Genomic DNA, 72,089 nt, shown 5'->3' on the forward strand with positions numbered 1-72,089 from the left:
ATAGAAGAGAGCTACACCATGATTATTTGTAATGGGAATGAGCTATTTCCAAGCATATAAAAAGTATAAATAGAAAAACTATAAAATAAATAAACTTTCCAAGTATGTGATGAGACTTTTTTTTTTCCCCCAATCTTTGTTTATCATTGTAGTACACGTAGTAAACCACCAAACCGATTCGCATCCATCTGCCAATCTGCTAATCCGTATTCGCCAATCCGGTGGATGGTTGTGGATTGATTTTCTCTAGTCCACCAAGTTTCGAACGAATGGTAGATTAGAGGTTCTGAGGCTGTAACCGATCTGCGACCACCTCTAATTATGATCCTTAGTGCAAATTAAGAATATTTATTGAATAGTGATAATGCAATATGGTCAATGGTGGATGGGTTGGACTCGTCCGCGCCTTCAATCGGGTTTGTTGGTTATGAATCCTCGACGCATGCCTGCAAAAAGGTCCAGAGAGGGTAGCTCCCCCGACAGACACTCCGACAGTCAAGTCAAGTTAGGGTAGAGAATTAACAGTAGGTAGAAGTTGGTTTTAGAGAAAGGGAAGAAAAGGAAAAAAATATATCCCCAAACATACCTCAAAAGCTTCCTTATATCCCTTGCTCATCATTTCTTTTTCATTCTAGTTGTCTTGTTGGCCGAAAGTCTATATCCTCGTTTATGGTGATTCTGCATACTCCGGCGTGAAGGGTCTTATTGCATTTAATACTGTGATAGCCTCATTAAATGGCTGATGTGTATGTGCATAACTTTACAAAATCTTTGTCTGCTTATATGGCTAATTCCCTGCCTGACAGGTGTTTGAATGCTATTGGTCCTGGCCTAGCTGGCCCAATATTGGAAAGCTTTGAACAGGGGTGGGTTGAGTCTTCCTAGATCGTGAGCTGGATCCTGGGCCATGCCCATCAGTAGTTTTTCATTCCCGAGTGTAGCTTTAGTCCAACGAAAGGACTATAAAAGGTAGAGGTGGTCCCCCAAGATAGGAAAGATAGGAGAGGGTGGGCAGGAGAAGCCGGCGCTATGGCCGATTGTGAGGAGGGTTGACCGCCAGGATGGCCAACCGAGAGGATGACCGAACGTGATGAACGCCCGACAAACAAGGATGGGCAGCCGTCAGGATGACCAACTGCGAAGGTGGCCGAGCTGGGTGAACGATTGACCGACAAGGGTGGGCGACCGTCAGGATGGCCAACCACGAAGGTGACTGAACAAGATGACTGACCAGCAAAAGTGGGTGGCCGTCAAGATGGCCGACCGCAAAGAGAGAGCCCTGGCTTTAACGCCGGACACATTAGGTGAAGACGACGGGATTGTTTCATATAGGGTGGGAAGGTTAGAGGAAAGATGAGGGAAAGGCCACCACAGCCCGTTCCGACAACAATGATATCAGTCGTCCAACCACTAAGCCAAATGGCCCCCGAATATTGGCACACAAAAGCGGATAGGTCGACACTAACAGTGGGAGATCTAGAGGGACTACGGATTAAGTATCAGATCCCAACAAATGTGGAGTTAAGATTGCCACTGGCAACAGAGAGGGTGTCGGATGTGAGGCCCTGGGAGTTTACATTGTATGAAGAGGCACTTTGCGAGGGTTTGAGGTTGCCAATTCCCCAAATCATCGTCGATATGCTAAATCGGCTAGAGGTGGCGCCTGGCCAGTTGATGCCCAATGCATGGAAGATTTTGATGGCATATGTGATCTCCTGGCTGCGGGTGACCGACGGGAGAGCGATGTCTGTGGAGGAGTTGTTCTCTTGTTACAAGGCGTCCGATCAGCTGGAGACGTAAATAACCCTGCAAGTAGTAGCAAGCAAAGGGTTGGTCGCAGGGTTGCCCTCATCGGTCAAAGGGTGGCAGATGAAGCGATTTTTTATATCAAAGAATAGAGAAAGAGGGTACGGACAATGTGAAAAGTCCTACCAAGTTGCTGGAGCCGAAATTGGACGCCGTGGCGGAGGGCAGGATAAAGCAGGTGAGGTGGTGGAAGGAAAAAAAATGAGCTACAGTGGGATGACTTGGTGAAGCCTTCTGCCCTATTTGCTTTAGGCTTGGGCCAGAGCCTGCAGAAGGAGATCCAACGCCGAAGGAGGTAGAGGCAATAAGGAAGACTCAGGAGGCAGAAGATAGGAGGATCCTAGCAGTGACAGAGAAATACAAGGAAAAGGAGTTGGGATCAGCGCCAAAAGCGGTGGTGGAGAGGGTAGCACACCCAAGGCCTAAACTGTTGGCAAGCAAGGACTTAAGTACTTTCGGGCCATTGAAGGCACCAGTGGACCCGTTAAATGAGAGGAGTATGGTGGAGATGGAGAAAGTGTTGAGGAAGAAAAGAAAGATGGTGACAAAGAGTGAGAAGAGAGAGGTCGTTCGGAAGAAGAGTAAAGAAACGGTGGCAGTGGCGAGCGGCGATGTGAAAGTGGGGCCCAGGCTAGGGATGGGTGTTGAGGAAGAGTCTGAGCCCCCAATTGCAGAGATGGTGAAGGTTGGAGGGACGAAGGAAGGTGAGGTGAAGGAACAGACTGGCAATGTTCTAGCGCTAGAAGAAAAGAAAGAGAAAGAAAGTATGGCAAAGGGAAGGTAGAAGAGGAGAGCCCTGCCTAAGTGAGCACAACGACTGGAGCCAAGAGGACGACCACTCGCCATCTATGGACAGTAGTTGGTCTCCCGCCAACAGGGGGAAGAGCCTGCCAACGTGTCAAGTAATGCGCGAATGGAAACAGAACGCGTATTGGGAACGATAGAGGATGCAACAGTCAGAGACGTCTCTAGGTATGGGGAAACTGACCTGATGAAAGCATTCTGTTCAGGCCAAATGGAATCGCTGACACTGGCAACGGCATTGGTGGGCAAGGGTGTGGAAGCAAAGATGGAGGTGGCCCTATTGAAAGTTCAGTTTGAGAAAACCCAGGCAGAGCTGGGGAGGGCGAACGTGGAGTGTGCAAACTGGCGAAAAGTGACACGAAGCATTTTCTACCAAGGGTTGAAATACGCGCAAAATGCTAAGAAGATGGAGGTGTTAGCAGTGGTTCAAGGCTTCGTAGCGGAACGCACCAAGTGAATGGAGAAGGAAACCAAGACGGATTTGGCAAAGGCTAGGGCGCAACTGACCGAGAAGGCAATAGAGTTGGCTGTGGAGCTGAGACGAGCCCAAGAAATCCAAGCAGCATTTGAGACCGTGAATGAGAGGTTGGAAGAAGCCCTAGTCAACAATGAAGAGCTACATGAATCGTCTCTGAAGGAAAAAGAAAAACCAAATGCACGAGCTGCAGAGTTGGCGAAGGTCTTGGAAGAAGAAAGGGCCAAGACAGCAGAGTTAGCCAAGATGATGGCGTCAGAAAGGGCTGCTTATCCAGATCTGTGCACTGCTGTGGTGGAATAGTTTAAGCTATCACCTAAGTTTCAAATAGCAGTCAACGCAGCCGTGGCGAGGAGCTTGGCCAGAGAGAAAGAAGGCGGTGCTGGGTCGTCAAATATGGTGCTTGTTAAGCTGGTGGAAGGGTAGACCAAAGGAGAAATAATCCAGAGCTTTTAGTAGTCAAACTATTACAAGCATGAACTAAGAATATACTGGGATAGTGGGTGGGTGAGTTGCCAACGGAGGTCAGCAAAGATCTTCCCAAACATCAATATCAAACTCCTAAAGCCAAGAGAGGGAGATGTTGCTCAGACACCCCTAGATGAGGGTATTGAAAAAGAAGATCTAGCATCCAGTGAGGATGAAGGAGATGATGGAGGTAGGAAGGATTAAAGATTTTTGCTGCCAACAATCTTACATACTTTGTTTTGCTGCATATTTGCTTTTGTAAAGATGTAACTTGCGCGTGTGTAAAGAATTTTAGATTTTGTAAGAATTTTGGTGTTAAATTACTAAGACTATTCTTCTAGTTGGTGGTGTAATAAATTGTTTCTGTGGCTGTTTTGCCTTGCGTAAAGATGAACTGGCCTGGGGCATATTGTTTTATGTGAAAGAAAGAACAAAGATGGATTTGTTGTTTTGTTTGTTTTATTTATTTATTTATTATTTTTTGTTTGTTTATTTTTTGTGTTTGGCTGGAACTGTAAAAACAATCTTTGTAAGTACAAAAACGTGAAAAAATTGGATTTGTGAGTTTGAAAACTGATTAGATAAACATGTGAGTATTATTGTATATACATCATGTGTTAACTGGGAGGAGTGGTAAAATTAGTCTGATTGAGGCTTGGTTAACTCAGTTTGGCTGGGCTCATCAGGCTCGGTCTGGCTGAGGCCATTTGTGGTGTTCAGGCTAGTTGAGCTTTTTAGGCTTAGACTGGCTGAGCTCTTCAAGCTCAGTCTAGTTGAGGTTTGGAGGGCTCAATCTGGAAGAGGCTTGTGTGGCTTAATTTGGCCGAGGTTGACTTAGTCTAGCTAAGCTCTTCAAGCTTAGTCTAGTTGAGGTTTGGAGGGCTCAATCTTGCTGAGGCTTGTTTGGCTCAGTCTAGCTAAGCTCTTCTAGGCTCAATCTGCCTGACACTACAGGCTCAATGTAGCATATCGCTGCGCATATAGTACAGCACAAATAATAGAGGGGAAATATGTTTGTCATTAATGTGCAGTGATGCCACTGTAAGCATATACATTGTATTGAAATGGCAAAAATGAACAAGTGGACCGAACAACAAAATGAACAAAACAACAATGAAAGACTCCGTCTTATTGGAAATACCGTTTCAAGTGCTCAGTATTTCATGGATAAGGGAGCTCTCTGCCTCACATATCTTGTAAACAGTAGGTGCTTGGACGTGGCCTGGATTTGACAATGTAAAGTCCTTCCCACTTAGCTGCTAACTTCCCTTCGGTTGGGTTTTTGGTGGCAAGAGTTGTTTCTCGTAGGACAAGATCTCCCACTGTGAATTCTTTGGGTCGAACTCTAAGATTATAGTGCTGCCTTACTTTCTGTTGGTATGAAGCCAATTGGACGGCGGCTATTTCTTGCAGCTCTTCAATGAGGTCCAAGTTGACCCTTTGATATTCTTTGTTCAGTTGCAGATCGGGGTGGATGATCCTGGCAGTCGGTAGGCCAACTTCCTCATGGATAACTGCCTCAGCGCTGTAGGTTAAGTGAAAAGGGGTCTCTCCAGTAGGGGTTCTGGCTGTTGTCTAATAGGCCCAGAGTATGTTCGGCAACTTCTCTGCCCAGAGTCCCTTAACGGCCTCTAATTTGGTCTTAACTATTTTCAACAGAGAGTGGTTACTGACTTCCACCTGGCTGTTAGCTTGGGGGTGGCCAGGGGAAGAAAAACAGGGCTTGATGTTGAGCTCTTTGCAGAATTCTCTAAATTTGGTGTTGTCGAACTACTTACCATTATCGGAGACAATGGCTTAAGGAACCCCAACGCGGCACACAATAGATTGCCAAATGAACCTAGTGGTATTCCGCTCGGTAATCTTGGCAAGGGGCTCTGCTTCCACCCACTTAGTGAAGTAATTGATGGCGACCATGGCAAACTTTACTTGGCCTCTGCCAATCGGCAAGGGGCCTACGAGATCGATTCCCTACTTGGCGAAGAAATAAGGACTACTGAGCGTGATCAGCTCTGTTGGAGGAGCGTGAGGGATGTTGGCGAAGCGTTGGCATTTGTCACATTTGATTACAAAGTTGATGGCGTCTTGGTTGAGCATAGGCCAAAAATAACCCATGCGAAGGATTTTATGAGCTAAAGACCTCCTCCAGAATGGTTGCCACAAACCCCTTCATGGACTTCTCTCATCACTGTAGCTCGACTTTTCGTGCCCCTTTTCGGAAGACGAATAATCCCTACAGTATCGGACTCCCGTGGTTCCGAATCTGATCTCACAAGTGTAATGTGAAATAGATAAACACCAAAGAGTCTAAATCCGGCAAATCTTTTGGAAAATCAATTTTGAATCTAATTTCCAAAAATGGACTACTTTGCCAAACACAGAGTCACCACCTAAATATTTTGAGAAATTTAGAAAACCCATGACTCGTGTCAAAGGCCACGTGTCCGTTATCACCAAGATTGTCTCGGCTCAAGAACTTAGGTACGAGAGGGGAAGGTCATGAATTGAGCACCCCCGCTCGCCCGATCAAAGATCGACCTCTACTAATCATGATGTGAATCTTATTTATATTATATGCTTTTGTTCCGATTATTAGGCTAACATTACTATGTGATGCGCAAGTATAGACTAATTTGCAAAAACTGGAACACTTGATTTCATGTTTGTTTTTTAAAAGAGTTTACAAATGTGCCACTTGAAAAAGTGAGCTCAAATGTACATGAATCAAAATATCCCAATTCAAGTAATTAGCCTTTATCCACAAGCATTCAAACAGTTCATCATTTAAGCAATTAGCCTTATAGCAAGCATACTAGACATGGCAACAATCACATTCGTGCAATATGCTAAAGCACAAAAAAGCTCACCTAGTACTCCAAGCCAAAAAGATGAAAGAGTTAGGAAAAATGCGCTATCCTAACTATGCAATGTGACTAATGCAATGTATGCGATATGCAATCTAAATAAGCTCGGTTACTTAACATAACATGTGAATCAATTTGATTGCATGTGGTTTAAGCACGTTTTCAAAGAAGCGTTAAACTAACAGTGCAAGTTAGAATGATGAACCGAGCCTTGATGTATGCAAGACAAGTGGATGCAAGACATGAGAGATACTAAACAAAATATGATACCCTAAACTAACCAACATAAGCTAGTAAATAAAAGGGAGAAAGACGTACACATTATTACAATTGTGCCCTCTCGTAGGAGGGTCCGAATAAACTAACTAGCTAAACTAATTAACTAGCTATTACAAAACAAATTAACTAATTATTACAAACCGAATAAACTAACTATGCTAGCTAGTTATTACAAAACCAATTAATTAATTAACTATTCTATAGAACTAACTAATTAATTACACTAATTAATTAATTACAAATAACTAATTAATTACAACATGAATACAGCATGAAATAAGTAGCTAAGCTAACTAATCAACCCCGGGAAGCGAGGAATGCTCATTCATACATGGATTTTCACCCGAAAAGCCCACTGTTCTACTGCCAGAATGCTTCTGTTGCACGGTTGGAACATCTTTCACCTCAACCTCTACTCTGTTCTATTCCAAAAAGGTTGCTGCTCAATTTGACAAAAGTGGCCAGCAGGCCAGAAGTGGTGGCCTGTCGTCCAGAAATGGTGGCCTGCCGGCCACAAAATCCTGGTTCCACCTGCTGCAACAGAGAGCAAACAAAGCACAACCAAGGTATTCTCAAGGGTTATGTGCACAACTTACCCCTCCTTGTCATCAAACAGCTCAAATGAGTGGTAAGTTTGATTCACAAACCATTAATCGATGCAATTTCATTGCATGATAGCCTATAAACCAAAGGGTACAATTTCAATAAATGTAACAAGAAAGACTTTCAAACCTCCTTCCTATCATAGATTGATCAAGAAAAGTGGTGGCAATGACTCTTGAATTGTTTTTATTACGAACAAGTATGAAACGATTCAAGACTCAAGGGTTCAATTAACGTCTGATTGAACCCTTACCAAGTTATTATCTTGCATCATTTTTAGTCCTCATTTTATTAATCCATTTTAATTACCAACCATTCTTTAACCAATTAAGTCCAAAGGTGATCTTTAAGTCTTTTAATGGAAAGGAGTAACCAAGAGTTGTTTTAGGCATGAGAGAAGTGTCATGCCATTGGTAATGAACCCCCAAAGAGATTAAACCATTAAGCACAATACCTCAATCTCATGCTTTAAACAAACAACTAGTTTGAAATAACTTTCAAAACAAAGCAAAAGCCAAGAGATGAGGCAGGTTGTAGTGGTGATTAGATATGAATAGAAGTATAGAAAGCAAGAAATAAATGCTATCAACTCAAATATGTTAGTAGCTAAGGCCTAAACCACCAAACCTATGAGGACCATTATACTACAAGCATGTTATACAAAGCTCAAATGTAATGAACAACCAAAAATAGTCTTAAAACAGTCTAAAAACAGTCCTAAAACATGCTGGAATTAAGACAAAAATAGCTAGAATAATAAGCTAAAACATGGAGCTATGTAAGCTAGTAAACAAAGCATAAGAATGGAAGGCTACCCCCTCCATTTTTGGACTTCAAAACATGTTTTTAGCCACTGAAAAAACTCTAAGATTCAGTATTTAAAATCTCAAAAAAAGTTGACAAAGATGTGGGAAACACAAGGGCAAAGGCCAAGGAAACTAGGTAAAAGGAATGGTGAGCCACCTCTCCACCCTTATTGACCTTAAACCACAAGTTTCAGCCCAAAATTTTAGAGCTTAGATAGCCGAAAATAGTCTAAAAACAGTAGGAAAAATAGAAACTAAAGCAAAGAAATAAGCAAAGGCTTATACCTCTTGAAGAGGAGAACTCTTTCCAAGTAACAAATCAACACTTACACATCCTCAAGAGCTCAAAGTAGGCTCAAAAGTACCTCAGCTCAAATACCACAAGGTTTGGTTTAGAGTGTATAGATAAAAACTTGCAAAAGCTTAGGAATTTGCAAGAGAGAGAGAATTGTAAAGAGAGAAAATATTTTGCTCCAAATTTTCCAACCCTCAAAAATGGAAAAGGAGGTCTCCTATATATAGAAAAACATTAAACTTCCTCAGAAATATCAATACATACACGTGTAGGCAGGTGCAAGCTTTTGTGGAAATAGCTGGCACAACTGGCCAAAATATCTTCCAAAACACACTTGTGGCCGGCAGGCCACACAAGTGGCCGACAGGTCCCAAGGTTCTTCAAGCTTGAAGAACTATGTTTGTGGTCCAAAACAAGGCAAGAGGTGTATAGGGTTTGAAGGCTCAAAGTTGTGACATTCTACTGAGGACTTCGAGCACTTAACATGCATATACACATTCATCATTGGGTACACAAGCAGTGGCGTCCAAGTCGTAAGGGCGGTCAAAAATGGGGTGTCTACAATCACATAGATAGCTTGATCAACATTTAGACATCTGAGGTATGGTCGTGAGAATCCCCGCTTGTACAAGATGCCATCGATAATGACATAATTAAACGACCGAGCCCTGATCTCGTCGGCTTCCTACTTGTTCGCTGGTAGGACTCCGTGTTCTAAGAACGAGATGATGTCTTGGGCCCATGGAATAGGCTCATCCTAGAGCAAGTGAACCTCTTGTTGATCTGGTAAAACTGTTGGGTGGGTCAGGTATTCACTTCGGACACCGTAGCTAAGGTCTGATTGATTTGTTGAAGCTAACTGGGCCATTTCATTTGCTTAGAAATTCTCTAACCTGGGGACATGCATGATGTGACAACTATTAAAGAGGCAGGTGAGGGGAAGAGCAATGTATAAGATCACATTATTTCCTCTTTTGCATTGAACTCACCGGTTATCTATCCAACGACCAATCAGGAGTCACTAGACACTAAGAGATGGGCAACCCCAATATCTCTGGCAAGTCGAAGACCTACTATTAGGGCTTCATAATCAGCCTCGTTGTTACTTGCGGCAAATAGGAAGCGGAGAGCACACTTGAAGTACTCAACCCTCCAGGGTGGTAAGGATCAAGCCAACTCCACTTCCCTCTTTGCGAGATGAACCGTCAATGCTAGGAGTCTAGGAATGGAGGGTCCTCTATATCAGGAATGACGTGTGCTAGTGGAGGGGGTATGTCTGGAGTGAGATTGGTGAACTCTAGGATAAAATCTGTAACCGCCTGGCCTTTGATAGCTGTTCGGGATCGATAGGAGATCTCGTACTGGCTTAATTCAACAGACCACTGCATGAGCCTGACTGACGACTTTGGTTGTTGCATAACTTTTTTCAATGGTTGGTTAGTGAGAATCATGATGGAGTGGACTTGAAAATAGGGTCGGAGGCGTCTGGAGGCGATGATTAGAGCTAGAGCCATCTTCTCCAATAAGGGATAATTTTTTTTGCCCCTCGAAGTGTACGACTGATGTAATAAACTAGGTGCTGGATTGAGTCTTCCTCTCTTACTAGGGCAGTGCTGACAGCAGTGTGGGAGACAGCTAAGTAAAGGAAGAGGGTCTCCCCTAGGATTGCTTGAGAAAGGAGGGAAGGGTTTGTCATGCACTGTTTTAGCTGTTAGAATGCCTCCTCGGACTCGGTGTTCCAGTCGAAAGCCCTTCTAAGCACTTTAAAGAACGGAAGACACTTGTCGGTTGCCCTTGATATGAAGCGATTGAGGGCGGCTACTCTATCCGTGAGCCGCTGAACCTCCTTTATCGTTCTAGGAGACTGCATTTCTATCAAGGCCTTGATCTTTTCTGGATTGGCCTCAATACCTCTATGGTTGACCATGAACCCCAAAAACTTACCAAACCCAACGCCGAAGGCGTATTTATCTGGATTCAGCTTCATCTTATATTTGTGCAAGGCCTAAAAGGTCTCTCGCAGGTCTGTTAAGTGATCGGAGGAGAGTTTGCTTTTGATGAGCATGTCATCGACGTAGACCTCTATATTCTGACCTATCTGGTTTTTAGAAACGGTATTAGCTAGGCGTTAGTAAGTGACTCCCGCATTCTTCAAATCGAATGGCATCACGCGGTAATGATAAGTCCCTCTACTAGTAATGAAAGAGACATGCTCTTGGTCAGCTGCATGCATTAAGATCAGATTATAGCCTGAGAAAGCATCCATGAAGCTAAGCATTTGGTGTCCTGTCATGGCATCGACCAATAGATCTATCCTGGGTAGTAGGTAGCTATCTTTAGGGCAAGCTCGGTTGAGGTCGAAGTAGTTGATATAAAGTCTCCATTTGCCATTACTTTTGCGGACTAAGACCACATTGGATAACCATTTGGGATAGTCCATGTTTCGAATGAACTGGGCCTTCAATAGCTTATTCACCTCAGCAGCGATGAGATTGTTGCACTCTGGATGAAAAATGCGCTGCTTTTGGCGGAACGGTCAGAACTAAGGTTCAATACTAAAGCGATAAGTAATAAAAGAAGGGTCAATACCTTGCATGTCCGAATGAGTACAAGCAAAGACATCATTGTGCTCGACTAAGAGAGTTGTGAGGTCGTCTTTAGCCTGAGAAGATAGCTGTCTGCCAATCTTAGCCGTCTTCGTTAGGTCGGCAGAATCAATGGGTACTTCAACTAGTTCCTCCACTGGTTTCCCTTTAATTAGCTCCTCCTCATCTCTAACATCAAGGCCTTCGATGATCATAGCCTCCCTCATCTTAACCTCCTTTAACAAGGTGACATAGCATTCTCTGGCCATCATCTATTCATCCTTTACCGTGTCGACCCCTTGATCATTCAGAAATTTCATGGCCATATGGTACGTGGATGTTATAGCTTGGAGGGTGTTGAGAGCCGTGCGGCCAAGTATGATATTGTAAGCGAAAGGACAGTCAATGACGAGAAAGGTAAAGAGTTTTGTGGACTGTCGCAGATACTCTCTGATAGTGATTAGGAGGTCGATAGAGCCTATGGAGGTCACCTTATCCCCGGTAAAGCCGACCAAAGGGGTTTATAAGGGCAACAACTTTTCTTCCCCGACCTTAAGCTATTAGTAGGCGTTAAAGAATATGATGTCTAAGGAGATACCATTATCGATAAATACTCGCCGAACTTTGTAGTTTGATAAGAGAGCGAAAATGACCAAAGGGTCATTGTGGAGGTAGCAAATGCCTCCATTAAGGTGATCGGCTCAAACCATTGCTTGGGTTGTTTGTAGGGGCGGGCCACCATCGTCACTTCCTTATCAAAGCCTTGTCTAATTTTTCTAAGCTCAACTCGTTGTGTTGACCGGGATGGTCCGCCTCACACGAGCCCTTCGGCAATGACCCTGATCTCGTCTATTGGAGGGGCAGGCCACCTTGTGCTCGGGGTTATTGTGGGGCTCGGTTATCATTTCGCCTAGGTGGTTCAGGTTGTCTGGGAGGAGTGTGCCAGTCGCTATGCCTTAGGAAGTCAGCCCTAAGTCTTTGGTAGGGACGGGCTGTTGTGAACCAGTTGAGGCATCCTTGGCAAATCAAATCCTCTACTTGGTCTTTAAGGTTGACACATTCTTCAGTGGCATGGTTGTGGTCACGATAGAAACAACAATACTTGAATTGGTCCCACCAGGTGGAGAGGTTTTCGATGGTTGGGGCGACCTGAGGTTATAGTCATGCTGAATTTGGTGCAAGACTTGGTCCATAGGTGTGTTGAGAGGTGTGTACTGTTCAAACGACCAAGTGGTCGGGTAGGAGTTGGTTTGTCTTAACGTGGGGGTCGGTCTGTATATTGAGGAGGTTGGTGAGTATATTGTGCGTTCCTGGGCTCAGGTTCTTTTCTCTTGTCCCTAGACTGCAAGGCCTTAGATATGGAGTCTTGGTGAGCTGTTAGAGAGTCTTCAGCATTCATGTATTTCTGGGCTTTGGTAAGGAAAGTGGCCATTACAGTTGGGGGGTTTTTGGAGAGAGAAAAGAGAAAGTTCGATGGGCACAAACCGGCTATGAAAGCTGTGAGAATGACCATGTCATCGTTTTCCTCTACTTGTAAGGCCTCTGTATTAAAATGGGTGACGAAGCTATATAGCGATTCCCCCTCGGTCTGCCGGATATTTAGCAGTTGAGTCATCAGATGTCATTGCCGCTGAGCACCGATGAAATGGCTCAGTAAAGATTCGCTGAGTTGGTGGAAGGAAGTGGCAGAGTCTGGAGGAAGCTGGCTGAACCATAGGCATAGAGGATCATGAGTGTCCGATACGCTTTTACGTAGTCGACCAAATCGGTGGTGCCGTCGAAGGTGTCAATCGATAGCATTTTGAACTTAGGGGGTGGAGATTTAAGTCTAATGGAAGCGATAAAAGGAGAGTTGATTGTGAAAGAAGGTTTGCGCTACATGTTCTATATGACCCCTTGTAGCTGAAGCTTCATGGCCCGTAGTTCTTCATCCCAAACGGGGGCATTGTCCCCACAAACATGAATCGGGGGTTGAACACTGCTACCCTCTCCTTCATAGACAGCAGCGTGGTGCGGTGGAGGGTGGTTATGGAAAAGCGATGGTCCATCTTGTCGGAGTTGCGAGCCTGGAGGAGGGGCACACAAATCGTCAAGATTCGACAGTTGAGGTTGTGAGACGAATGGTAGAAATATTCCTTGGGACACATGTGGTGGGAATTGGTGATGATTGTGGGTTTGTTCCAGGTTTGGGGGGACTACTTGTGGTGGTGGAAAAAGGGATAGGTAAGTTACACTGGAGCAAAGCGTTGATCAGGGCTTGGTTTTGTTCGGTCAGCCGGTTGATCCTATTAGTGAGTTCTGCGAAATATAGAGGTGGGTTATTTGGGTTGGAGGACTAAGTTTCAGGGTTACCATCATTGTAATGGGAAGCCATGGATCTTGTCGTGACCATCTACCCTGATGTAAAAGATGGGTGATAAAGGAGCTCCCTCCGGTGACAATGAACACAATTGTCTACCAGAGATAGTTTCCACAAAACAACGCCAACTAATAGTGTAATATGGTCAATGGTAAATGGATCGGACTCGTCCGCACCTTCAATCAGGTTTGCTAGTTATGAATCATCGACGCATGACTGCAAAAAAGTCCAGAGAGAGTAGCTCCCCTGACGGACACTCCGACGGTCACGTCAGGTTAGGATAAAGAATTAACGGTAGGTAGAAGTTTGTTTTAGAGAGAGAGAAGAAGAGGCAAAAAATATATCCCCAACGCATCTCGAAAGCTTCCTTATATCTCTTGCTCATCATTTCCTTGTCCATTCCAAGCTGCCTTGTTGGCCAAAAGTCTATATCCTCGTTCATGGTGATTTTGCATACTCCGACGTGAAGGGTCTTGCTGCATTTAATACTGTGATGGCCTCATTAAATGGCTGATGTATAGGTCCAATAACTTTATAGGATCTTTGACTGCTTATCTGGCTAATTCCCTGCCTGACAAGTGTTTGAATGCTATTGGTCCTAGCCCAGCTGGCCCAACATTGGAAAGCTTAGGATAGGGGTGGGTTTAGTCTTCCTGGGCCGTGAGCTAGACCCTAGGCCGTGGGCTGAGCCCTCTCGGGGCGTGCTCTGGACCCTAGGCCGTGGGCTGGGCCCTCTCGGGCCGTGCTCATCAAATAGTAATACCGTCAAACAATACTGCCAAGATTTTCAATATTTACTCGTACATGTGATTTCACCCGTTACTTAAAAAAAAAATTAAAAAAACTTTAATAAAAAAAAAAAAACAAAAACAATAAATAGAGGAAATTGGCATTTTGCCTTGCCTTTCTTAGAGTTGGGATACCTATCCAAGCCATTGGTTCCTTTCCTTTCTCTTGAACCCCGAACAAAAAATTGATCTCCTTGTTAGTTTGACTAAAAGTGTGTTTGGTTTATTAATTTGGGTAAAAATTTTAAAAAATTAAGAAAAATGTGTGAAATGTATTTGGAGACAGATTGCTCCAGTCTAAAATTTGGAGTAGTAGGCACTGTTAAGTGTCGTGGGGCTCAACACTAGCTTCATTTTGATAATTCAAACCGTTCATTTTGTCAGGTATTTCGTATATTTTGTTCACACAAGAAATTAAATTGATCCGATAATCATAATCTGTTCAATTTATTACGTTTGTCACTGAAAAAATGGACAACAGCTGTTACAATTGAATAAATTGAATAAGTTACAATTATCAGAAGTATCATATAAAATGAATGGTTTGAATCATCAAAACGAGGCCCATGTTCAGCCCCACAGACCCAAATAATGCCTTCTAGTCCAGATTTTGAACTGGATGGGATCCTCCTCCAATGTATTTTATTCATATTTTACTCACTTTTTTTTTTATTATTTATTTCTTTTTAAATCTCTACTTAAATCTATAAATGAAATACAACATAAGAGCTTCGAATCAAAAAACATAAACTAAAGATTTTAAGACCATGAATTGCAACTAGGGCTGCAAACGAACCGAACTGTTCATGAACAAGCTCGGCTCGGCTTGGCTCGTTCGAATATTTGGCTCGTTTAATAAACGAGCCGAGCTTGAGCTCACATAAGCTTGGCTCGTTTATCTTTATTTAAATTATATAATAAATACATTATTTATATATTAAGTAATATATAAATATATATATATATAAATAATAATATAAATACATTATTTATTTATATATTAAATAATATAAATAATATTAAAAAAAATTATCGAGCTGAGTCTAGCCGAACTCGAGTTTCATTAATATTAATGAGCTGAACCGAGTTCGAACCCAGTTCCTTATCGAGTCGAGCTCGAGCTCGATAAGTAAACGAGCCAAGCTCAAACTCAGCAAAGCTCGGCTCGGCTCGGTTCGTTTGCAGTTCTAATTGCAGCTCTCCTTCTTCTCAATCTTTTGATTCCGATGCTGCCAGCAAAAGGTCAGGGAGAAGAAATGAAGCTCTATCTTCAAACCAATGATTTAACCATTTTGGAATTATTAGAAATACAAAATGAAAAGTGTGGTGATATATAGATAGAAAATTTAAATGAAAAGCTTAGACATACTGATTTAGTTAGGCTTTGAGTTTATCACTTTAAAATAAAAAGTCTATTGAGATATCTTTTAATTACATGAATAATAATGTCACATTATTATTGTGCAAAATTCTCTTTTCTATAAAATTCCAGTTGTGGGATAGCATTATCCAAATAGAAAAAATAAATTAATTAATAAACAGACAATTCTAATTTCCTTACAATTTCAAACAAAAAAATTATTCAAATTGTGACACAAAGCTCAGAAATCAATTGAATGATGTTATTCAATATTAAATTTTGCAAATTAATATAAAAAATAACTTAGAAAAAAATGCAATGAGATGCATAGTCTTTTTTATTTTTATAATTTCAATTGATTTGATTTTGATCTTTAATTTTTTTACTGCCTCAAATTGGTCTAATTGATTTCAATCATTATTATTTTTTTATGAAAAATGTGTACATCAATGGTATGCGCTATGTTTTATGCACAAAATTATAAACTTGATCGTTTTAGTGATTTAACCTATTTCACCTCATTTGCCAAAAACCCTCCAACAAAGTTGTCAATTAGATCAAATTGACATAAAATCTAAAATTAAGAGACAAAATTGAGCTAATTAAAATTATAGAAATCAAAATGATACAATTTGCAAAATGTATTGGCATAATTTTTCTAAAAAATATTGAGCACCGTCCTATGTGACGTTACCAACTAATAAGAAACCACAAATGAGATTAGTGGACAACCATTATCTCTCGTTAATTCAATAATGTTGTGATTCTTATTGTAAAATAAAAAATGTTAGTTAGATTATAATACTACCACATCATATCACCGACAAATCCAATATTTACTACCCGTTACTTTAAAAGAAAAAGAAAAAAAAGAAAGAAAGAAAAAATTGCAAACCACATGCAAAATTAAATGAGTTTGTTGAATATTTTGTCAATTTTGAACCAATGATTTGAACAAATTGGGAGGATTATTAGAAATATAAAATGAGAAGACTTGGTGATATATAAATAGAAAATTGAAACAAAAATCTTATACATGATGACTTGGCTAGAGTATGACCTTTTCACTTTAAAACAAAGAGTGCATTGTGATGCCTTTAATTACATAAATATTATTGTCATATTATTATCATATTATTCTTGTGTAAAATTATGTATAAAATTCTAATTGTGGAATAGCATTTTTCAAATGAAAAAAAAAAAAAAATCAATGAACATACGATTTTAATTTTCTTACAAGCTCAAACAAAAAATTTATTATTTATTTTAAATTCTGACATAGTTCACAAATAATCAAATGCATAAAGTTATTCAAAATCATATTTTACAAATTAATAGAAAAAAAAATGCAATGAAAATAAGATTTGCGTATCATCAGATTAATTGTATTAGGATTAGGAAAAAATTGTGTGCGGGCAAGTTGATAAAATTGGGAAGAATTTATGCGTATCAATTTATAGTCTATTGTTAAATTTGAGTCCACAATGCATGTTTGGCATTTCTTGTAAATGATGTCATAGTGTTTGGTTAAAAACTGTTTTTAATTTTTTTTTTGGGGGGTAGTAAATTGTTATTTTTATTGTAGTAAAATAATGAGATTTGATTTTGCCATCATGATTAATCATACTTAGTAAAATTTGATTTTGCAATTAAAATTAATGCATTATTAATTTGAAAATATTTTGATCATTTGCTGTGACGGAGTTCTTGGGTCAATTAAAAAAATGAAGACTATATTACAAATATACATCTTCCTAAGTTTGTTTAAAATACGGATTATCCTATATAGGTTTCGTTTGAGAATAATGGTTGGGTTGGGTTTAGAGCTATTTTAGCCATAAAAAGACAAAATAAGTTTTTTAGCCTAATAAGACAAAACATCACATACAATCCATAATCATTACATTCTTTTTCTCACAAAAAGTCAAAAAGGCTATAAAGCCTTTCCCAAACGAGACTTTTTAGCCCCAGACCAAAATAGCTAAAAAGTTAAAAAGCCAACTCACTTCCCAAACAAACCCATAGCTTAGAAAATTACAAATATTTTTGTATAAAAATTTAATATAATTAATTGAAAACATGAAATTCCTAACTGCTCTCTTAGATACAATAATAAAATTACTTAAATTATTAATTGAAATAAATTTATGATATCATTAAAAAAAATTATTAATTTGATGATTTTATTAATAGATGGACTGTTTGTTAAAACCAAATAGGGTGATTGTCATTTTCTCTAAAATGACATGAGCAAAATATCTATATTTGTTTTATTAGTTTCCACATCTAAAAGTTGAGGTGCAAAAATGTCTTTTTCATCCCAAGGTTAACTCCATCAAAATAATTATACTAACAAGGGGTCAATGTAATTTTCCAAATATGAAGAGAAGAATCTACATTCAATCCAAATCTTAGGTGTTAGTGTAATTTATCCGTCCATGCTTCATCTCTCCATACATATCTACACTCATTTTGTGAGTCTCAATTTGGACTCACTTTAGATGTATCGGGCAATTATAAAAACAAAAACAAATCATGTTTTATTTTAAAAAATGAATGATTTAAATTTATAATTATATTTATTATTTATTTTATAAAATAAAATGTGATTTATTTTTATATATATTTATAAATGTATGACGAAATTAATTTTTTATATCTATACAACATATATATATATATATATATGGATATATTGAGCACCCATGTATAGTGAATAGTGTTTTGGGCCTCGGATGGACAGTAATATCTCATGTGTTGAAATGTCTGTTTTGCCCCTTGGTATTTACTTATAATAAAGCCTAAAAATAAAGGGGGTATGTTAGAGATCCTAAATGATTTATCAAATTTTTTTATTAACCCTCTCACAAGCATATGGGATCCATGCATATGTAAATTTGTGTGAGTCTATGTGAGAAGTTTGGTAGAGACCCAAATGATTTATTAATTTTTTTATCAAATATTTCACATGAGTATAAAATCTACGTACATATGAATTTCAAAAATGATAGAGACCCAAAAAATGCTATTAAAAATTTTATCAAATGTCGTACATAGGTGTGAGATCTACATGGGATCTACATTGTGTGGGTTCACACCCATATAAAACATTTGATAAAAATTTTAATAATTTTTTTGAAATCTCTAGCATTACTTTATGAATTTATATGAACCGCACAGCATAGGAAAAGTTTGGTAAAAAATTTAGGCATGGTTTGAGAAGAGGATTTGGGGGCTTTTTTTGGTTAAAATAGTCACAAAAAATTAAATAAACTTTTTAACTTAATAAGACAAAATATCACATTTAACACATAATTATTATATTCTTTCTCTCATAAAAAAAAAAGTCAAAAAAATTAAAAAAATCAAAAACATTTTCCAAACTATTCTAACGCTAAACTAAAAAAGTCAAAAGAAAAAAAAAAGAAAAAAAGGGGCAACTCACTGCCCACACCATACCTTCATAAATCAATTGGGTGATGGCATTTTCTAAAGAAAAATGTTTGAGGGCCACAATTTTTGTGGTCATAATGGTTCAAAACTGTTAAAACGACGTCATTTTTGGTGTAAAACATGCCAAAACGACGTCGTTTTGACATTTTTGAGCTAGGCCACAAAAAATTGTGACCCTCTAGCATTGTTGTTTTCCAAAGAAAAATGCTTGCTACCCCCAGCTGGGGGTGACACCCAGTGAGGTGTCAACTGGGGTTGGTCCGGAAATACTGTTGTTTTTTTTTTTTTTTTTTTTCTTTTTTTGATTTCCGACCAGTGGGAGCGCGCCACGTCACTGGGCGCGACCCCACTGGGGTATGAAGCAAGGTTGTTTTCCAAAAAGAAAACCAACAAAACACAAGTTACGCTTGTGTTGCCTAGAGAAGAGAGAGAGGGAGAGAGAAGAAATCGAAGGAAACGGAGGAGGAAGACCCACCGGTGACTACCGCCACCGTCGACATCCGCCCGCGGCAGCTAAGCAGCGAACGAGCTCTTTCACTTCTCCCTCCTGCCAGAGTTCTCACACTGCCCTCTCCCATCGTTCAGGTTCGTTTTTCAGAAGTTAGGGTTTTCATACATACAATATCTGATTTTTGTTTTTAATTTTTCTTTTCTTCCCTGTTCATCGTTTTTCTCTTCTTGTGAAAATAGTTTTTTTGGAATAGTTTTTGTGGGTTGCAAAAAACAGATTGAACCAGTTTGAATTTGTCATTTTTTCCTCCTTTTTCGTTGAAGTTAGGGTTGTCTGCTTGTGAAATGTCTTTTTTTTTTTTTTTTTTGGTTAACAATTGTGAAGTCTCCTAACAGTATATATATAATACAATCTGATCTTGGGGTCAGATTGTGGTATGGTTAGAGCAGAAAATCAGGGTTATGATGTTAGGATGGGTGTATAATATGAATGGTAACACAAAAGACAACCTAAAGACAACACCAAGTAGTTATAAAATAAAATGAAGGGGAAAATAGTGAGATTGAAACATCATTGACAGCAACAAGAAGAGAACAGAGGCATAATATAACTTCAAAATATCAACAATATTTATTACCTGGTCATGCAGAAAACGAAACTTGGACTGCCAGGAGATGACTTTCTAAATTTGCTATTAGGAGGGTAAACATCAAATAACTTCATCAATCCTTATATTATTGATTATCACTTTGATCTTCAGTGTGCCTTCACCATTACAATGAGGATAAGAGTGGAAAATTCAAAGAACATCATTACATCACTTACAGAGTCTCTTCAATTGAGCAATAGATCTTACTGCTGTGGACTATTCCTAGTGTTGTCCACATGCTACCCTTCTTCCCAACTACCTCAGCCATTCCCATCTCATCATCCCAATGGGCCCTCGAAATATTTTTCCTAATGAAAAAATACACAATTAATTGTTAAAACACAATGATCTAAAGAATTTATAAACAGTTTTTCATCAAAAGTTCTACCTAAACTGCAACTTGGGTATATCACCAGATGTAAAGTAATGTTCTTCATCATTTGTGTCTGGCACACAGACCTCAGAATCACTCATTCCACCTGAAGAACTTGCCCATTCCTCAACCTACATCCCACTAATATTTGTCAAATAACTTATCAACAATAAATGCAAGATTAAAATCCCATAAAGACTTTGGTTCTCAAGGACAGAGAATCATAGTATAAGATTTCCTTCAATATAGTGAAGATACTGAATTGTAACATTCAATAGCTCTCCTTGGCAACCTCTAATTGCTGAATTAGAGACTTTTAGTAAAGTGAACCTTTAGTTCATACAGGCCACAATAACGAAAAACTTTCTATTGAAACTCACAAAAAAAAATATGTATTTCTAAGCATTTTCACAACATTTCATACAAACCAAGACAATCAAAAACATAGAAAAAAAACTATGAAAATGATAATTGCACAAAGTCCCAAACATCTAAATTGTTGACTAATACTAATTTGATAGGCCTTCTCTGAACAAAGTCCCAATCACCTTAAACAGTGAGTCAAGTCTAAGATTTTTTTTTTTTTTTTTTAGTACACTAAAAAAATTCATTTTGAAAAGAATTCTTCAAATTATTATCTTTTTAATCCAAGATTAATCTTTTCTTTTCAATCCCAAACATAGGAATGAGTTGTTTATCTTTTCTTTTTTTCTTTTTTCTTTTGCACTGTGAAAGAAAAATTCTTTGATAAATTTATTGACTTGGAATTGTGTTCAAATTCAATCAAGGAAATTGATTTTTAATCAACAGAGGGTTTTTTGATGGATTTCTGAGTTCTAATACGGTAAATTTCGCAATTTTGTTATTTTTTCTCTTCCTCATTTGTTCTTTGTGTTGTTAAATGTTTGATTTCATTATGATTTTGTTGTGTGTTTTAGAGCTAATCCACAATTTCGAACCATATCTTTAGATTCAATCAAAGAAATTGATTTTTCTTCTACATAGGGTCTTTGGAACATGGATTTCTGAGTTCTAATATGGTAAATTTCGTTGTTTGTTTGTTTGTTGTTGTTGTTGTTTTTTTTTTTTTTTTTTTTAATTATATTCTTATTTGAAAATCAAAGTGTACAAAATAAAGTAAGTGCTACAATGTTTTTGGGTAAGTTCTGATTTTTCTATCGTTCTTCTTGTTATCGATTCCATTTTCTTTAGTTTCTATGATTACCATGATGTGTGGGTATTTTTATTTTGGGCATTCATCCAGGTATGACTCTTAAATTTTTGAGTTTTGTGTAGATCAATAACTTAATTTGTGTGATTCAGAAAATTTTAAGGGTTTATTATTTAGCTTTGTAATTTGTCTATAATATTTTTTTTATTTTTGAGTTAATTTTTATGGATTTTATATGTTGTTAAACTTTTAGGGTTTGTGCAAATAAAGAATTAAAAACTCAATTTGTGTGATTCAAATTTTTTTTTGGTGTTTTCCTATTTGGCTTTGAAATGAATTTTGAAGATGTGTTTAATGCCAACAATTGAACTTCAAAACCCAATTCTAGCTCTGACGGGCTAAACATATAATCAATATTGTGATGGAATTTAGTTCTTTAGGTTGAATACTAGAGATTTTGTTCTTTTTAAAGATAATATCCATTGGGTGTTTGAATTTTTTGTTTGAATTATTTGATAAAATACTTGGAAGACAAATTGCCACATAATCACTGATGTGGTCAAAAAGTAGTAGGTTAACATAGTTCCCTTTACCAACAAGTATGTTCTTGCTAATTCTCTTATTGGAAAAGTTTTGTATTTTGTCCTATCTTTGATTTTTGAGGAATTGAATAGATGATTAATTTGTTGGTGCAATTCTGTTTTTGTTACTTGCTTTGTGTGGTAGTTGTGCTTTGTCTTTGTTTTTGTCGTGATCTTCCTTCTTTGATCATGAACGGAGGTATTGTGAGAGTTTGCCTAACAAAATCAGGGTTTCTTCTTTCTTTCCATGTACTAAACATTATGCCTTTTTTTTTTTTTTTTTTTGGGTGCATAAAATGGGGGTTTTCATTTTTTTTTTTGGTTTATTTGCTTTAGGATTGTGAGTTTGTTGTGCTTTGTCTTCGTCTTCCTGCTTTGATTATGAACTTCTATGAGAGTTTGCCTAACAAAATTAAGGTTCTTGCCTTCTTTCAGCTATTGTACATTATTTTATTTTTTTATTTATTTGCATTAGAAGGGGGTCTGATTTTTAATTTTTCTTTGTTAACAAATTTTTTTTTTTGTTTACTTGCTTCTTTTTCTATTTCTATTTTGAAGGGACGTGTGGTGGTTGTGCTTTGTCTTCGTCTTCCTTGTTTGATCATAAATGGGAATTCTATGAGAGGTCGACTAACAAAGTTAGGGTTTTTGCCTTTTTTCCAGATCCTATACATTTTTTTTTTTTTTTGTTGCTGCGTAAGGGGGTCTTGATTTTTTTTCCTGCCTATTTTTCATTTTTGTTTCTCACGATTTTTTTGTGGAACTTGGTTCTGTTTTTGTTTCTATTTAGAAGGGTTGTGGGGTGGTTTTGCTTTGGCTTCGTATTCCTTATGTTCATCAGCTAACATATTGTGTCACTATATTTCTTTACATGTTCCATAAACATCAACAATTTATTAAGATCACTCTTAAACGTTGATTTGAACTGTTAAAGATCCAATCTTTTCTCTTCATTGCTTTTTTTTTGGGGGTTTGGAAAGGACTTTTGTTTGAGTTTCATTCATAAAAGAGAATTATACCACATTAGTATGAATCATGTTTTAATTTGATTGGGGGTCAGTGCCTTGGGCCATTATTGAGGGTTAAATAGAAATGTGAGGAAAACTACACATAGCCATTGGAGTCTTGGCCAATGGTTTGCTTCATACTTAGTGGTTTCATATTTCTACGTGATGTGAGTTTGCAATAAGTTTTATTATTTCCTGTGTTACCTTTAGTAGATTTTGTTACTTGCTTCATATTTTTTTCATTTGTGTATCATTTAATAAACAAATTCTAGGTGTATAACAGCAATCATCTAGACATGGATATGCATTTCTTCTTTCTCTGGTTATGTGTGCACAAATATGGGATTTGAGAGAGTTGTAGGCTAAGATTACACTTTCTCGGTCTCTATTGCAGGGAAATAATGGATTTTGTGACAACAATATAGTTTACCAAATACATAGGATTAACAAGATCAAGGTGAGTACCTTCTAATTTTTAGCTATTATAATTTCTGAAACCACAAATTAAAGGTAATTGTTACTTGATAATTTGTATACATAATATTTCAGATAATCGTTATAATGATCTCAAGCATTATATGTTCATTATTTCAACTTAGACAAAACAAAAACTGCATTGAATAAATTATACAACAAAAAGTGTACCCTTTATGAAGTAGGCTACTTTTAAGTTTGAAAACAATTTGTTAATTTTAACAAACAAATGTTTGCATTTCGAATGATCAAGTCTAAAACATTTGGTATAATTTCTCAATTGCACTTTTGTTTTCATTTTTCTTATCTATCCAGTGCATTTCTAATTATGTTTAAAATACATATTTTGTTTTGTGTCTACATGTTGGGAGGTGGGAAATGATGTTTGGAAGAAGTTATTTCACAATTGATTATTTTATTTTTTCTTCTACCAAATATCTTAAATTAATATGCAAACTCAGTAATACCGATTAAATTTTCATGCTTAATGTTGACTGCCCATTTATTTTTTTTGTTCTTTGTTTTTAAATACATTTTAAAAAGCACTTGAATGTGTATTTCATACCTGGGGCTGTTGATGGGCTATTACACTGGTAGACTGGTTTTGATCACAAAAAACTTGAATGAATGTGCTCAAAACATAGGGAATGAATGTGCATTTGAAAGTGTACAACCAAACTTTGAGTTAAGAGAACTAGGTGATTGCATGAAAGGCCTAGCAACAGTTTAACTGCTTCTACTTGCTGTTTAAGCTTGGTTGTTGTGTGTTGCATTCATTGTTGGTTTGAGTTGAATTGTTATCAACTCTATTTGTATTTGTTTGTTTGCTGCTAGGAGTGCACATGATTGGTCCACCACTAGGTACCAACACAGTTGGGATGAGGTGTTTTGGACAATGATGCAATTTTTTTTCCTCCTAGATCATTGTAATATATTCTCCCTTTCTTTTGCCACTCAAAAACAAATCTGTGAAATAACCTTGGTTATGTTAATGTAAATCATTTCAGTAACCATTATGAATTGTTTTTTCCATCTTGCGAATATTTGAGTTTATTACGAACTTTTTCTTTTCTTTTTCATGGCTGAGCAAGTAAGTGAATCAAAAACTACATGCCAAGCTAAGAAGGCTTCCGTCTGGAATGTAGTCAGTTCACTGTGAAGATCACCCTTCCAATTCTACAAGTGTGAAAAATGACCTTAGTTATTTTGTCACATTTCTTTTTTCTTTTCCAAGTGAGTTCACCATGAGGATCGCCCTTCCGAGTCTACAAGTGAAAAATGGCCTTGGTTATTTTGTTACACTTATTTTTGAGTATTACCAGTTATGTTTATCTCTTGTGATATATTGAAATTTAGAGAGAAATTCTCTTGCAATTGTTTTCCACTAAATAGATAGCTTAAGTTTATATGTACATAATGTTTTTCTCTCCGTATAATTTTCTACTTTAGACTTAATATGTTTATAAATTTCAGTTCTAAACAAATGTAATGGGCACTAGCTGGGCATTAGTTAGTGTGCCTTGCACGCATCCCTTTAACTAGTATATATATAGAGCACCAATGTATAGTGAATAGTGTTTTCTGTCTTGGATGGACAGTAACATTTCATGTGTTGAAATGTCTGTTTTGCCTCTTAAAAGCCTAAAAACAAAGAGGTATGCTAGAGACCCAAAATGATTTATCAAATTTTTTACCAAATCTCTCATATGCGTATGGGACCCACACACACGTGGATTTGTGTGGGGCTTATGTTGCACGGACATGGACACGAGACACGACACGGACATGCGGACACGCAAATTTTCAAAAAATAGAAGACACGACACGCTGGGGACACGTTTAATATATATAATTTTATTTATTTATTATATGTCTAAAATTAAAAAAAAAAATTATTAGTTCCTATACAATTATAATAATAATAATAAAATTAATAAACATATTTCTTAAATTTTATTAAAATTAATAAACATATTTCTTAAAAAAATTTAATAAAAATTGATTTTTTTTTAAATAAAAATAATTTATTCTATAAATTTTAGGTTTAATAAAATAAAGATAAAAGAAAAAAAAAAGGAAGGAGAGAGAGAGAGAGAGAGAGATGTAATTAGGAAATAAAAAGGAAGGGAAAGAGACGGGATGAGAAAAGGAGAGAGAAGTGAAAAAAAGGGAGTGAAATCAAAAAGAGAAAACAGAAGAAGAAAAGAGAGACGAACCAAAGAAGATGAATCAGAAACGAAGATGAGCAGAGAAGATGAACTAGAGAAGAAGATGAGCAGAGATGACGAAGGACAGAGAAGACGAAGAAGATTACCTTAGGTTAGGGCTTCTTTGATTCATCTCTTTTGAACAGATTCGGGCTTTTTCGTTCAATCAATCTCTCCTTCGATCTCTTTCCCTCTTTCTCTCTAATAGCTTAGGGTTTTTCGATCTGTGTCCAGAAAGTGTCATCGCGTGTCCATCGCGTGTCCAACTGAAAAAATTCAAAAAAAAAAGAGAGGACACGTTAGAGAGAGTGTCGGACACGTGTCCATAGCTTGTCCGACGCGTGTCCGTGTCCGTGTCCGACACTCGTACGCCAGCCCTGGGAACGTGTCGGTGCGTCATAGTGTGGGGCCCATATCCATGTGAGAAGTTTGGTAGAGACCCAAATGATTTACTAAATTTTTTATCAAACCTTTTATATAAGCATAAAACCTACGTACATATGAATTTATGTAAGTCCCACACCATGTGAGAAGTTTGGTAAAAATTTTAATAAATCATTTGGGTGATAGCATTTTCCAAAAAGAAAACCAAGAAAACACAAATCACGCTTGTGTTGCCTAGAGAAGAGAGAGAGGGAGAGAGAAGAAATCGAAGGAGACGGAGGAGGAAGACCCACCGGTGACTACTACCACCGTCGACATCTGCAGCGAACGAGGTATTGCACTTCTCCCTCCTGCCAGAGTTCTCACACTCCCCTCTCCTATCGTTGAGGTTCGTTTTTCATAAGTTAGGGTTTTCATACATACAATATCTGATTTTTGTTTTTAATTTTTTTCCTTCTTTGTTCATCGTTTTTCTCTTCTTGTGGAAATAGTTTTTTTGGAATAATTTTTGTGAGTTGCAAAAAAAATTGCAAGGACCAAACACTAATTTTACCTATTTTTTTGGGCCTCAAATCATAATCCCAACTGAATAATATGATATTTTATACCTAAATCGACTAAAGATTAGCCACATTTCCATCCTTATTATTTGAAAGTTGGAAAAATCTGCAACTAGGGTCTCTCATCAAGCCATTTGTCCTGCCAGAAATTAATATTCTTGCCATCCCCCAACTTTAGACTAAAATTTTCCCTGAAGAGTTGGAACTTGTCAAAAAATTTCCATTGGATAGAAAAAACTCCTTTCACACGTTGTAAAAGATCTATTTTCAGACGAAGGTTCCAACGATTAATTAGATCATTGGAATTATTGAATCAATACTTTGTAGTACAGTGTGATCATTAAACCTAACCCGAAACATTACTTGCATTCATGCACTCAAAATCTATTTCAAATATTAAAGAAAACACTACTATGCTCCAATGATGATTTTTATTTATTTTTTATTTTTTATCTTTTAAACATAGAATCCAATTTTGCTTCTGCTTGTTGTTAATCTAGAACTGATGTTGTGGAATGACCATCGGTGATCCAATTTAGTGAATGCAAGTTGCTAAAAACATCTAATAGCAAACTAGACCTTATTACCAGAAGCTAATTATCAAATATGAAAGGCTCAAAAAACTAAGCTTGTGGGTTTGGTCTAACTTTTAGATGTGAAATTCCCTCGCTATGAAATTTGCACCATCTTGCTGATTAATTTTCTCTTTGAATTTTGAATGAGTCAATTTGCATGCATGCTCAATGTTTGAACTGCATAAAACACAATGATTTGAATCTAACCCTCATAAGAATTTGCTTGTAGGTATGTTCTCTATTTCCTTCTTTTCAAGCAGATGATTAGCTACTTATCTTAGCTCCAATCCATGCAAATAAGGATGTCTGATAATAGTTATTATGGTCTACCTTTGTATTGTTTTTTTATGTTATTTTATTTTTCCCCATTAAACTATTAAATAAGAAGGGTTGATAACCATTCTATTTATTGTTTTTAAATTATTTTTTTATGCTTTAAGCAAGTAGAATAAAAGTTCTGCAAACAAATCATGTTTGATTATTCACATGATCTTGATCTATTTGGTATGCATTTAGATTGAAGGAGTTGATGGGATCTAGAAGGTAGTATTTGATTTGAAATGCTAAATTATGAAAACTTGATATTTCATTCTAACAAATATAATGCAGAGCAACTCTGGTTGAGGATTTAATAGAAAATTCAGTTCATGGAAGAGATGGTGTGGTAGGACTCACAGCATTACATACAAGCATGGTTTGGCCCATCTTACACATAATATACCAAGTAAAAGTGGGTTCACAATTGATGAGGGATTTCAAGTCCTGCCATTAAGGATTATTGAGTACTTGTTCATTTGTCAAATAGAGAAACAATTGCTTTATTTTTATTACATCATATTTTTAGGAATGACAATTTTGTTGGGAAAATAGTCTTGTAATAGGTTTTTTTTTTTTTTTTGGTATAAGTAATAGTATTTGTTAAAAACTTGGTATTGTTCAGTCGATCTTGTTGTATTCATGATCAAGTTGCTAATTTTGTGTGTTTTATGCAATAGCTCAAAACTCATGTAAATACACAAATGTAATGGGCACTAGCTGGGCATTAGTTAGCATGCCTTGCACGCGGCCCTTTCACTAGTAAATAATAACGTACAAAAGAGGTTTGAAAAGCAGCGAACCTCCCCTTCTTTGTCCTCACACATGCTTGACCTCGCCTCAGTACCAGCTCTGCTCTCTCCGGAACTTGTCTTAGGACATTGTAGTATTATTCTAAAGCCCTCCAATCCAACACTCTCTGCCTTTGCCCCCAATACAATCAATCATTTTCATAAAAGGTGATTCCCTGTTATTAGTTTGAATTTGGTAACTCTGATCTATATTGATTTTCTTGAATTTCAACCTCTTCTTTTAGTTTATTGTTATTGTTAGGTGGTTGGTGTAAAATTTTAAATTTCAAGTTGTGTATATGCTTGTGTTATTGTTAAATTGAATTACGATTCTTAGGTCAGAATCAAAATTTCACAGTTTGTATAGCCCATATAATTGAGGAAATAAAAGCCAGAAAAAAACCTGATTTTTTTCCCCCATTGATATTCTGTCAATAGCAGTTACATTAATAATCTTGCCCCTCAAATCAAGAACAAGCCTCAAAGGAATAATAAAAAAAATAAATAAACAATAATTCTTTGAAAAATTGAAATTGTTTTACATTTGGGTGTGGAATTAAAACCTACTACCTTCTCGTGTGTGTGTGTATGTACATGGGGTATCTAAGGGAGAGAATCCATAGATGCAATCAGTGCAAGACGAAAAAAATCTATACATGCAAATAAGCCTTTGTCAGAGAAAGAAGGATAAAAACACAACTGAACAATCTAGTGGTATGCCATGGAGGCAGGTTGACCGTTTGATGAATTTAAAATTTTGTGTTGTTAAGCCTCATGGGTGTCCCTATGTACTCAACTCAAAGTTGCCTCTAAAAATTTTGGTCATTCTGTGTGTTACTTGAGTTGGCTGAAAATTGAAGCATAGATTGAATTTGTTGGTCACCCAAATATTTTTTTCCCCCAAATAGTATCTTATATTTTAAGTAATGAAGGTTTAAGTGATAATTGATATGTTTACTTACATTTTAAATAGCCTTGAAATGTTAACCCTCATTCAATTGGTGTTGTCTGATTTAGCGAGAATTCCTTTTTCCCTGATATTTGATGTTATAATTCTGTCTACTGATATTAAGTTTGGCTTTGAAATAAGTGTATCTCTTGTTTCAATTGGACTTGTTTTGCTTTTGCTGTTGTAAATTTCATTAATGTGTACAATCACATTTTAGTCATTTAGACATAAAATTTTAGCCCATTGTAGCACTTGAATAGGTATAACCAAACTTTGAAATGAGAATGGTTATACCATTCACATGTCATTTTCAAGTTGGCAACCAAACAATGAAGTGGGAACATCATTCCATTCCCACAACATTTCATTTCCTCATACCAAATGTGGTCTAAGGACTTTTCTCCTTCATTTTCTCTATTATTTACAGACATTTTCCAAGTTTAATCCAGAGTTTTGGGACTTGTTTGTTACTGAAATGGAAACGAAGCTGATAAGTTCAAAATCAGAAGAGAAACACATTGGCGATGACTCATCCTCAGGTTTAGTTTTGGAGAAGAACAAGGAGAAGAAGAGGAAGGGAATGACCATAGGAGGTTACCCAATTGAGGGTCTGTCAATAGCAGGGCATGAGACATGTATAATCCTCCCGACCCTCAACTTGGCTTTTGACATCGGCCGGTGCCCACAACATGCCATTTCTCAACAATTTATCTTCATCTCTCATGGTCACATGGATCACATTGTAAACAGCTCTGCTTACCCTTTTCTATATATACAAATATACGACGTACATACAAAAATGTATACAAAATATATGTTTGTGTTTGTATGTATGGTTTTTTCTGTTATCTTATTAATCTCGGTCTATACTAGTACTTGCAATTGAAATTTTGTTTGTTATCGGAACCATTTTTATCATAAATGAAAAACTGTTTCAGTCAGTGAAATTCGGTTTCATCTTGGCTAGTCTAAGATTTTGCTAGTTCCAAAATGTGCAACTTTTTGAGTTCTCCTTTTCTTTGGTGTGTAATGCACATATGAAATGCAACTTTATTCATGTCTATCTATTCAGGGGTATGTGTGTATACATGTGTATGTTTTTCTCGATTAGCATATGTGTTTTAGTAATATGCATCTCCTATCTACTTGTTATTTAAAATTTCATCTATGTTTGGAATAACTTGTAGGATAGATACGGAGATGTTTATACTTAGTGAATTATCTTTTTGTAATATTAAAAAAATAAAAAATAAAAGGTTCTGTTAGTCCAGTGCTGTGTGATTCTTTGACGAATAATGTATACTGGACGATTTTTCTTTTATGATTGAATGATATATGCCAGTTATTACTTCCTGCACTTTTGTGCAAGAATGAGAAATTTTTTGGGTTTATATCTGAATAATCTCAAAGAAGATATAATTAATTTTCTGGCGCATTGTTTTAAAGGTACTTCTAAATACAACAACTCCATTTTTTTTAACACTCACTTTTCTTTAAGGTACGGTGTTCTCAGATTTACTATTTATGTGGAGGCTGTAATGAGAAATTTAAAGGGTGTATTTAGAAGCTTCATTGTTTTGACTGCATGGAGAAGATTGATTAACCACTTACTGCGGCATGTTCCCCTACTTAATGTACATTCATAAAGGAAGGATTGTTCTCCAAGGAGTCCAAGCATAAATAACACAAACTTTTCTATAATTTATTACACAGGAAAATGTGAAGGATAGCTCACAAAGTTTTCAAACTGTTTTGATACAATGCAACTAAGCCAACTCAACCCCTACCCTCTCCCATGTGCAAATTAAAAACTTTATTTGAATTGATACTTCGTTCTTGATATTTTTCCTCTCCAGATTGTTGTAATTTTAGCATCCCAGCTGTCTCCATCACTTCAGGAGTTTGATATAAATTATATCTTCTGAACCCAAAATTCTTTGCCAACCTCAGTTTCTCTGTTAATTGTAGTTTCCAGACTAAAGTTTACACTTAAATATATTTGCTGGGTACCAAAATTTTATTATTTTGATGGAAATAAATGTTTTTCATCTTGTGGTACTGCTACTTCTGACATTAGTTTTTATTCGCAGGGAGGACTGCCTATGTATGTGGCAACTCGTGGCTTATACAGAATGGCACCCCCAACAATTATTGTACCAACAGCTATAAAAGAGAATGTGGAAAAACTCTTTGAGGCACACAGAGCAATGGATCACTCAGAGCTGAAGCATAATCTAATTGGCTTGGGTGTAGGTAATGTCTAACTTCTAGATTGCTTTTATCACTTGAGTAGCTTAGTCTTCTGTTCTCCCTTCTTTTGGCTTAACTCTAGATAATGCTATATTTGAAGGAGACGAGTTTTATTTTATTTTTTTTGATAAATTGAAGGAGAAGAGTTTTATTTGAGAAAGGATCTTAAAGTAATAGCATTTAAGACTTACCATGTCATACCAAGCCAGGTAATGTTATGTTTTCTCTTCTGTTTATCCGTAATATACACCCAGGGATGATATTTTCTTTAAGCCCTAATTATGTACCAATGGATGTTCCACATGTCCCAGCAGGGTTATATAATTTACTCAGTAAGACAGAAACTTAAGCAGGAGTACATTGGTCTCCCAGGAAGTGAGATTAAGAACTTGAAGTCATCAGGTGTGGAGGTTTGTCTTGACTATGGTTGCTTTTAGCATGTTAGAATAATGTTTTTTGAGTTTTTAGGATGTTAACTATTTTAAGTATCCTCATAGATGAAACTCTGTGGCCACCTATATCACTATTTATTTAAGTTCAATTTTTTCCTCTCATGTTTTCTTTCTTTCCTTTTCTTTTCATATCTTAGAGAAATATTGAAAGAGATATGGAAAAGTAGTGGCCATGAAGGAAAACCGGTGAACATTTTCCGTAACTTTTTATTTTTTATTATGTTTTAAATTCTTACAACTTCTCTTCTACCAACCTGTTTTACCTCAAACTATTGTATTTTAGTATATGCCCTATTCCAATCATGGCACGTTCTTGGTGGTCCTCGAAAAGATTGAATAAAAGTTGAGGAAAATTCATTTTCTTCTTTCTTTCATGAGTTAAATGGAACTAAAATTTAAGGTTTTGAATTTCTGGATTTCGTCATTATCGAAGAAAGGAATTGTTTTTTGTCCGTTGCCAGATTCCTCGAAGTAGTTTTTTAATATTTTGTTTCAACCAGTTCAAATATGGTCTAGTATCATGGCTTGTAAAATATTCCCTTTCTTATAGACCTGATCAGAGATAGAAGGTTTTATTTATTTATTTATTTTTAAAAAATATTTGATCAGCAGAAAGAATTGAATCCATTACCCACCCCCTCCATGTTACATGACATTTTAGCACTGTACTGTCGTGCTTTAACAGCATTGGAAAGTTTACTTTTAGAACTGGTTGGGAGCATAAAGACCAATTTCAGCATCACCTTTTCCCGAAAAAATGAAAAGGGAATCGACGATAAGATTTTTAAACTATGTTGAAGCAATTGTTTTCTAATTGCAAGACAACATAGATGAACCTTATGAAGTTCCCCTGGCACCATTATTTTCTTGTTAGAAAGCCTATGTTATACATGATCGAATTTTCACTTTGGCAGATTACATATGCTATTACAATGCCTGAAATTGCTTTTACGGGAGACACCACGTCTGACTTCATTGTTGATGACACAAATATTGACGTCTTGAGGGCAAAGGTTCTCATTATGGAGGTACAACTCATTGGCTGTTATTTAGTCTCTTACTCATCTGCTTAAGCTTAATGGTTACTCCTTTTGTTCATATCGTCATAAAATCCATTTTTTCATTTTTATTTTGCATAGCGATTTAATATTGTTTTTTTTAATTTCTAAATTTATCCACATTTTAGTAAGGTAGAAGTAGGGTCAAACTAATAATAGGAGCTTCGGCCAGTGGAAGAAGCATGTTACTGTCTGGTGCTTTGGTGTATATGATGTATGACGAGGGAATTACAACTTTCTCCAGATAAATCTATCTGTCCACTAGGTCTAACAATTTGAGATAAGAAGTTAGTTTTACCATTCATTTTTGTTTTTTCTTTTTTTCCACGCACTGGTGGTGGTGTCATGGAAAAAACAAATGACTTGGGTTACATTCTATGTTTTGGTTGAACCTGGAGTAACATGGGCTGTAGATATAATTTTGGAAAGGAATTTAAAGTTAAGAATTGATTCTAATCGCTGTTGGATGTGAAGGATAGAGGGCCCATAAATCAGAAGAATACCCAAAATTTACAAACTGCACTAAATCTTGCAATAATGTAGGGAGACACTAAGATTACGTGAGTGATGTAGTCTTTGATCTCTTAAATGGTTTAGAGCTTATAGTCTTTTATGGTTCTAAGGTTTGTGAAGACAAAAGGACATATAATGGGCTTTCAATGATTATTTTTTTTAAGAATGGATGACACTTGGTGGATTATAAACTGCTATTTTTCTGGAAAAATGTCTTGTTGGGGGTTTTCAGACAGAAATAAAGAGAAGTAGAATAACAAGGAGAAGGAATGGAAGCAGACAAAAAGCACACAATCTTTGTCAACCAAACTTTTCAAACTTCATCAAATTACTTCAATATCATTTGGCATGGTAGCTTCAGTAAGAGATGTAAGATAAGGAGGAGAATTTCAGGGTGGAAAAAGGAAGAAGAAAAGAAAACACTATAGATAAATACAAAAGAATTGCCATTGTCATTAATCTAATTTCATTTTGGTATAGCTGACCTCATAAAATTCAGTATGATACATTTCTAAATTATATGCGAGTCAGCATCACTTTGAATAACTTTTCTTTGTTTCGTCTCCTTGTTTCCAGAGCACCTATGTTACAAACTTAGAGACAGTGGAGAACGCAAGAGATTATGGACATACTCATTTGTCTGAGGTTGAGTATCTGAAGGCTTTTTGTTGTTTGCATTATTTCTTATTCCTTGTGAACGTTTTAATCTGTATTCGTCTGGGCATCTAATGCTTCTCTATTTTTGTTTTTACCTTTTTGCATTATAATTCCAGATAATCAGTTATGCAGACAGGTTTCAGAATAAAGCAATTCTTTTAATCCACTTTTCTGCGCGATATCAAGCAGATGTAAGTTTCTATTTTCTCTAGTATATGATTATTTATTTCTTCTGCGCCTTTTTAACTTTTATATGGTTTAAAACAAGGAATATGATATAATGTTTAAATGAATATTTATGGCTGGCACACAATAATTAAAAATAAAACATGTGGACAAATTGGCTGGGTTGAGGTGGTACAATTAGAGTATTGTTCTCTGCTTGCCACAATTGATCCTATAAAAAAACTTTCTTTTTTCTGCTTTGGTGCTGTGCTCATTGCACAGATCCATCTGGATTAAGCAGATAGGTCAACAAATTAGTGACTTGTACATATGGGTTGTTGGGTGATAGTCACAAATATGCTCATTTAATTTATGTTTTGTCATAATTAAGCTGTCAATATAATTTGTCAGGAAATCCAAAATGCTATGTCTATACTGCCTCCGGCTCTCGCTGACCGGGTTTTTACGCTTACAGAAGGTTTCTAATGAAAATGGGACAACTCAATATTAGGATTCCATTCTATCCATCAAAATTTTGCTTATATATTGAGCCAGTCTTATGCTGACCGGGTTTTTACGCTTACAGAAGGTTTCTGATGAAAATGGGACAACTCAATGGTAGGATTCCATTCTGTCCATCAAAATTTTGCTTATATATTGAGCCAGTTTTATTTACTATTTTCCCCTATGTAACAAAATTTGAACAGCAGATTTATGCATAATTCATTACTTAAAATTTACTTTCACTTGTATTGATGGCATTTTAAGCTGTGCTGGTTTTTTTGTAAAGATGTTTTCAGAGGCACCTTGTAGTAGTCATTTAGCAGTAGCAACTATGCATATATGAGCTAGAAGATTAGCTGCAGAAAAATGTGTAGTTCTCGATAGCAAACCAAACCATATGTTATGAGGCAATTTTGTACTAATTACATGTTAGCCTTTTGAAGAGTTTTAGCCCTCATAAACCTTAAAATTATCATGTCTCTAGTGTTGATTTGTTTTGATTGATGGCGAAGGGCTCCGTTTTTTCTTGAGCCAATCTACTACATGTTTCAGACTCTGAATTGTCACAGCTTGCTTTGTGTCTTAATGAATTTGCTTCATAGGGTTAACAAGTGCTGTTCTGTCATAATATTTTCAGTCACTGGAACTGTCTTTGAATTACTCTATTCCTTTGGCATCCTCAACTGTGAAATTTGATCTCTACAAGACCCTTCGATTCCAGCACTTAGGACCCCCTACAATCCAAACTGTACTTGACAACAGACTTTCTAGGTTTTTCTCTGGCTTCGTGACTGTTGCCTTTAAGACACAGATGGTTTCTCCAGAACAGGATCTGATTTTCCTTCTCTTTTCTTCAATATTGGGAGAGCAAGTTAATCCATATTTGCCGACCATGAAATCACTAGAATGAACTGCCAAGACTAAACAGATCAGATCTGGACACAGCTGTTGCTCCACATAGGTACAGAAAAGTGCAAAATTTGGGAATTTTTGGTGCAAGCCTTGTTTGTCTTGGAAAAGATATAAAGGCAATTAATTAGTCAAAACTCAAAACAACCTAATGACCAAATATTAATGCCTTCTCTAATTTGATGCTGTTACTCGGTTCTCTTCATGCAGTATTTTCTGTTCAGCATTACATCACTTTTCCCAAAAGTTAAAATTACCCAGAAACAAACTATAAAAATTACCTCATAAAATTGCACATTTTGATTTTTATAAAAAAAAAATAATAATAATTTTCATTTATAGGTAAAACATGGTTAGTCAATACCCTAAATGTAACTAGCCACTTATCTGTCTCAAATACAAATGACAAACTCCTCACGCTGTCTTCTAAGACAAAGCAACATCACATCATTGAACTCACAACACAATCCAAGCTAATCTTATAGGTTCCCAAGCATGCTATAACAGGTGCCGCCGATGAGGCTTACCCAGGTCACCCAGATGGCTTCAGGTGAAGATAAGCAAGAACAGAACTTGTGGCAGCAGGATTCTGATAAACAACTGTCATGAATGACAAACTCAAAATTTAAACATGCGACTTAAGCAAATAAGTGACTGTTGTGAATGGTGGACTCAATTAAAACACAAGACTTTTAATGGAGGAAAACAAGAATCAAATGTAACTGCGTTTTCAACATGGCATGGTTGAAGAGCAAACTAGCTTCTACTAAATGTTTCAATGTTGCCAGTAATGCCAGCACCAAAAAATACAGCTAAAAACCTTGGGAATCGCTCTCCCCTTTTTCAGTCACTTTCCAGAGCCACCAAGTGATGGTTAACCTGCAAAAATTGTGTGCATTTAGATATGATCAGTGATCTGAGGTTACAAACAATACGCAATCTGTATTCAGAAGAAAAATATTATAAAAAATACAAAAAATAAAAAGAAAGAAAGAAAAGGAAAAATAGAGTAGAGTCAAGAGCATTTCTTCTTCCAATTACAAACATGTTTTTTCGGTGCAAAAAATCCTCTATACCAGCATACTACATGGAATACAGAAAGATTAAACCACAAATAATAACCCGGCATACTTAAACTTGTTCTAGAATGCTATGTTATGCTGTTGAAATTATATAGGATTATACTTGCAGTACAAGTGGCATCACATGAGCAATAATAAATGATAAGATAGATTACAGTAAACTTAAGTTTCTAAAATAACACTGACTTCCCTATCAATGTTTCAGTTCAATAGAATTAGCCAGAGACGTTTCATTCTTTTATCTACAAGAGAATCATCAAAAGTCATAGTCATGCATGCTATCAACGCTACAAGACCATTTAGTCATTGACATCATGTCTTTTAATCCTCCCAAAAACATAGTTACCATGAATCTACTTTCCAACTTATATGGTATTAACACACTAATATTAATCATTAGTATTGTCCTGATTTTTTGCATCTTGTATGCATGTTTCCATCTTGGAAAATCCAGTTCCATTGTACAACAATCAATCCATGTTTCCTAAGTTAAAAAAAGAGCATTCCCCATTTCATTTTCAAGTTAAATTAAGGAAGAAGTTAAAGGAGCACCTGAACATTAAATCTGCAGCGTCTACTATTAAAGCTGGTGGAGAAACATAGAATATGATTTTAAGTTCCTGCCCCTTGTGAATGACTCATCATCTTGCCTAATAATCCATTACCATAAATTAAAGAAACTTAAACCATTACTTTTTTATCGTCTTGCTTACTACTCCAAAATTCAGAACCATTTCCAACCAACTCTCCCTAATCCTAATTTTAGCAAGCCCCTGGTTCCCTTCCATTTTTCTAACCCTTACACTGTAGAGATGATCATTCTGATGATATGCGAGAAACTACTTGTTTTAAACACAAAATTGGCTGCTCTTCAACTACCATGCCAACTAATAAGCACAGAAAATTTTATAAGGAAAATACAAAGGCCTTCCACTAATGTTAAAACAACAATTTTGAAGCATAGTACTCACTTGATGACAACACACTCAAAAATAAAAATTGTAATCTCAAAGATGGGAACAAAAACTAGAGGGTAGTAGAATCCAGCAGCAGCCATGCAATTTTAACTTTCACTAGCTCCAGTTCATATCAAAAAGTACAACACCAATAGTTAAATATCATACAAAATATATCAACAAGTATATGATGTGGCAATACGAGATGTGAGTTCAGGTTACGTACGTCTATCTTCAGTTCTCAAAGTTTCAATTAGATTTGCCATGGAACAACATAGTCTAGCTTCCAAAGCTAAAGAATTAATAACAAGTCCCTCTATAGACCTCAACTCTTCATGAAACTCGGGATGCAACACCAACGAAGAGAAATGCTCGTCCACCACTAGCCCCAAACATTTCACAATGTCTTCAAGCGTAGGGACCCATTCACAAGCTTTCAACCCCAACATAGATGGTGCTTTAGGACACGGACCTACTTAAGGAAATCTCTCGTACTTCTTCAACCACTTTCCCAAGTACTGAATCAATCCCATCATCTCCAACCATTCAACTTGCTAATACAAGAAGACAAAATCACCTCATCGAGGTTTGAAGACGCAAGCAGATAATGCAAACACAATTCATCATGTGCTGCCATGAGCAGAACCGAGGCCTCTTTTGCCAGGTTCAGTTTCTTCCCACTAAGTTTCTTATCCATTGCCTTTTCCATAGCCAATAAAGCTTGGCTCTCCCATTCCTTCCTCACACTTAGCATACTACTATATGCACCTTAACAAATAATAGACTTTATGTTAGAAGGATGAACCTCTACTTTTCAGATAAAAGTAACCTGTCACATATGCATACGAAATAAATGTGCAAATATTATTGGACGATGATACCAATAACATGGTATTACCATTACATTGAAATTTTTTGTCGTATCTAAGAACGATGCCACTAGTAAGATATGTCTTGGATTGTATTCAATACTTCTGTTAAATATTTTGAACACTTTATGCATTACTTGTTGCCCCTCAATTTCTTTTTGCACACCTTGGTGTCACTTTGTCACTTAAAAATAATAAATTTATCTTTTTAAACTGTTGGTTTAGCCCAATTCATCAAAAATTTGAACAACGGTTTATGTGTAGTCCATTTAAATAAAAAGATCAACTTTTCATTGTCTTGGGCAGAGTTGTTGCCTGAAGAAGGCTATGCATGGCTCAAGGAGAGGGCACAATCTTAGAACTTGCTAAAGCATCAGTTTAGACGCCCTATCAAAACGTATCAAATGGACCTTTGCCTTCTCCTTGAACCATGCATCAATAAGTATCAGTTTAACTCTCTAAGGTATCAAATCAACCTCTTAATCTATAAAAACATATAAATGAATTTCTTAAATTATTAAAACGCATCAATTAGACATCTTAATAAAAAAGGTTAAAGTGAAATAGACCAAAAATTTAAGAGTTCTATTTATATGCTTTTATAGTGTAAGGGGCAAAAAGGATATTTCTTAATAATTTAAGATGTTCATTTGTACGCTATTATAGTTTAAATGATTAAAATGATATTTTTTAATAGTATAGAGGGTTTTCATGTAAATATCATTTATAATTTTATTATCAAATCGTACCACCCACAATCCTAATAGACACTTCAAAATCAGTGTCTATGTTAGTATTAGACATGTGTAGAATAAAGATACGTTGAGGATATTCATGTTCACGTGTCCACCATGTAGATATCCTTTTTATTTATTTATTTAATATTATTATGTTTTTTTTAGAACACTTCACAATGATTCCTCTAAAAATAAAAATAAAAATATATTCACATATACATTGATTCCTCTAATATACATGTACCCACAAGCCCCCCCCCCCCCAAAAAAAAAAAAGAAAAAGAAAAAGAAAAAAGAAAAAATCACAGCCACCCTATGGCCCCGTTTGGTGTAGCTGTTAAAACAGCTTATAGATTATAACTTAACAGATTATAGATTATGACTTTAATCAGAAGTTGTTAATCTGTTTAATGTAACTGTTGGATTATAGATTTAAATTGCTGAATAGTGTTTGTTAAATAAACTGTAAAATAACTTTTTCAATTAATTTTTATTTTTTGTTTGTTTACATTTCTCATAAAAAAATAAATAATAATCTATAGTCCATTTGAGTCTTTTTCTATTTTTAAAAAAATAAAAAATAAAAAAATTTAAAAATATAACCATAAATTAACATGTCCACAGCAGAAGCTGATAATCAGAAGCAAGAGGTGAGCAGCTTCTCAAAATCAGCTTTTTTTAGTTAAAATAAACTGTTAGAATCAATCAGTCCAAAATAACTTTTTCAAAGTTAAAAGCTATAAATTGACACTGAAAAGCTGAAATAAACACCCCTATGTTCTATGTTCGCGCTCAATAACTTCTTTTATTTATCCATGTGCTTCTCAGCCAGCCCTATTACAAATACACAAATTCATGCACAAACTCATCTCAATCCTCTCATGATGCTCCCAAACCAATAAAAGCACTAGTCATGAATGAATGAGGTTGCCTTATGTCACCTGACCCAACTTGATTGGTTGGGTGGAAGAGAAAGTGAGCTCCATTGGTCAAAAAGATGATGACCAGGCTTATGGAGCAGTTGATCTAGTAAATCCTAAACCATATATCCTGGTTCTTGCATTCAGTTACAAACAGCAAACCAAAAAAAAAAGACTAAAAATAAAATAAACTTTGAATTAACAGGAAATCCCAAAACAAAATTTCCTTTTATTTTTTACAAAATTTCCTTTTATTTTTTCCAGGATCGAAGAACATGCTTTGATGTTTGAATGTCATTGACTCATTTCTCTGTGATTGTTAACCACACCACTTCTTTTTTTTCACTTACTCTTTTTTTTTTCCCTCTCTCTCGTCGATTTCCTTTATGGGTCTTTGTCTATGCCGTGAGTTAGGTACTGGCAGGGGTTTCCCAATTTTGTGGCAAGGGACCAATATCATATATGATTTCTCTGTGGCATGACCAAACAAGCTTTATTGCTTCAGCAGTCCCTATTCCCGCTCCCCTTGGATCTCCAGACGGCCCAAACCTGTGCCATGTCATTTGTGTTCGGCATATTAAGCACTCAAAACGTTCCCCGTAAAGCAAAAAAAAGAAAAAAATTACTTATAATTCTTAAACTTACCAGTGATTTTGTGGAGCCCCCGATGTTCTTGCTCTTAATCCAGCATAAGTAGTTCCGTTAACTGATTTTCCAATAACTTCCTGCAAATTGAGTAAAATGATTATCCATTGTTTAAGATCATCAGACTATCAAACATGCAACATAGTACCTCAAATGAATCACAATTCACCAAAAACCAATGATATAGAATATGAATATGTTTACTCGGATAATCATCCAACGATACCAAAAACTTGCAAATGTGTCAATTTATGAAGTGATTCTCGTAAGGAGACCCAATTTGGCGAACCAAAATGTAAATCTTAATTTTTTCAAAGAATAAGAAAATAGTCCTCAAGTCTTGCCTGCAGAAACAGCACATCATTTGAAACAACAGCAGCTGTTAAATGGGCATGCATCTTTTCAAGGGCATCCAATACCATTGGGAGCTGATGATCCTTGTACTCGGTAACAACCTGAGATTCAAGAAACTGTAAGCTAGAAGTAGCTTTCACATATGACAAAACAAGATTGATCAAATAAAAAAGAAAAATCACTCTCTCTCTCTCTCTCAACACTAGTATAACCACTCCCCAACACTTGTATCCTTTTGTATATCTAATGCTCCTTTTGTTTCGTCGGAAAATGTTTTCCATAATCAATGGAAGAAAACTTATTTGGGAGGGAAAAGGGAAACATTTTCTGGATTAAAGTCTTACTACTACCACCACACTGCTGCCGCCGTCACCACTTCCACCACCCCATTACCAGCAGCACCACCACTAATACAATTAGTAGCACATTATTTTCAAGGTTGTAACCAAACACTGGAAAATATTTCTTCGGATCACATTTTCTGAAAAAGTTTTCCATTGGAAAAGGTTTTTAGCCCAAACAAACAGAACGTAAGAAACTTCAAAGAGTGAATTTATATTGATTCATGCTTGTGGCGCATAACAATACCATTGCACCAGTCAAAAGGATCAGAGAAGCTTGCAACTCGTCATAGCCTTTACTAGTTGCAAGAAACTGACAACATTTATTTCGATGTTTACTACTCCAGTTATCAGGATAAACTTCTATTTTCTACCTTTTTTTTAAGTACCCATCAAACAAATTAGACTAAAAAATGCTGAAACATTTAGCTGTATTGTCCTCTTATTTACCTGGAATGGTCCAAAAATTTCTCTTGTTACAAGCTCATAATTGTTGTCCTTCAGTATTTCTTCTATCGGAACAAAAACAGCAGTCGGTTTTATAGCACCGTATATTGAAGGAATAGAATGGTCTTTTAAGGCTTCGCCTCCGAAGAGTACCTTTGATCCCGGTATCTGAAGCAATTTATTCATGTGCTCTAACATTGCTTCAGTTGTGAACTGCAACAACAAAAGAGACCCCAACTTAGGTGTAAAATTTCAAGCATTGATATATGAAATGTGTGAATTAAAAATCCCATTCTTATCTTATTCAGATGAGCTAATATAAATTGATTCAATCATAAATATATAGTTGGGTATAGGCCAAGAAGCAACGCTAGGGCACATGACACGGATATGTATGATATGGTAATCAGGACATGGATATCTCAATACATAATGATAAAACAAATATCCATCTTTAAGACAATTTTTTAAACCAATCAGTCAAATCTTTTAACCATCTCTTTTAAGCAATCTTTGTCAAGCAATTAAGAAAGATGATTTATGATAACTACCAAAAAAAACAATAGGCAGACTTACTGTAAGGACAGGGCCAACAGTTAAATCATCTAATTTTCTTCTTGCAGCAAGTTCATTCATTTGACTTAACAGTGAACTCTTAGACCAGTTCTGCGTAAGGATACAATAAACAATTGTAAAAAAATCAGATATTTTGATAATTCACGAGATTTTTGGTACTGCCAAAAATTAGAATGTAGAAAACGATAGAAACATGATACTACAAATAATTACAAAAAAAATAAAAAATAAAAAAATAATAATAATAATAATAAACTGTAAACCAGTAATCATAAATCTCAGAAGCCTAGCACACGAAACTGAATAGCTATCAGAACGAAGAAGCTTACCTCATGCATAAAAACAATTGATTGTGCCGAGCACTTTTGACCACTACAGGCATATGCGTCTTGATCACAGACCCATGCAACATAATCCACCTTCCATTTGAGAACCATAAAAGATGCATTATCCATGCCTAGAACTCGAGGATATACAAGGGGATTATGAAATATGAAAGTTAAAAAGTTCTAGAAACAATTAACAAACCTCTTGGACATCTGGCCCCAAGATCTTCCAGTCGAATCCTGCATCTTCCAATTTGATGCGCCCCTTTAAGTCAAAGGCCAACTTGTCTGCCACCCTTGAGCTACCAGTAAAGAGAGTCATTCGTGGATTTGCCTGCAAAATGTAATTCAATAGGTCAAAAAATGGATACAAATTACTATTTTCAGTTTTCACAAACCAATCTACTTATTATATTGTTAAGGTTCGTGAAATTAGCAGGCAAAAATGTAAATCTATGGATGATATAGTGCCCAAAAAAAATGTAACCATTCTTGATTAATAATTAGGTTGTCTTGCCAATTGATTTGCAAAGCTAAAGAATTGCAGCATTCTACTTTATGAACAATTAAACAAGCATTACATATAAACCAGTCTTCTCTTTGGTGACTAATAGCTTCCCATTATGAGTTCAATAATGGCAATATAAACTACTCTCAATGCAATAATATTTAAATTCAATAATATCCAAAACAGAATTCAAATTATATCATCAACAATCAGTACAATATTATTAGTATTACCAGTCCATGTCATAAATAGTTTAACAACCTCATTTTTATCAGAAATATAACGGTCAATAATTTGGAACCTTAGTTTAAATTATTTTATTTTTTTAAAATATAAAAAAATAAAAATTAAAAATTAAAAAGGTTTGACTACTAAGATTGAAAGACCCAAAACTTGAAAGGCACAAAAAATAAGTGACAAGGTTAATGAGATAATTGGTGAATTAGCATGAGACAGGATAAAAAGGCTCTGCCATTAATTTAGTATTAGCTATTCTCATATTGGCGAAAACCAACCTCCAATAATAGCTTGTTCATCGTCTTCCCATCAGCATTGATGAAGTCAACATCCTGCACAGGTAACCCACATTCGTGGAGCAACCGAAGCATTTGTTCCATAACAATGCATACCTAAGAAACATTTCAGTCAGTAAATAGTGGTCACACAGAGAAAATATTGGAAAGAAGTACAACATAAAAACACAAGTAGAAATTCTTAGAAGTGAAGCTAATAAAACAAGAACAATATATATATATATAAACAGTAGTGGGCATTCAAGAGCAGTTGGCAATTCTAACACAACTAGATTTATTAAAATCCATTTGTTGGTTTGTTATCTCATTGAACACCCTTATAGTTGATTCAATGGAAACCCCTCATTAACTTGTCACCAACAAAATATATTGATTCGTGTCACATGGCCTCAAAAAACTAGAATCTCATACTACTTTAGAGTATTATTTAGTATTTAAAAGAACTTGTAAGAGCTCACCTTGCTATCAACTTTTAGAACAGGCTTATTTCCCATATATAGTGCACCCATCAATTGAAGCACGGGAATCTCTAAAGGAAAATTGAAAGGAGTAATTATTGCTGTCTGCACAAACAATTTTTTAAATTTTCAGTTGGTACAGAAAATGCATATCATCAGAGGTAATCTACTGTTGTGAAAACAAGAATTTCTAGCTGATCAAACAGAAAATTATGACGGAATCTGTAGATCCATTAGATGTTTCTATACATAGAAAGATTGGAACTTGGCCGAAAGAAGTAAACATCATAAATGATGAATTAAGTATTCATTGTCCGAAATGAAATCTAAATTGTCATTAAAAGATTAAAAAAAATGAATACATATGACACAACAGTTATATAAATGAATAAAAGATTCAGTCATGTTCTGTTGCTTACGTGCCTACTACCTAGTTATTGAATTTTGAAGAAGGAAAGGTTCTACCCAGTCGAGTAGAGCTCTTCACCAAACCCATATACTATAAAAATCACTCATGCTGGCATTAGTTACTATTCTTTCAAAAATCATTGTAACAAGAGCTCGATATAAAATTAAAATGGAGTGTTTGTTCTTCATAGCATGTCCTTGAAACACAATAAGCATATATCAACTTTTTCTTGTCAAAATGGTATGAAGGAAATAGAGTTTTAAAAATCGGCTGTTACATATCGTATTGGCCGTTACGTAATGGGATTTTGACCTTCCGATACCATTATTCACTAATATATTAGTCGACACTGTCTGTTACTTTCTGATATTGGTTGATATATGACCGTATCATCGATACCGATACATATCTTGATACCTATATTTAAAACTAAATAAAAAACTCATTTTATACCGCCATTAAGTATAAGGTGGATTGTCTCCATGTATATGGATACAGAACATTATCCTAAAAGGTTGTGCAACATAGTTCTATTAAAATCAATTGAATAAGTTGACAAAAGGGTAACTTACAGGACCATAAGGCCAACGAAAACCATGACTTTGCTGCCCAAGATGATTCCCAGGTACTGCAAAAGACCTAGCCAGGAATCGAACCTGCCAAACATGTGGAAATCAAGATGTAAAGGTAAACAGTTGTAATAAAAAAAAATTAAAAATTAAAAAAAAGCTTGGCAGTGTCCTTCAATTTTATTGAGATTTGTAATAATATATTCGGTCAGACAAGGCAAGAAATTCATAAAAAGAAAAAAGGAGGTTTGAAAAAAACAAAAAATAATTAGATAGAAAGAAAAAATTGATGACTATATTAGGCTTTGATGCCGAAAAAGATTACAGGAATAATCTGATTAATAGCTTAACGATTTAAAAATGAATACAAGCATTACAAGTATTCAGATACCATATACATATATATATACATATTTCTCATTCTCTTTTGGTTCAATGAAACAAAAAATAATCAATACGGGATCACTATGTACCTGATCACCAGCAAAATTCTCCAGAAATTTTTGAGTAACATAAACTTCACCATGAGCCTGCTGGTAGCTCTTCGGAGCCACCCTCTGTATTAATTTGCAGAAGAAATCGGAAACCTGAAATGCACACATAAGGCCAAATTAGTACAAAAGTAATGCGAAACATTATCTAATATTGATAATAAAATAAAATAAAAAAAGCAAGAAAAAGGCGTCTTTTTTTTTTTTTTTTTTTTTTTGGAGAGGGGGGGGGGGGGGGGGGGGTGTGTGTGTATGTGTGTACACGTGTGCTTGAAACATATTACCTTTGGCAGGGAAAGCATGTGAGCTGCCTTTACAGATACATCTCCGAGCATAAGATACCTGAAAATTATGGTTTTTTTAGGAGAATCATATCAAATAAACAGTAATTAAAAAATTATGATTTTCTCTACCAAGGCATCTCTGTGACCATCCAATAACAGAAAACCCAAACGAGAAAAGGAGAAATTAACAAAAGGAAAGAGAGGATTAGGAAGCACAAACCTCTCTGGGGCTTTGAACGGGTTGTGTAGACCATGTTTGGGACACTTTGACAGGCTCTCCACAAATGGCTGTGTAAGCAGTCAATGGTTGGAAAAAATTTGCGTAATTGTATTTAGAGTGAGAAATGTATAATCATAAGTGTCTGCATTAGTGAGAGAAGTGAAAATCGAGATAAGGAGAAGATATGCCTAATTACGAGGACCAAGATATGCATTCAGTAAACTGGACAATACTCTGTATGAACAGAAAACAATAATATCACTTTGTAAAGAACACAGAAAGGCCGTTGCAGAATGACACATTCAGATAACATACCTGGATTCCTGTTTCTTCTACTTCCGCAACTTTAATGAATGATTCCCCATTTAAAGGATCGAGAATCGTATTCCATTTAGAGGATCCTGTCCATTCGCCCTGCACTGAAAACGATGACAACCAGATTCATATTATTTGATCTTTTAGGGTGCTTAAGTAAGACCACAGTATCATCAAATGAGTCTTGTTGCTTTAAATTACAGGGAGAACAAGTACTAGCTGCATGTGTTTTATACCTGTCAACCATATTTAATATAGAATCTAGTTACTTTCCAACAATAGTTAAAATCCCATTAACTACACATTTTGGAAAAATATAAAGAAATCAACTAAAGAAACAACTTAAAGATAACCAGATTAATCATGTCAATATTATTGTGATTTTAGAGTTACTAAGCTGTTATATTGTAAGGTACATTGTGTCCCTTTTCCCTCTCCATTTTTTCTCCTTTAACTTGCTATATGTCAAATATCTTCTTCTTCTTGTTCTTTGTTCTGTTCTGTTTTGTTTTTTGTTTTGTTTTGTTCTTTTTTTTTTTTTTTCCTTATCAAAGTATTATTGAATTGAGTTTTGGTAAATGAACAAACATGCTGCTTAAGTTGGAGGAAATACCCAAGTTCTGTACTTCAGCTGGTTTGGAACCTGAAATTTCTTCAGCATTTACAGTTGCAAAAGGTAATGAATGAACGAATCTGCATACAGATAAAAAGGGAATAAACTACTATATGGAGAAAATCACAAAATGAAGAAGCCAGAAAATCACTATACTAATTCTGTTTCACACATATAGCCTGACATGACCAATATACAAGCAATAAACACGTTCTTCCAAACAAAGTATTTATGCTCTCAAGCAATGTGACACTAGGTGTACATACTTTACACAATACTATGCGAAAATATTTTGACAAAATTTCTTGCATAACAAATCTACTATGCAGAATCACTAACGGTGGCAGAATTGCAAGTGGACATGATTCTAAAATTTGAATCAAAAGGTTAAGGTCATGAAAAAAATGGGCAACTAAGGGATTTGTAAATTTTGTATTACCATAGGAATATGAAAATATTCAATATCAAAAGTTTAGTACTAATTTCTAGTTCTGAAGTACTTAAGTACTGAATTTTTAAGACTAAAACTCTCACGATAAGATTGTCAACTAAAAAGTTACATTGAAAACTACATCCAATGAGTGCATTCAATATTCAGCTGCAAGTCAAGCCTTTCTTACTTAAAACTTAGACCAATTTGGAGTGAATTTACATTTTTAAGCGGTAGACAATCATGCATTATTAAATGCACTTAACTACAAAACAACTTAATCAAACATACATTAAGAGCACTACGATTACCACCAAAACCGATCTTGTATAACATTGTTTAAAGAAATTAATCGTCATTACGCAAAATGATCATAAAAGTGGAAAATGTTTACTAGCGTTGATGGATTGAAAAATGAAAGGTCCAAGACAAAGTAAAAATTCTGCTATCCATTAAAAATCATAGCAGAGAGATACTGGGACAAAATTGTAGTAGATGTGGCTCATAGGATTAAGGCGGGATGGTGTAAGTGGAGAAGTGCGGCTGGCTAAGAAGCACGGGTGCGGGTACGAGTACGGTACGGATACGAGTACAGGTACGCCGACACGGCAAAACTCCCAAAAAATAGGATACGGGTACGGCTGCGGTACGCCGATATTTTTTTATTTATTTTTATTTTTTATAATTATGGTTAAAAGATCCAATCTACAAATTGAAATTAAATATCAAAACTAAAAAGAGAACTATAAAACTAAAAGACAAATATTAATATATTTCAATTCAACATAACCAACACCAACTCAATCCATAATCCAAGCAAAGGAAAAACAACCAGCACCAATATCATAAAAATAATATTTATGATTATTAACATTCTGATCTAATTTTTAATTTTTTAATTTTTTGATCTAATTTATGAACCTAAACTGCTGATCTAATTTTTCTAATTTTTATGAACCTAAATATTTCTAATTTTTTTATCTAATTTTTATTAACATTCTGATCTAATTCTGATCTAATATTTATGAACCTAAACTGCTTGATTAACATTCTGATCTAATTTTTATGAACCTAAATATTTCTAATATTTATGAACCTAAACTACATCAACATGACAACATCAGATTATAACTCTCTGAAGAAGAAAGAAGAATCAAGAAAAAAAACGAAAAAAAATAAAGATGGAGAGATTCTAACCAGTTGCTTGGTATGACTGATCTGCAGGGGACGAAAATAGATGATAGATGCTTGCTGATCTCTGCCAAAAAAAAAAATGAGATGAAGAAGAAACGAAGAAGATGAGAGAAGACGAGGGTGATGAAACAGCGAAGAAGAAGGAGAAGAAGTCGTACCCGATGCCGTGGGTCGAAGTCGATGCCGTGGGTCGAGGTCGAAGTCGAAGACGAGGGTCGAAGTCAAAGACGAGGGTAATCTCTAGGTCGAAGTCGAAGACGAGGGTCGAAGTCGAAGCTGGGTCGAAGTCGCCTCTGTGTTGCTCAACTGATAAGATTAGGGCAAAAGTGATGAAATTAGGGCAGAAGGGATGAAATTCGTATATTCATTTTTTCATTTTTTTTTTAAAATTTTTTTTTAATATTGCTCCGATACCCCTCAATCTCCAGAAAATTTGATTTTTTCCCCGACGTACCCAAAACGTACCAAATACGTACCCACCATGCCGTACCCAACTGAGGCAGACGTACCGGAGAGGTTTTTGCCGTACCCGGTACGCATGCAGCCGTACCGGTACGCGTACCCGCACCCGGTAAGTACCCGGTGCGTGTACGGCACTATTTTTGGAGTATCCGTGCTTCATAGGCGGCTGGGGTACTGTGCGATAAACGAATACCCACTAGACTAAAAGGTAAGTAGGTAAGTTTTATAGAACAGCTATTAGACCAGCTATGTTGTATGAGACGGAGTGTTGGGTAACCAAGAAACACCATGTAGATAAGATGAGTGTGGCTGAGATGAGGATGCCAAGGTAGATGTGTGGTAAGACTAGACAAGACAGGATTAACAATGAGTGTATTCAGGAATGGGTAGGAGTAGCACTGATAGAAGATAAGTTGAGAGAGAATCGTTTGAGATGGTTTGGTCATATTCAACGGAGACCAACAGAGGCAGTAGTGAAGAGATGCGATACTGTAACGGCAGATGGAAATGTTAGGGGACGGGGTAGGCCTAGATTAACGTTGACTAGCGTTTTAAATAGAGATACGAATCTACTTAATTTGACTAATGAAATGGCCTTTGATAGAGCCGCGTGGAGAAGAAGGATTCATGTAGCCGACCCCATTTGATGGAACTTAAGGCTTGGTTTGGTTTGGTTTGGTTTGGTTTTGGTTATCTTTTACCTACAGTTCTAAAAAAGAAATTCCCCCAATTTGCCTCCACTAGACAAAAATCCTGGCTCTGCCCATGCAAAACTCTATAAATAATGATCAATAGCTCAATCATGGTCCTCAATAAAACTTCTCGCTAAGCACTAAAGATCTATTACAAGAATCCTAATTCACAATTCTGCTCTACACAAAATATTATATAATGTAAAAAATGTTCATGATGAATTCTTAAATTTGAATTGACATGGCATTAATTAAAGTGGTATGAAACACACATACATGTTAGATCATCAACTTTACCCAAAACTCAAGCTATTAGAAAATGAGTCTAACAATGTACAATCAAGCTCTCCAACACCCTCTCTCATGTGCAGCCTGTCTTGCAAGTGACGATGCAAATATTCATACGTGCAGAGAAGAAAGAATGCAAGAAGCAAAGGGAGAGACTTGACGGAAGACCTTCATAACCTGTGCTCTGATACACAGATCAACAATTGTCCCAAAAAGCTTAAGCCCTAGGAAATGAGTCCTAACAATGTATATGAAACATATAAATGTTGATTAATCTGGATTACATGACCTTGGTAAAATGAAATGATTCAATAATTAAAAAATTAGATTATTCAGGTATACACATAAGATGCTGAGGTTACACACATTGAATTCATAGTAGTAGATCAATAATCAAAAAGTATTTGTGATTTATCAAGCTCTCCAACAACACACACCCAAACAGGACTGACATAAACTCTAAAAATGCCCCACAAAAATAAGAAATTTAATTTTTTTTTTTTTAAATAAATGATCAGATTACCTAACAACTAAGAGCATAATTGATTGATTGAACAATATCAAAAGAAACCCAATCATCAGAAAACAGGGATTTGAGAAGAGTCATTAAAAAAACAGAAAACCCAGAATTGTTTTAACCTATTTCAACAGACCCATAAACTGAAACCCAAAGATTTTGCAGAAAAGACAGTACCTTGATGAAGCGAACCATTTGAAAGCCGTTTGGGGAGCTCTGGTTCTCATCTCTCTGTAGACTTTCAATCTATACATGGTGTTGTGACTGAGTTCCAAAGAAACTTTGATCAAAACCTTATGTGCACACACTTTCTTTTTAATGAGAAAAACTTTACCAACTGAATGGCTAAGGACGTGTTCTTTGTGCTGCCATTTCATTTCCCAATAACCTTGCGATCCTATTTGCTTATAAGGAATTTCTGATCCGGTGTGTTGACACCCTGCTGCTCTTCATGTAGGCACGGTCGGGCCAAATCCAATATTAACGCCTGGTTGATTGTTTTAGTTAAAAAGTTATTAAAAAAATTAAAAAATTAATAATTTATACTAAAAAGTTAAAGATTTATTTTTTTTTATTTTTTTGTACATCTTTTCATAAAAAATTAAAAAATCATCCCAAACATACTAATTTTTTTCATCTCATATTTTAACTAAAAAATTAAAAAATTACTGAAATAAAATGTTCCCAAACGAAACCTAAATCTAATCTAATTAGAATGTCTTAAAAAAGATTTTAAATCTCAAATTCGTTCACTTTAACTTTATAAATATCAGTTATTAATTTTTATTTATTTATTTAAATGATTTACATTCTTTTATTTATTAATTAAATTTTGAACATTAACAAAGTTAAATGGTAAAATAAATATAACTTTTAAATGATTTACATCCTTTTATTTATTAATTAAATTTTGAACATTAACAAAGTTAAATGGTAAAATAAATATAACTTTTAATAAATATTTTAATTTGAGCCCAAAAAAAATTATATATGCTTTTTTTATGTTTTGTATTTTTTTACTTTATTTTATAACTAAAATAATATAAAATTATAATTAATATTTTATAAATGAATGAACTAAGCTGGATTGAACTGAGTTATAACTATTTATCTCAAACTCAACTCGAATATTAAATGGCCATAAAATCTTAGCTCAATTTAGCTTATAGGTAAAATAAAATTTTCAAATCTTAAAAATAGCTATGTTGAGTTGAGTTGGGTAGGTTGGACGCGCTGGGCTGATAGCCACCCCTACCTTTACCTACTGTGTGGTGTTATTGTGCCCTCTGTTGGGCTTATTGGGAGTGATCATAAGACCGATGACCTGTTCAACTCGCTTAATCCACTATAATATTTTAGGATTTGAAAAAAAAAATATTTAGTGCATAAAGTCGGGTTTGACTAAAATTTTGAATCCATTTAATTTTCGAACTGAGTTTGGAACAAAAAGTTTTAATCCAACTCAGTCTCTCTTGCCATTTATAAAATATTAATTTTAATTTTTATATGATTTAGTTACAAAATAAATTATAAAAATAATAAAAGATAAAGAAAAGTACAGACATACATTTCTCACTAAAGTTTAAATTAAAACACTTCTTAAAAGATTATATTTATTTCACAATTGAATTTTGTTAAATTCAAATAATTATTAAAAAGTCTAAGTAATTTTATAGTCTTTCAAGAATAAATAAATAAATAAATAGCTCATATTTATAAAGTTAAGTGGGTATAGACATTTTTGTAGGAATGAATTTCCGATGAAATGTCGAGTTGTGTTTAGAATGACACATATACTCGTACTATATAATGTCAATCCGGCCTGAACTCAACCCCCAACTCAATATTTGTCCATCCTTAAGGTCTATTCAAGATGTAGTCATTTTAAATGTAATTTGTGTGTTATAAAATAAATATAATTCAATCATAAAATTATTATCAAATTAATTTTTTTATAAAAATAATCTATTGAATGACATATAATTAAGATGAACAATCTCAATCACAAATGATGTTGAAATTAGAGATTTGGAAGAATTTATAAATAATCGTGTCGTTGGGGGTTGGGATTAAGCGTGGGCATGAGGGAGTATGATAGTAGTTAGTAGCACGTTAGTATATCAAGGTAAATGCAGACAAGAATTAGGATATGGATAAGGATGATTAATGGGCAATTCTACACGCTTCAATTACTCAGTTTACGCCATTATTCATAGAGAAATTCTATTTTTACATGCTTAATTATTTTTGTTTATATTTTCTCTTAATATATATATTTATTAATTTAATTATTAATTAATTTTTTAAATTTATATATTAAAAGTTATAATTATATCTTTTACTTATAATTATTGTACGCATCAATCAATCTTCATTTTTACACACTTAGGCTTTGTTTGGGAAGCCAACTTTTGAGTTTTTTTGATTAAAATAGTTATAAAAAATAAAATAGGCTTTTTAGCTCAATAAAACAAAATATCGCATCTAACTCATAATCATTACATTCTTTCTCTCACAAAAAAATTTAAAAAGTCAAAAGTCCTTTTCAAACTAAGCTTTTTAACCCCAAGCTAAAATAGCCAAAAAGGCCAAAAAGTCAATCCACTTTCCAAACGAACCCTTATTACGTTACTTTACTTCCATATTTGTAGACCTACGTGAAGATCATTTAAGACCACAGTGTGAAGTGAAGTGAAGTGAAAGCCCTCCATTGAAGACCTTATTGAACCTCTATTGAAAACACTATTGAAAACCCTTCAAAATATTGTTAAAGATAAGACATCTTTCCATTTTATTATTGCATTTATCATTTTGTTATTGCATTTATCATTTCCAGATCTCTATGCACTCCATTGCCATAAAACTCTATTTTTTCTTTTTCTTTTTTTTTTAATATTTTTCGATCTGGGGATTTTGACACTGATTTTTCAAAATTTTACATTTAATTTAAAAACTTAACTTCTAACTAAAAGTGATCGATTCGACAAATTTGTTCAAAAAAAAAAAAAAAACTTTCTGTAGTTGATGTCCGAATATAATGAAATAATTCGGCAGTTGATGTTCGAATACAATGAAATAATTCGGCACTAGTTGTCCAACTGAAAACCGCAAAAGGAAAAAAATAAAAAGAAAATTCTACATGAAAAAACTAACATTTTATCACTAATAGAGTATAAACCTAGAGATTAAAGTAATATGAGAGTATTGTTTTGCAAGTAATAGAGAAGTATAGAGTGTGTAACAAACAAAGTGACAACAACGGAAAAAACTAGGGTTTAGTTTTTTTTTTTTTTTTTTATATTCAAAATGTGTATATTGAGATTTTTTTTTATTTTTAAAAGATGTATATAGAAAATATTTTCATATAATATTATGGGTGTTGGTAGATGTCAATTATGGTCATTTGAGTTTAGGATATAATTACCATTAAAATAATATTTCATTAAGTGTGCTCACTTAAGATAACTAGGTGTATGGAAATAGAATATCTCATATTCATAATTTTTTTATTACAATTTTATCCTTCAATCAAATATTCAAATTGCCCTCATCTCTATTACATTACTTTCATCCACAAACCCTAACTTAGGCTTGGTTTGGGAAGTGGGTTGGCTTTTTGGCTTTTTGGCTTTTTTGGCTATTTTAGCCTGGGCTAAAAAGCTTGGTTTGGGAAGGGCTTTTTGGCTTTTTGGCTTTTTTGACTTTTTTTGTGAGAGAAGAGTGTAATGATTATGGGTTAGATGTGATGTTTTGTTTTTTGTGGCTAAAATAGCCTATTTTGTCTTTTGTGGCTAAAATAGCCAAAAAAGCCTCCAACTCAACTTGCCAAACGGAGGCTTAACCTATTGATAGCCACTGCCAACTGTCATCACCGCTATCGCCACTGCAACCCCTTGCCTCCGGTCGCCTCTAATCACCTCATCTCCACAACCTTCCTTTCTACTCTCTGCCCTCCAACAGCTTCCTAGACTCGGTCGTCCTAACCCCAACATTACCACGCACCACTGTCGCCGCCATTAACCTTCGCCGTCGCAGCCACTACTAGCCCCTCTCTCAAACCACGTTACGCCTCCTCCAGCTCCGTCATCCATTCATCTGTCGTCGTACACCCTTATCTTGCCATCGCGAACAACCCTGCTTCCCCTTTTGCCATCGCGAACAACTTCATCCCTACCCTCGCCATTGCAATCCCTCTCCCATGTCTTGCCATTCGCAACAGTCCTATTGTATGCGGGCCTTCTCCACCGCAAAATGAAATAGAGAGAGAGAGAGAAGGGCCTAGGGTTTCTAGATCTAGATAATGAAGAAGAAAAGGAAGATAGAGGATGCACTAGAGGGGTGATGAAAGGGGAAGGGTGGAGGCCAATAGCTGATGACCAGCGATGGGCAAGAGTTTGGGTTAGTTAGGGTTAGTTAGAAAAGATAAGGGTAATTTGGTATTATTTAAAAATTAGTGGTGTGTATTGAGACAAAATTAAAATTTTTAATTTATGTGTGGTGTAAACCGAGCAAATGGTGTATACTGAAAAGATTTATATTATGCAAATAGAATCACCCTAAACTAATTTATGGTGACTGAGTAATAGGCATGTCCTCTTTTGTCATAATAACCACATTTGAAAATTTATATTGAAAAAAAAAATTTGAAAGATGATGTTTTCTTAATGATTAAAAGGTACCATATATTAAAAACTTAAAAATGTAAGAAGTTTATTCTCTTCCTATATTGGGTTTTGAATTTGTGGACACCAAAAAAAAGAAAAAATAAAAAAGTGGAAAGTTGAAAAAAATAATTGCAAATTTATGAAAGTATAAGGAGTTTATGCATTAGATTTGTGCAAATAAGTGTTGAATTTGCATAAATTTGTAATTATTTTTTTAACTTTTATCTTTTTTGATATTTCTCCAAAAAAATTCCTTCTATTTTGTTTCTCATTTCTCTTTTTTTCTTGTTGTTTTTTTCCTAATACAAAATTCAAACATGTCCTAAATACTTTGAGAATTTTGTATTAAAAAAAATATATGAATCTTTAAAAAATATCTTTTAATTTACCCACATGATATAATAAGTTACATGTCAATTTTTAAATTATTACAAATTCAATCATGTAAAATTTAATTCCCTGTCTTATCATCGTAGTTGAATTGTGAGTTATAAATGATAAGTCTCCAGTATTTTTCCTAACCATCACTCGGCAGTGATTAATATATTGCTTAATATTTTTAGGAAAATGATTTTCTCCCCGAATTTTGTCCCTCCGAACAGCTCGATTTTTTTTTTTTTTGGCCTTTCCCGGTCTGAAACAGATAGAAGAGAAAGAGAGAGAGAGAAAGAGAAGAGAGGGGAAGAGGAGATGGTCGCCTCCGCCCGATCGTCCCAGCCCCGGCTCCGCCCGCCGTCGCCTCCGCCTCTGCCTCCGCCTCCGATCGTCGCAGCCCTCGCCTTTGCCTCTGCCTCCGATCCAATCGTAGCAGCCCGATCAGAGGATCTGTGATGATGATGATGATGATGTGTTGGGTGGTTGATGATGATGATGATGGGTGGTTGATGATCTCTCTGTCTCTCTCTGTTACCCTTTCTTCTTCTTCTCTTCTTATTTCTTTCTTCTTCTTCTTCTTTTCTAATTGAAAAAAAAAAAAAAATTTCAAAACGACGAAACGACGTCATTTTGAATTCGGGGGATTCGGGCACCCTCTCTTTCGAGCTATGTAGCACAACTCATATTTTTAATGTGTAAAAACTATTAAAATATGTGGAAATTATACCAAAATACATAAATGTGTATAAAGATATATAAAGTGTGTGTAAAAATTTGAAATTTTTTTATTCAATCGTCTAGAAAATATTTTGTATTAATTTACGAACAACTAAAATATACTTGTTAGTTTAAGACATTATCTTTTTTTGACAAAATTTCCTTTATTCTAGTTTTATTATTTCACCACCTTCGGTTGTCACTGCCACACCTGATGAAAAACATTATGAATTATTTTGGTAAAAAAAATTTACAACTTATTATAATATTTATTATAAGCTATGTTTGGCATGCCCATTTGGGCTAAAATAGCCATATAGGACAAAATTTGTTATTTTAGCCAAATAGGATAAAATGTCACATCCAAACTATAATTATTTTATTTTTTTCTCACAAAAGTCAAAAAACTTATTTCAAACAAAACTTTTTAGCCCCAGACTAAAATAACTAAAAACCTAAAAAGCCAAAAAATTAATCCACATTCCAAACGAAAGCAAAATGGTATAATTATTTTATATATGTTGTGATACAAACACATATTAAAAACTCTCCTATAAATATGAAATTATTGCCCCTTGCAATTGAATGACCTTCAGCACAAAGCAGTTGATAAAAGTATTCATTAAATCATCTTGTTCTATCGAAACATGATGAGAGTATGGATGAGCATCTTCACGAATGTCTACTAGGTGACATATGTTCAAATGATGTGGATTATCTCAAATTGGTATCTAACTTAAGAGGTGAGTCATTTGAGGGTCAACTTCAGTAATTCGAATAGTTATTTTTTTAGAATTCGTTGAGTAAAATGTCTATGTAAAAATTGAAAATGATCGAATATCGATATCTATATATTTGAATTACATTTATATTACAAAAAATAAATAGATATTCTTGAAATTATATTTGTGGCATAATTTTTTTTTTTTTTTAAATATGATTTAAACATATAACTCTCAATATTCAATTATATTAATTTTAGATAAACATCATACTCAACAGATTTTAAAAAGTGAATGACTAAAATTACTAAAATCAATCCCAAAATGGGCTACTAAGCTCAACCACCCCCTCAAATTAGATGGATTTGAGAGAATCCAAATCTATCTTGGGAAACCAATGCATAGTTATCTCGGTGGATAAAACTGGTTCACAAAATTTATTGGGCCAAAATGTGGTCCATAAAAAATGGGCCTCGCAGAACAATGAGGGAGCCCATATAAGTGACCCAACCAACCATTGCTGTTTAAAACTTACTCTGGACCAAATTATGGTTAGTGTCCCAAATGGGCCTATTGGCCTGTTTGGTAATGCATTTTTTTTTTTTGGGGGTTTCTTTTATGTTTTTATTTTCAAAAAAGTTTTAGAAGTGGAAATTGTTTGGTATAATTTTGGGTCAAAATATTACACAATAATTTTCAAAATATTTGAAAAAAAGTTGTAAAAAATTATGTTTCACTTGTTTCGAAAACAACTCTTCCTTAACCTTCCTCTCCGCCCGCAACCCCTCCAACAACTATCCATCCATTCTCCTCTAGCTCACTAAACTTTTTTTTTTTAATTTTATTTTTAAATTTGTTTTGAAAACATGTATTTATCAAACATATTATTTGTTTTTTCACATGTTTCTTATTAATTAAACAGAAAATAGAAAACACAAACATACATACATATATATATATATATATATATTTGACTTAGTAAGATACAGTACAAAATGTACATATAAAACTTTGTACTCACAGTTGACATTTGAGGTCTTGTGACATCCACAACCATCCTATATACATCTATAATACAAAAATAACAATATATATATTGATTTCTAGTGGGAAGCTCTTGAGAAAGTTGACTAATTACACAAAATATTATGATCAAATGCACAACCATTTAGTTATTGATTGCCTTCATGTGCAATATCCAACTCATTGACTTGAATTTATTTAATCAAACAGCTTAGCATTACCCATGTATATGGTGTGTCATTTGACAACATTCATATATATATTTTAAAAATGAAAATTTATAATGACTCATTCTCAACCCTTTTTTTTTTCTTTCAAGAAACAAATAGTAATTGGGTATCCATTATGTAAATCCACTGAAAACTTAGACAAGTACAACCATTTTAACATATAAATTGCATTATTTACTATGCACACTTATCATTTTTATTCAGTGGATTAATGTTGTATTTCATTTATACATATAGGCAGGGCCAGTTCTGACTTTCTCGGGGCCCAAAGCAAACTTTTAACATGAGATCTTTCATACATATTTAAAAAATAATAACTATGCGTCTAATTTTCTTTTTTGGTATTTGACAGGACTCATAAAAAGGTTACTTTCAATATATATCTATTAGAATTTACTTAAATATGCAATAAAGTTTACAATAAGAAAAATGACTAAAAATAATCTAAATCGAAAAGAATTAAATAAAAAGTAAATAAACTGTAACAAAAATCACTTAAACGTCATTCTTCTCACATTTTTGGCTATAAAATTATTTATCTAGTTTGCATAATCCAATTTATAAGCTAAATCATTTTCGATGGATAAAATTGCTAATCCATTCAATATTTCATTTGACATAGTTGAGAAAAGGTAAGATTCAATCAACGCAAATTTGAAAAGAGTAATGATAAGTAGCATTGTCACTTGTATTCTATTCAATAATTTCAAACAATTCACTACATCAATATGTTTTTTGGTTTCTTCCAATAAAAATAACTATCCATTAGTTTTAAATAATATACCACATCAACCATCAATGGTCCTATCTCCTGATCATCAGTGTATTCTAGGTGTATTCATCATTCTAGTTGCTATATTCTGAGAATGTATGATTGTTGTAGTAATCTGGTTGCTGTATCAGGACAATGTGCTCCTGATTGCTGTAGTAATTTGATTGCTGTTGTAATCATGTTTTTGGTTGTTCTGCTCTCAGAGGTTTTTGGGGCCGTTTAATCTGGTTTGCTCTGTGATGGCTGTGTGATTGCTCAAAGGTGCCTTAGTCTTGTTTTTTTTTTGGTGTTTGATCAGAGGTGCCTTCATTCTGGGAGTTTTTGGTTTCTGTGTAAAGATGTTTTAGTCTTGTTTCTTCTTGCTTTTCTCTTTTGTTGGTTCCTCACCAACTAGGAGGTTGGAGCTTGTTCTAGCTCTATGCTTCTCTTTATTGATGTTTTCCATTGTACTTTGTACGTGTTTCATCAATAAAGTTTTCTTTGCCAATAAAAAAAAAACCATCTATTAATTTTAAATCATAACTCACTACAGGAAATTATACTTTTAGCAATGTTTATATGTTAGTCACCAAAAGTGTAATTTTTGTAACTAAAAGTACTAGCAACCAAAAAAAAAAAGGTCACCAAATTGGCTTTTGTTGAGACTCTTTAAATTCCAGTGAGATTTTTTTTATATGCTAATATAATAATTAACAGAATTTTAGGATCTTTTTTTTTTTGTCAATTTTCTTTTGACTAAAGCGACAGCTTCGCCAGGTTATGCCCAAAGCTGGCCTTGCATATAGGTAGAGGGAAAAAAACAAAAAAAACAAACACAGTTGATATGTTTATGAAGTTATTTTGTCATGGTGGTTGGTTGAAGTATCTCTTAATTACTCTCTCTTTATTTTTATTTTTTTTTAAATCAGAAAAAGCCAGTAAGTTAATAAAAAATAGATGCAATACAAGCCCTTGAAAAGAGAAAAGGTAGTACAGCAAAAGCAGAGCCAGATAGAATCAGAGAGAGTCAATTATGATTATAGTTCAAAGCAATTTAGAAGAAGTCTTCATAACTTATAAACATTGCCAAATGCCAAGAATGAGTCTTCAGAATAAGTCCTGATTAGCCTGATAGGCTACCAAGATGTTTGCAAAAGCAAGAAAACACAAAAAAGTTCATCCGCGAGCCTAAACAAACAATAATAAGCAAACAAGCAAACAATGTAAGTAAAAGGACAATTAAGGGATGGGTAAGATCAAGCAATGAAAGTTAAGCTTTATAATGCATTAACTAAACACAAGGGGCATGCACCATGTGCAAGCGAAACTGGTAACGCATAATTAGGACTGAAACTCTCTTTTTTTGATCGACAAAAGAAAGGTAATTAACATGTTATTAGTAATAACAAAATATTACAAAGATAAGGAAAAAAGAAACTAGAACAAAAAAAAAAATGCCCACCAACAATCCAACAATGAAGCATCACAATTAAAAAAAATAGGTATGTCTAAGGAGTCATACTGGTTTGTAAAATAAAAATAAAAGAAGAAAAATTACAAGTTTTTGGAACCAGAATTTAGACCCCCTTAACCTATTTATGTTGGAAATGGTAGAAAAATTCTAGGTAAAACCAGAATTTTTTCTCAAGTTTAGTCTATTTTTTAGGTGGGCCCCGAGTGTCGATTTACTCGGGTCAAAGTGGTAACGCGTTTTATGCCGCGTTGTGATTCACGTGGTATATTTGGTTGCTCAAAACCATTACTGAGTGAATGGGAAATTGAAGCCAAAGTGTGCTCCATGGAAATGGAGTTTTTTGTGGAAATTCCTTAAGGTTGTAAATTGGCTTGTCCCACATTGATTTGGTGGGAAGTTTTGAAAGGGTTTATAAGGCTTGGGTGAGATACTTGGGGTGTGTCTCAAGGGGTACCCAAGTGTTTTAGAGGGAGAGGTTATGGGCAAAATGGGCTAGACCCATTGGACCCAAAAATCACCCCACGCGCCGTCGTCCGTCCGGGTTGGGCTTCAAATCTTTTTGGGCAAAAAACATTTGAATTTAATTTTATTTTTTGGTAAAATAAAATCCAGAATTCAAATTAAACTGATTTGGATTTTCTGTACATCCAAACAGGGCCATTCCCATTTTCAAACAGAAATAAACTAGTTTGGAATTAATGCACACCCAAACAGGGCCTTTCCCGTTTTTTGCTATCTGTTTGAATTATCAACAGATTCAAATCTGTTTGAATTCAAAACCAACAGGTATCATACCTGTTCAATTTAAAACCAAGAGCCACCTTTACATCTATAAATAGGACCACCCTCATTTGATATTTTTTATTTAGAAATTTCGTATTTCACCTCTGCTAATTATATTCTTCATCTTGCTGCATTTTATTTCTGAAAGAAAGAGTGTAAACACTTAGTGTGTTCGTAAGGCAAACAATTTGTAGTGCTGCTATTGTTTGTGGTAAGATCATTTCATTTTGGGAGATAGACGTCCAAATTCTGAAAGCACCGTGGAGAGGACGAATCTGTCTTAAGGACACAGTGTTAAACACTGGACTTGATCAGAAAAGTCAAATAAATTAACCAAGTAAGTTGTTTAATTTTATTTTGTTTTTTATTTGTTTATTTAATCAGATTTTATTTTTGTTTTTGTAACAAAATAAAATCTGTGGTTTTATTTATTTATTTTTATTTCGAGTTTGATTTTTGTAATCAAACAAATTCTCTCCTTTTCTTTATTTCTTTATATTCTTGTTGTTGTTTTGTACACAACAGAATTTAATCTTTTTAAATACAGTGAAGATTGTCCAACAATTTACAGTTAAAAAAGAAAAAAGGAAGAAAAAGTCCATTGGAGAATATTTGAGCTACTTCATATGAGTAAGTTTATGGTCATATTTGTTATACTGCTTGATAGAATTTCTTTTGATGTTATGTAACAACTTGCTCATTTTTTTTTAGTAATTCTATCAAGTAGAAGCCTCTCTCTCATGTCAATGAAATACAAAAAAAAATACATAAAAAAACCTCCCCCCCCCCCCCCCCCCTCTCTCTCGTCAATGTTACCTGCTATTTTTTTAGTTAAAGAAATGCAATGTCAGAATATTTGACAACATTGACTTCCATATTAATGGACACTGGCATTAAAAATTGCTAATATTTAAGTCTTCTTGGAAATTGCATAAAAGATAATTAAATAGATACAACTTAATTATCAATGGTGTCACACATACCAATTGATATATTAATTAATATATCAACACATATTATAGTATTATAATTTCAAAATTATAATCTCACTATTATAAACTATTTAGGTCAAGACTGTCATAAGTCATTATCTGATTCTCACTAAGATTACTTAGACCCTAAAGCATAAACCCACTACTAAATACCAAAAATTATAATTTAGTCAATTTAAGCATTATTTTAATCTTTAAAACTCACTAAATTTGCCCTCTAGCTTAATAAATTGGCCAAGGTAAGACCCAAGACAAAATGGCAAGCAATTAAACAACTTGTTGAACCAATCTTATTTGTATTTCATTTTTTGTATAATTTATTTTTTTAATTGAATATTACTTAAAAGGTTAAAGATCAGATGATATGCAACTTAGTTGTGTTTATTCTCTCTCTGTTGTTTTTTATGTTTTGTTCTGTTTTAGGTTGGAAGCTCTCCAACCTAGGTTTTGGATTGTTGCCTTCATATGATTCCAAGATCTAAAAACAACATAAGTAACTAATTTATTGAGTTTGATTTAGAACACCACCCTTTCAAATGAGAAGTCAAATGAATTGAAGTGAAAATTGTAATGTGCATTAAAAAAGAACTCACATCAGAATTATAAATCAATGCTCGATTAATTCGATGCGAACCATTGACCTAAATCAATAGAATAAATGAATGACACCACTAAATATTTATTTTTTATTTATTTATTGCATATATTAGCTTAAATTACCAAAATTCTAGCAAAGGTCCCAAGGTTTTGATATTTTTTTAAAATGCGAATTCCTCCCAATCCATTATATTATACAGCCACCATACCATTGATTTAAGTTGTTTAATCAATTTGTGTGACTTGTTAGAAGTCAAGTTTTTTAATATAACCTTAAAAAAAATATTTTTCATAGATCATATTTGCAATTAAAGTAAGCAATTTGTAAAAGTATATTTTATTCCTACCTAGACTGAGATAATGCTTATAAACTACCACAACAATGAGTGAAGTGCAATAGTTGACCCAATTAGGATGTTAAACCCAGATCAAGGCAATTTGTTGGGTACATGTACTCTGTACAATTTCTCTCTCCCTCCCACTCTCCCCTTTCTTTCAGGGCTATTTTAAGAATCACCTAAAATAACTAAAATCTCATCATAGAAAAGTTAAATCTTTTTTATTTTTTATAGATCTTTTCGTAAAAAAGTTAAAAAATCAATTAAAATAATCACTTTTCAAAATAACCCTTAGTATAAATAAAATGGCTATTTATTATAAAAAAAAATTAATATTTATTGCAGATGTGGTCCACATCTCACTAGAACACTCATTTTCGAAGTAAAATTCAAAGTAAATTTTCACAATACATTGTATTTTTGTAAATGAAATCTTTTCTTTTTTTTTTTCTTTTTTTTTTTTTGTATACATACATACGTATGTATATGTAGCGGTTGACTATGTGTTGTTCTTTTTTAATCGCTAGATATATGGGTTGCTATTATTAAAAATTAGCAAGAAGTTCAATTTTTCTTCTTCAATGATAGTTATATTTTAACATTGATATGATTTGTGTCAAATTTGACATAAGGTTTAGAGTTCTCTAATTATTTAGCTAAATAACTAGTTATTGGCATATTTTAGTAATGAATGGTGTCAAAATACTATATTATAACAATGTTGTTGCAATGGTGCAAATTCTATTTCTTCTATTTCTCTCACAAAATGTCAAATAAAAATGTTATATGTGGGTCATATCATGAGAGATGTAGAAACAACAAGGGTTGTCAAATTTTAGCTATGGTTAAATTTTTGTGCCAAATTTGACACAATTTAGCAATGCTGAAATATAACACAATGTTTAGCTAGCTAGTACAGTGCCCAAAATTGAGTTTTTTTTTTTTTTTTTTTTTTTTATATATACAATAACATGTATTTTACCATAGTACTGGAGAAACTCATTATAGGTAAATTTTGGCAAATCTTTTTGTCTCTACATTCCTCACAGTGAAGCCTACTTATAACATTTAAACTTGACATTTTGTGAGAAAGTAAAAGAAACAACATTGCTAAAACAGAACATTTTGTCACTATTCATTGCTAAAAAATTATAATAGCTAGTCAATTTATTTGTTGAATCAATGGAGATGCTCTTAAACATGCAAAATATCTTAGAATTTAATTTAACTCCTCTTATTATAAGAAAAAGTTATGAATTTATAGTTACTGATAATGCAATTTGATCGGTGGGAAATAGGTCGGACTGATTCAAATACTCCACGAGATGATTGACCTTCATCCTCCTAGTTAGACCTGCAACAAGTCCAATAGAAAGGTTCCGAAATAGGGGTGGTTCCTTCCTGTGGACCTTCCGACGATCAAGTTAGATAAGCATATGGAAGGAATAGAAACTTAGAGGGAAAGCTTAGTGTGGAGAGAGAGAGAGTGATTGAGCAACCTTCTCCCAAATGTTCACTCGAAGCTTTCTTATTAATCATTTCCATGTCCATTTATGCTATCCTATTGGCCGAAAGCTTGCAACTTACTTGCCATCAGCAATGGTGGTTTCATCACATCCTAGAGCGAGAAGTCTTGTTGCATTTAATGCTTTGACGGTCTCATTTTATGTTTGTCGCATTGACTCAATAACTCTGCAAAATCTTTGTTTGCCAAGTGGCTAATTCTCTACTTGATGCGTGCCTAACTGTAGCTGAGTTTGGACCACTATAGGTTCTCTGTTCTCTGCTTGGCTTTATAATGATAACTAACCAAGTAATTATCTAGGCAGCCTAGGATAATCATGGGTCGGACCCTCCTGAACTATGTCCATCAGTTACGATTATAAATCATTTTAATCATGTTACAAACCAAATGATTATATTAGTAACATTAAAATTATAAATTATTATGATTTTATTTCAAATCATTGCTAAATATGCATCTTTTAGAGCTGTCTACCATAATTCTTCCCTTCCACTATAATCAAAAGTTGTATTCCCTATCAATTACCTTATAGGGAAAATGTAAAGCATGTGATAATATGTATTTATAAAACTTTCATGTGTAATAACTAATTTAACAAATTTAAATTACTCATTGATTTTTTTTTTAATACTTTTCCATGTTTCTTTTTCTTTCTATACACGCGAGATTGAATCTCAATTATAGTTTGATTTTTCTATTTATTTTTCAGTATTACTGTAAAGTTAAATTAAGGGTCAATTCCGATCTAAAAAAAAGGGTCAAGTATACTAGTCTCTCTTGAGATTAGAAAAGAAACACATTGAATCTTATAAATTTGATATAATGATATTAGACTCTGTAAAAGTTTTATTTCACATAACACTTTAGTCTCTTTCATTAATAATTTATTAGTAATATAAATGAAAAATGATATTATCATCTTTTTTACATTAAAATACATTTATTATATCTATTTTTATTCATACGCCTACAAACTATTTGTATTCATATACTCTGTCAAATTTATAAGACTTATTGTATTTTTTTAAATCTCATAAATGATCAATATAATTTACCGTTAAATTAAAGAACAATTGTCCGGTTTGGGCCAGAAAGTCCACCACACCCTACTTCAATTATTCAATCCGTTTAGTTTTTAGGTTATTGTGTATTGATCATCCTTAAGAAATTAAGTTGGTTTCATAAGTCACTTATTTTAATCACATTTGACGTTTAAAAAAATAACTATTTATTTTTAAAATTATACTTGTCATCTAATAAATTGAAGACAAATATACACTACAACAAATAAGAATTTTAGAGACCAAATGTTTTAGTCTCTAAAAATAAAAATTTTGTTGCAAAAGACATTTAAGGATCAATTTCTATCATTATGAGGATAGTCGCTAAAAGGTCGTCTCGAAAAGTTCAAAGCAAGGCTTTTAGTGAAATTTTTTTAAAAATGTCACTAATAAATAAACTTTTAGGGACAAAATAATTTGGTTTTAAAGGATAATAATTTATCACTAATGTCTAATTTTTGTTACTAAAAATATAATAACGGCACTTTTTGCAACAAATATATTTGCTCCCTAAAAAATAATTTTTTCTTTAAATCTTAGTCTCTAAAACCTTAATTTTTTGTAGTGACAATTAAATCATACACTATAGATCAATCGGATTTTTGCTATGGATGATCTAAAGATTGGGACTTAAAAAATCAAATAATCAAGGTTGGCCTTTGAACTTGAGATAACTTGAGGGGCAGTGAGGCCCATCACGGTCCCATTTCAATGATCATAACAGTTTATTTGTGAGACTCTATGTATATATCATTTATGAAAATAAAAAATAAGTCAAGCTTATAATGAATGTCTTTTCATTTTATTGTGTTTGCCACCAAAAAAAAAAATCTATTTTTAAAAACATACTTGTCATTTATTTTTTTCATTTTTGAAAACAAATGTGATAAAAATATTACGATTATTGAATCGGTCTAATTTTTTTTTTCAAAAATGATATATACGGTAAATTTTACAAAATAAATGATTTGAATTATGAAATGAGATTAATAGTGAACCCCCATAAACCCCTTAAATTCTTTGAACTTGAGAGAAACTCAAATCATAAATATGTCCCGTGATAAATGGACAGACCAAAACTAGACCGGCCCAACCGGGAGACCTAAGTTACATAAAGGAGGAGGATCTCCTCCAATCCTTAATCTAGACTAGAGGGCGTTGTTTGAACTTATGGGTCTATCACAGGTTCTGTTTCAATAATTCAAATCGTTTATTTTGTCGGAAACTTCGTATATATTAATTACACAAAAAATTAGATCAATCCAATAATCGTAACATATTTAATTTGTTGCATTTGTCACCAAAAAAATTAATGGTCTATTTTTAAAAGTACAATTGCCATCCATTTTTTTGGTAACAAATACAACAAATTAAATATGTTACGATTGTTGGATTGACCTAATTTTTTTGTGTACATGAAGTGTCCGACAAAATAAACAATTCGAATTATTAAAATAGGACTCACAGTAAACCCCACATGCCCAAATAGCGCCCACCAGTCCAGATTAATGACTGAAGTGGCTACATGTCCTTAAACGAAGTACTCCCGGAGTATGGACACGTGGTGCTCCATAATGTTTTGATTGGTGGAGAGACACAAGGGCCCACGATTTATGTTGGAGATGGGGGGACAACATGGGGCTAACTGATTGGTGATTGGTTTGGAGTATAGACACGTGATGCTCCGGGAGTATTGAATAATTTCCCGTCATTTGAGAGAGGGGCGTGGAACATGAAACAGTTCAAGAAGGAAGAAAAAGAAGATTCAAGCGTTTTAACGTCTCTCACCAGCAACTGGATGTTCCTCCCTTCTCAATTTTGACGAAATATTCCAAACTTGAAAACCTCAACTTCACACGCCACAAATTACAATTTACAATTACTAGATATCTATAGGATGAGAATTCAATCATGTTGAAAATATGAATTTCATCGTCAAGATCCTTGGAGCACACTACGAGTCTTATTTTGATAATTCAAAATATTTATTTGGTAAGATTTTCAATATATATTCTTCTTTAAAAAAATTATATGATAATCATAACTATTTTATTTAGAATAAATTATACTCATCTCCCTTGAGGTTTCTGACAATTATATTGACTTTTCCTCCTTTTTTTTTCTAAAATTATACTGATCTCCCTTGAGGTTTGCTTTTAATTTGTAAATCTCTCTTTCCTTTAATTGACTATTTGTTTGTTTGTTTGTTTTTTTTACAAAAACCAGTGATTAGTTGTTAAATTAGTATATAGTGGGATTTTATTTTGGTTTGTATACATTTGACGTATTTATCTGTAAATTAAAAATAAAATAAATCAATTAATTATTTTTTAGATAAACATATTAGTATGAATAATTAAAGTCAAATGAGAAACACAAATCATGTGAGTATTTAGGAATATTTTTTAATACTATTCAAATAAATGTATATGTTTCCCCATTTGATTTTTATTAATCTAAATAGTGAGACTTATTAATTTTATCTTCTTTTTTTTTTAAGACAATTTAACTATATGACGTCAAGTATTGATTAAAAACTATTAAATAACTTTTCTTATATTTGTGTAATTAAATTTTAATTTGTTTCATCATTATCTTTGTCTTAACAATATGTTATTTTAGAAAACACACCATTTTAAATTATGTGTAATATACACAAGCTATAATATTTGTGGGGTTGGTTACCATAAATATCATTTTTTCTTCATAACTATAAAAAATAAAAAATAAAAAATAAAAAATAAAAAATAAAAAATAAAAAATAAATAAATAAAAAGAAGTCATAACCAAACACCACATAAAATATAATCAAAATAATAATCGCACATTTAATGGTTATCAACAAAATTATTCCTAATGTTAAAATTACTAAATTTACCCTCTCATTAACACCGTTTGTTATAGGGCGAGGTCAGTGTAATTTCAGAAAAAGGAGAAGAGATCAGTGTAATTATTAGGAATTTCAAGAAAGGTGACTGTAATTTACCCTTCTATTTAATTGCATTTGTCTTAAATAAAATAAATAATTTATTTTTAAAAATATACTTGTCATTCATTTTTATAAAAAAATAAGTGCAATAAAATAAAAATGTACAACTATTAAATAGACTTAATTTTTTCTTAAAGATGATATATACAGAAGACTATATAAAATGAATAATTCAAATTATCGAAACAGGATCTATGATAAACTCATAGGGCTTAATAGAACGGTCAAGTTAAAAAAAAAAATAAAATAAAATAAAAAAATCCTAGTATTAGGAAGTTTTGCTGACTCTTTCATGTTCTTGTTGTGTCTTCTTTTCTTCTTGTCTTTTTTTGCCCCCATATGCGATATATATGAAAGTTGAAACTTCAGCCGCCGGATGAAACAGCCGTAAAAGTAGGCATATTCCAAGCCATGACCCCTATTATTATTATTATTATTATTCACGAAATCTAGACTTTCGAATTGTAGCGTCAAAATTTGAATCAAATGTCGCGTCTAGCGGTGATAGTGGCGGTGACAGTAGCGTGACGGAATTAGATAATAACGATGTGAACGATATCAACGAAGATGGCAGACTTTTAAGTAAATCTTATTTTTCAAAATACATCTTTAAGAAGATTGATAATTTTTCTGAACTTGTAAATATTTTTTTGACAAGTTTATTTTTGTTTTTTGTTGTTTGTTTTTTATTTTATTATTTAATTGGAATGACCCTTTAAAATCTTACTTACATAATATTATTTATTAATATAATATTTCTTATATTTTCAAAATATATATATATGTATATATATATATGTCACATTCACAAAGCAGATGCTGATGACCAATGCAATATTTTCCAAGCATTTTTATTTAATTGTACAAAAATATTGAGATTAGAATTTTGCACTATAAAACAAAAAGGGAAGAGTGGTGAGTCAAATCTTTAACCAGTTTTATTCTTTTATATTTCTTTTTCAGGGTGCTACAAATAGCACCTAGATAACCTCTTTGGACCACCACCTATCTAAATTGCTTTGTTCTTATTTATTTATTTATTTGTTTGTTTGAACCTCAACATAATACCAATTATACCCTTTCTTTGAATCCCACCCTACTACATTCTTCTTTCGAATTTAGATCTAATTCCCTATTGTGAGAGAAGTTATTCTAAGGGTTTGTAATTCCATACCAATGTATGTAAGAAAAAAGTCACAAAATGTGAAGTAATTTAAAAAATTTTGCCAATAACTATTATATTTTTTAAAATTTCATTGATTAATTGGTATAAAACATCAGTATAACGACGTGGTGTATCCTGATTTGTTGAATAATTTCTCCATTTTTGTGGGATTACATAAGTGAATATTAACCATTAACATTAAATTTTAGGAGTTTTCTTAAGTGTGCAAGTGCACACCATGTGCCACTTACACAAAAAGTGTAAGTGTAAGGTGTAAGTATAAGGTGTAAGTGTAAGGTGTAAGGTGTAAGTGGGTTGCATATGGTGTGCAACCTCAAAAAATGTGTAAGTGTATGGTTTAATTTTTTACAAAAGGTGTAAGTGTAAGGTGTAAGTGTAAGGTATAAGATGTAAAGTGTAAGTTGCACACCATAACCAAACCTTAAATTTTAAGCATTACTTATTTATGTATTATGATAACACTACCCTAAATTAATCTTGTACGAATTTCATTAGCTATCCCATATTTAAAATGCGCAGTGATTGAGGGCCCGACGTTTCGGGGCTCGAATGCCCCGAAATTCCGTTTAAGGTAAAAAAAAAAAAAAAAAAAAAAGGAAAAAAGAAAGAAAAAAAAAAAACAGTTTCCAAAATTAGAAATTAGGGGCATTAGGGGCAAATTTTTTAGGGCCACCAATCATTTTTGATTTAAAATAGTTGCATATAAAGATGCAGCAATGGTAGAGGGCCCAAATTTTGTGGCTCAAATGTGGCTCAAATGGCCAAAACGACGTCGTTTTGAGTACAAAACAACATCAAAATGGCCAAAACGACGTCGTTTTGGCCATTTGAGCCACATTTGAGCCACAGAATTAGGGCCCCCAAACATTTTTCATAAAGATGTGAGTGATCGAAACCAATTATCAGATGTCAACGGAGTTGATCCCGAGACAGGTTGATATTGGGCACGCTGCTGAATCACTATTTACAAGTGGATCATCAGAGTACACTCTTTTTGGTATTTGTTGGGGCTTGTTTGGTGCACAATATTTTCTAATTGAGTTGTGGTACAGAGCCCGAATGGGCTACGGCTCAAATGGCTCAAAAAAATTTTTCTTTTTTTTTTTTTTTTTTTTTCTTTTCAGCCGGAGAAAGGAGGAAGACGAAGGAGGGGGAGGGGGAGGGGGAGGGGGAGGGGGAGGAAGGAATGGAGGGGGCCTAAAAAATGGAGGAGGAGGCGGCGGAGGAGGAGGCGACGAGCGGGGCAGAGCCGACGAGGGGTGGAGGCGACGATCGGGGCAGAGCCGGCGACGATCAGAGCAGAGCAGCGAGGCGGCGAAGGCAGAGGCGCGGCGATCGGCTATCGGCGACGACGACGGCGACGGCCTCTCCCTCTCCCTCTCCCTCTCTTTCTCTCCTCCCTCTCTCTCGCCTCTGCTTCTCAGGTTCAAAACGAAGAAGAAGAAGAAGAAAAGAAAGAAGAGGAAGGAAGAAGAAGAAAAAAAAA

The 72,089-nt window shown here is 34.3% G+C and overlaps 2 protein-coding genes and 1 pseudogene across 8 annotated transcripts; 1 reads left to right on the plus strand and 2 right to left on the minus strand.

The window, feature by feature from the left end:
• The first annotated feature begins 19,304 nt into the window (after nucleotides 1–19,304).
• Nucleotides 19,305–35,273, plus strand: TRZ1 (tRNAse Z1). 6 transcript variants are annotated; one of them, XM_082907923.1, is made up of 11 exons: nucleotides 19,384–19,530; nucleotides 23,572–23,634; nucleotides 27,987–28,651; nucleotides 29,860–30,174; nucleotides 31,523–31,685; nucleotides 31,821–31,891; nucleotides 31,997–32,092; nucleotides 33,049–33,162; nucleotides 34,282–34,350; nucleotides 34,479–34,553; nucleotides 34,939–35,273. In XM_082907923.1, the coding sequence occupies exons 4-11, from the start codon at nucleotides 29,908–29,910 to the stop codon at nucleotides 35,011–35,013; spliced, it is 930 nt and encodes a 309-aa protein (XP_082764049.1). In that variant the 5' UTR covers nucleotides 19,384–19,530; nucleotides 23,572–23,634; nucleotides 27,987–28,651; nucleotides 29,860–29,907; the 3' UTR covers nucleotides 35,014–35,273. The 6 variants fall into 6 exon arrangements, 5 of the variants coding, with proteins under 5 accessions (XP_082764048.1, XP_082764050.1, XP_082764049.1 ...); XM_082907922.1 differs by lacking the exon at nucleotides 27,987–28,651 and having other exon boundaries at nucleotides 19,305–19,530; XM_082907924.1 differs by lacking the exons at nucleotides 23,572–23,634; nucleotides 27,987–28,651 and having other exon boundaries at nucleotides 19,315–19,530.
• Nucleotides 35,274–38,030: 2,757 nt separating this feature from the next.
• Nucleotides 38,031–38,808, minus strand: LOC145812760 (uncharacterized; annotated as a pseudogene). The gene has a single exon (XR_014356273.1). The product of XR_014356273.1 is annotated as an uncharacterized LOC145812760 (transcript).
• A 1,875-nt stretch (nucleotides 38,809–40,683) lies between these two features.
• ALDH12A1 (aldehyde dehydrogenase 12A1) lies at nucleotides 40,684–51,637 on the minus strand. The gene is made up of 16 exons (XM_028265194.2): nucleotides 51,354–51,637; nucleotides 47,594–47,673; nucleotides 46,981–47,084; nucleotides 46,666–46,733; nucleotides 46,446–46,503; nucleotides 46,144–46,257; nucleotides 45,674–45,757; nucleotides 44,693–44,797; nucleotides 44,217–44,330; nucleotides 43,396–43,527; nucleotides 43,197–43,286; nucleotides 42,868–42,957; nucleotides 42,295–42,504; nucleotides 41,494–41,604; nucleotides 41,150–41,229; nucleotides 40,684–41,053 (listed from the first exon to the last, which is right to left on the minus strand). Exons 1-16 carry the CDS (start codon nucleotides 51,551–51,553, stop codon nucleotides 40,915–40,917), a joined length of 1,779 nt encoding a protein of 592 aa, XP_028120995.2. The 5' UTR covers nucleotides 51,554–51,637; the 3' UTR covers nucleotides 40,684–40,914.
• Between the last annotated feature and the right edge of the window lie 20,452 nt (nucleotides 51,638–72,089).

The sequence above is a fragment of the Camellia sinensis genome, chromosome 15 (genome assembly GCF_055761805.1).
Source record: "Camellia sinensis isolate YWXY chromosome 15, ASM5576180v1, whole genome shotgun sequence".
Taxonomy (NCBI): domain Eukaryota; kingdom Viridiplantae; phylum Streptophyta; class Magnoliopsida; order Ericales; family Theaceae; genus Camellia; species Camellia sinensis.

Coding starts and splice junctions, on each gene's coding strand:
- TRZ1 (XM_082907921.1), top strand. CDS start 29,734: ATGTCATTTTCAAGTTGGCAACCAAACAATGAAGTGGGAACATCATTC. Junction 34,351..34,478: donor GACATACTCATTTGTCTGAG/GTTGAGTATCTG, acceptor TTATAATTCCAG/ATAATCAGTTATGCAGACAG. Junction 34,554..34,938: donor CTGCGCGATATCAAGCAGAT/GTAAGTTTCTAT, acceptor ATAATTTGTCAG/GAAATCCAAAATGCTATGTC.
- ALDH12A1 (XM_028265194.2), bottom strand. CDS start 51,553: ATGAAATGGCAGCACAAAGAACACGTCCTTAGCCATTCAGTTGGTAAA. Junction 46,258..46,445: donor ACATGCTTTCCCTGCCAAAG/GTAATATGTTTC, acceptor TGTGCATTTCAG/GTTTCCGATTTCTTCTGCAA. Junction 42,505..42,867: donor CTGTTGGCCCTGTCCTTACA/GTAAGTCTGCCT, acceptor TTGTTGTTGCAG/TTCACAACTGAAGCAATGTT.